Source organism: Pseudophryne corroboree, chromosome 2 (assembly GCF_028390025.1).
Source record: "Pseudophryne corroboree isolate aPseCor3 chromosome 2, aPseCor3.hap2, whole genome shotgun sequence".
NCBI classification, from domain to species: Eukaryota; Metazoa; Chordata; class Amphibia; order Anura; family Myobatrachidae; genus Pseudophryne; species Pseudophryne corroboree.
This window is the reverse complement of record NC_086445.1, coordinates 185064841-185136929: the sequence shown is the minus strand read 5'-3', so window position 1 is coordinate 185136929 and position 72089 is coordinate 185064841. Positions and strand designations below refer to the sequence as shown.

General features: G+C 45.1%; 1 protein-coding gene across 1 annotated transcript; it reads left to right on the top strand.

The window, feature by feature from the left end:
- The first annotated feature begins 42348 nt into the window (after nucleotides 1-42348).
- Nucleotides 42349-71493, top strand: SP7 (Sp7 transcription factor). Its single transcript, XM_063952116.1, has 2 exons — nucleotides 42349-42475; nucleotides 66319-71493. Exons 1-2 carry the CDS (start codon nucleotides 42455-42457, stop codon nucleotides 67579-67581), a joined length of 1284 nt encoding a protein of 427 aa, XP_063808186.1. The 5' UTR covers nucleotides 42349-42454; the 3' UTR covers nucleotides 67582-71493.
- The last annotated feature ends 596 nt before the right edge of the window (nucleotides 71494-72089 follow it).

Below are 72089 nucleotides of genomic sequence, written 5' to 3'. Positions count from 1 at the left end.
AGACACTGGATTAATGGTGAATGTAGCTCCAGTAGTAGTACAAGTAAAAGATGGTAGGATAGCTTCAAAAATCCCTCAGTATCCTCTGAAGCCAGAGGTAGAATTAGGAGTGTACCCCGTCATAGAGCGGTTACTACAACAGGGCATCCTAGTCAGGACGTCCAGCACTGCCAATAGTCCCATCTTCCCTGTGAAAAAAAGTGGGGGGAGGGGTTACAGGCTAGTGCAGGATCTAAGGGGGATAAACAAGATAGTCGAGAGCCAATTCCCCGTAGTGCCCAATCCAGCTGTCATCCTTATGCAAATTCCCTCTACTGCAACAGTTTTCCCTGTCATCGACCTCTGTTCTGCCTTCTTTTCTGTCCCTCTGCACCCTGACAGCCAATACCTCTTCGCTTTTACATACAGGGTAGTACAGTACACCTGGACTTTGCTTCCCCAAGGTTTCATTGACAGCCCGAGTATCCTCTCCCAGGCCTTGCATGACTGTTTACAATCCTTTCAACCTGAGAGTGGATCAGTGCTAATACAGTATGTCGATGACTTATTGTTGTGTTCAGACTCACTCGAATTGTCCTTGAAAGACACGAAACAGCTTCTGTTTCATCTTTCCCAAACGGGACACAAGGTTTCAAAGGATAAGTTGCAGTTGTGCCAGACCAGGGTAAAATATTTGGGACATTGCTTGACTCAAGAACTTAGACACCTCACCGCTGATAGAATACAGGCGATTCGCGACATGACTCTGCCACAAACTCAGCAACAGATCCGCACTTTCCTTGGAATGTGTGGGTACTGCCGAAACTGGATCCCAGGGTTCTCTATACTGGCTTTACCTTTGCAAGAAATGGTCTCTTCGAACAAACCAGAACGGATCTCGCACACAGATGAGTCTGAACTGGCATTTGAGAGACTCAAACAGTGCCTATCACAGGCACCTGCATTAGGCATGCCAGATTATGAGAAGCCCTTCGAATTGTACGGCACGGAAAGTGCTGGGTGTGCGACAGGTGTCTTTACACAGAGACATGGTGATGCCAGCAGGCCGGTAGCATACTACAGTGCACAGTTGGACACCGTAGCGCGGACTCTCCCCACATGCTTGCGAAGTGTTGCAGCGATAGCTTTGCTAGTAAGTAAAAGCGAGGACGTAGTGTTAGGACACAACCTGACCATCCATACACCTCATGCAGTATCAGCCTTACTGAACACCGCCCAAACCAGACATGTCTCATCCGCTCGGTTAACAAAGTGGGAATTATCACTGATGGCCCCTGTAAACATCACCATTAAGAGATGCAGCTCACTAAATCCTGCAACTTACTTGCCAAGTGTGCCTGGACAGGCACAAAGGGTGGAGGATGAGAATGATGGTGAAGGAGGATTTAGTGCAGACACTGATACACATGATTGTATGGAATACCTGAATCAGACTTTCACTGCGAGACCTGACATCAGTGACAACCCACTGAAAGGAGTAGACTTTACCTTCTACACTGACGGTAGTTGCCACAGACAGACAGAATCGGGAGACTTGTGTACTGGATATGCAGTTGTAGACGACAGAGGTATCATAGAAGCTGAACCCCTGGGCCCACCGCACTCAGCACAAATTGCTGAGTTGGTCGCCCTAACCAGAGCGTGTGAATTGGCCAAGGGTAAGTCAGCTAATATATACACAGATTCTAGGTATGCCTTTGGAGTGGTGCATGATTTCGGGGCCCTGTGGCGCCTCAGAAATTTCATGACGGCAGCTGGCACACCTGTAGCGCATGCGTCCCACATAAAAAGGCTTCTAACAGCGATACAGGAACCAGACAGAGTGGCTGTTATCAAGTGTAAAGCACATACTTACAACCAAGACCCAATTTCAATTGGTAACAGCCGGGCAGACGAAGCTGCTAAATCAGCAGCCAGCACCCTGATACAAACGAACATCACATCACTGATGACATTTAACACGATCAACACACAACAATTAATCGAAATGCAAAATTTGTGTTCCCTACAGGAAAAGGCGGTCTGGAGGTCAAAGGGGTATGGCCCGGAGTCCTCAGGACTTTGGACAGGTGGACACGGTAAGCCAGTGGCCCCCAGAGCATATCTTCCAAGTCTAGCTGAGGCAGCACACGGTCTGACTCATCTGGGCAAAGAGGGTATGTGTAAGCTGGTGAGAGCCTACTGGTGTGCGCCAGGATTCTCTTCGCATGCAGGTAAAAGAGCAATGACATGTTTTACTTGCTTGAGGAAGAATATTGGTAAGTCAATACCAACAGAGCCATCCCATATCCCCCCGACAGACGGACCTTTTCAGGTAATACAAATCGATTTCATGCAGTTACCACCCTGTAGAAATTTAAAATATGTGTTGGTTTGTATTGACGTATTTTCCAATTGGGTAGAAGCGTTCCCTGCTGCCACAAATACTGCTACGTTCACTGCAAAGAAAATTGTGCAGGAATTTGTGTATAGATATGGTATCCCTAGACTAATTGAAAGCGATAGGGGTACCCATTTTACAGGTGAAGTCTTTCAGGTCATGTGCAAACTGATGGGAATTAATAGCAAGCTGCATACTCCGTACCGACCACAGGCGAGTGCGAAGGTGGAGAGAGTAAACAGCACTATTAAGAACAAGCTGAGCAAAGTGATGGCTGAAACTGGATTGTTGTGGCCATAAGCTTTGCCACTAGTGTTGTACAGTATCAGAACCACCCCCAGGTCTCCCCTTAACCTATCACCTTTTGAAATTATTTTTGGTCGACAACCTCATGTAATGATAGACCCCAGGATGATTTGAAATGTAATAACGAAGTGACTGTGAGATATTTGGATGGGATGAGCCAGCAGCTGAGAAATCAACAAAGTAATTTAAAGCTGGTGATTCCTGACCTACCGAACAGTAATTGTCATGACATTGAACCTGGGGATTATGTAATGATTCGAAATTTCTTACGCTCAGGTTGCCTCATAGACAGGTGGGAAGGACCATACCAAGTCTTGCTAACCAGCACGACAGCATTGAAGGTCGCCGAGAGAGAGACTTGTGTCCACTCGTCCCACTGCAAGAAGATCGCTGACCCAGAGAGAACTCGTGACAAAGAGCAGAGTGTAGAGAACCTTGTATCACTTGAGTGTCTGTTCCGGGAAGGTTGAGAGCAGGACTGTTGAACATCCGAGCACAGATCTAGAACGCTTGTTGTATCATTTTCTTTTTTTTCACCTCCCCCTGCATTTTCCTTTCTTTTCTCCTTCTTATTTTCCTCCTTTCCCCTAACAAAATGGATCGATCACAAGAGACTGCGTTTCGGGTTCTGTTAGTAATTCTGGTTTTAATCAGGACAGTTTGTTTTGGTGAGGGCCCCAGAGAGGTCGAGCAGGGATCTGGAATGGTTTCTGATGACAAGTATGAATTTGTAGGATCTCAGGAGCGGCACATCGCTCAAGTAAAGGCTGGCATCAGTAAGCGCTCTGGTAGTCAGGGAGCTCGGAGGCACTGTGAGGGGTTATTGTCTGAGGAAAATTGTATCTGCAGGAATTGTGAAAATATAGTCGATATAGGTGCATCCAGAGATGTCAGTCCAACCTTAATATCGACATGGACCGTCATCCGTTGAGTGATTACCACTCACTTGTGGGTAAGGTCTTAAACCAGACAGAATGCTGGGTGTAAAAACTAGAACTACAACAAATCTGCTATAAGCGCCAAATGAAAGGTTATTTTTAAAACAACATCAAGAGCGCTGACAAAAAAAGCACTGTGTATGTGCTTTAAGGGTTAACAAGAAGAAAGAAGAAAGATTGGCTGCGCTTATAATGTTGTTAAAATACCATGTTAGTGGAGAGCTGACAAACACAATAATGTATGAAACAATATTTATTAAAATATTAATACACCAATAACAAATTTTTATACACAATGTATAGCAAAATTATACGTTTATATATACTCTGAAAGGACCATAGTTGTCAATAAACAAATAGCAGTATCCACAAAGTAAGTTTGTTATTGGTAATAATGTTAAAAAAAAAAAGTAACATCCATGTAACATTCATATGGCTGCTCACTAAAAATTTATCATTCACATAGACTGGGAAGCTGCAAGCTTTCTATACGTGCAGAAGCAACGTGCACTTAAGATTGATGGAAGTCCCGGCAACAGATGGCTTAATTCAAGAAAATTATATAGTTACCTCTCCTGGGCTATTAGCGTCGAGCGTCCTCGGTGCAGTCCACTATAGCCATCTATTTGGATTAATGAGAGATGGTAATTGAGCAAATTGCTCTGATGAAGGCTGTTCCCGTGTGGTGAAAGGTATCTTTATATCAAGAGGCTTTTCCTAAAATCTCCAGGGGGCTGGTAGAAATCCTTTGATATGCCCACTCACATGCGGAGAAGAGTATGCCGTCCGGTGCCGTCAATTATGCTGCTATCATTGGTAGCTAGAGGCGCCGTGCATCGGCGCTAACCAGGGCTGCCGTGTGTAACAGGACAAGTCCTCTGGCTGAGGCTGGAGTCTCCTTAGGCAGTAACGGCCGCTAGCAGCGGAGAGGAGGCGCTGAATGAAAGCGCTAGCTGGAGCAGTCTCTGGTAAATTGGAGCAGTGCCAATATGAACGAGTCGACGATCAGAGTATAATGGGAGGAGCCTAACACGTTTCGTCACGGAGCACGTGACTTTCTCAAAGAATGATGGGTGTGCTCACAAGTACCTCAAGGTCAGAGCAAGTCAGGATTGGTACCATACCCTTTAGCAATAGATGAGGTACTCGAATTACGGGGTGGGAGACCGGTGGACAAGAAATTCAATATTTCTAGGCCCCATAGTTTGAAGCTCCACCAGTATCATGTAGGCAGGTCCTTATTGTGCTTTAATATTTCCAATTACCTAAAACCAGGAAATTGGGAAGTGACGTGGAACAACCAGACAATGACCTTTTCTCACAGAGCTGATAGGATACCCATAGACTTTGAACTTGTACGCCAAATAGCCAAAAGTGGGAGGTATTATCGGTATAGGTATACTCGTGGAAGCAAGACCATGTGGGTTGGAAAAGTATCGCCAGGGTATTGTGCCAATATCATCCAGCCTGATACTTGTACTGAGCAGATGGGAGAACTAGGGATTGGTTTCTTTACTTGGAAAGTTTGTAATATGGTGATGTCATACTTTGTCCCCTATGTTCTCCCAGATGATGCCTATTTAATATGTGGGAGGAAGGCGTACAAGTGGCTTGCCCCGAGCTCAGAGGGATTGTGCTATATGGGAGAGTACTGCCAGAGGTCATGAGCATAACCCATGATAAGATGAAAGACGTTCACCGCAGTGCTCAGGCTCCTTATACTCATACTCACTATGAACACATCATCAAGAGACACCTCATAGATAGGACAGATCACGCAGCCTCTGATTTGATCCACGAATCCACCCGGATTCAGTTCCTTCTCGCATTAGACATCACCCGTACAGCCTGAGGAACTATAAATTATAGGTATATCCATGCGCTAGCAAACTTGATAGATAATATCACTGAGATGTATGACGACACCTTCAGGTATACGGGAAGGGAGTTACAAGCCTACAAGAAGGAACTGATCCAGCACAGGATGGTCCTTAATTATGTCACAGCCGTGACAGGTGGGTACTGTGCTACTCTGGCAACTCAATATGGTGTGAAGTGCTGTACATATATCACGAACAGCACTGATGACCCCATGGAGATCATCGATCAAAAGATGGACGATATCTTGCAGTTGAAGTGGGAGTTCAGGAGGAAGCACAACCTTACCTTGGTGACTGTGAGTAATGAACTGACCGGCTGGGTCTCATGGTTGAACCCACGCAATTGGTTCTCAGGTTTAGGAGAGTGGGCTCAAAATGTCATCATGAGTGTAGGGAAGTTTCTCCTTTGTATCCTGGGAGTCGTCATAATTATTGGTTTGATATTTAGGTGTGTTTGAATTCTGAAGCGGCGCAAGCACGGCACAAAATTGATGAGTCTAAGGAGCAAGGGTACTGTTACAGCAGCAGATTTAATTTACGACCCATCCATAGAGACAGTGATATGATAAGGATTGCAAACGAATTTCATGGCCTGTTTCGTTCCCCTGTTTTCCTTTTGTCTCCCCCTCTGCCCAGTTACATCCATCCGGAAAAAGACATCAGCATTATTCAAAATGTTTATGTAAATGTATTTTTATACATGTGTCTTATCTTCATCTCTGCAACCTTCAGTTAATGGTACACATAGTCGACAGGTGATATCCACATATACTAGCACTCACATATGTTTCCCCCTTCATGTATCATCAACTAAATGTGCACCCCATTTGTTGGAACAAGAAGCCGAAAAGAGCTCGGTAGTGTTTGTTGGCCCACTTACAGACCCTTAATACGGGATAAGAAGGATTTAATGTATACTTCGCAGTACCTCGAAGCTTATTTAGAACATATACGGCACGATGATACATGCCCCTCAGACATGGATTAATACATACATGCTTTTTACTATCCCACTAGGTCATACATTTCCCACCTACAACTCTCCACGATCATCAAAGCTTCTGTAGATATTGTATAGATATTTTTCTGTTTAGTGATTAGATAGTGGCAGTTATTGGTGACTGCCAAAGGGTGGACTGTCAAAGTCGAAAAATATTGCAGTACATACATTACGTACAAACTACACACAGATGGCCTCCGTGTGTGTACTTGCTCTGCCGTGCGTGCGCATATTCGCAATTTCGTATGGTCGCTCCCGCGGACCTGCGTATTAGCGCGTGGTATGAGTATTTACGGTAGAGTTTGTGAACGCATGGAAAAGCCATCAAAACACATTACATATTTAATCCAAATAGTGCACATTTTACACATAGCCTCCCTGCACCACAGCAGCAAGTTACAGCAGTTTAAATGGTTTCAGAACAAAGGGATTCACCTTTACAGGATAGGAGGGGACAGAACAAGGTTATAAGGTGGTGTTTGGTATCCAGGTGTAGGGTATTTTAATGGTAATATTCCGGTGTTGGTTTGAGGAAGATCGCATATTCCTGCGGATAGTTATGTGCAGGAGCAGAATATAGATATAAACTGTATTTACTGTACATTATGTATGTGGCGGGAATCCAGAGGAGACCACCCACAAGAGCAGTTGGAACAGACATCGTCCACCTATTCAAACCAACCTATGACCTCTCCTGTACTGTAAATGACCATCCCTGTGTCCAATGGACAAAGAGATTACAGTATCCATTGTGTTAAGTTTTGGAAGAATTGTATAAAGAGAGCCTGCTGCAGGCCTGGTCTGACACAAGACTCACAAAGTTATTTATCAGATGACCGAGGACCAGATCTGGGAAGTGCGGCAAATCCAATCACGTATGTACCATTGATTGTAGCCATTATTCTGTTGTATTGTATTGTTTGTATTGTAACCCCCTTTCAGCAATAATACGCTGTGGTGTCGGAACCCAGTGGTTTAACTACAGACTGGTGTCGTGTCTTCCTTTCCCTGCTAAGGTTTAAAGTGTATTAGTATCACATTGCATTGCTGTATAAGGTTTAAAGTGTATTCATTGGGTGTGTACGCGCTGTGTGTACTTTGTACCGTCAGTGCGGCGTTTGTACGCAAAGTCTGTACACGGTACGGTACTCTGTACGCTAACAGCGTAAAAGGTGCGTAGAATGTGTATTAAGTTTAGCGGCCGCAGCGGCTCCATGGTAAAGTGTATTTAAAGTGTGTATAAGGTATAGCTTTTCATTCCTGTTGATAAATCAGCATTATCACCCTCCCCTGGAATACTTCATTGCCAGTGCTTATGTCGTATGGCATTTGAAGGAAAGCGTAGCTGCGCACATTTGTTATAAACATCAGCATTTAAAATTATTAACCCCAGTTTTTTGCAGTCCGGCACATGTAGGAACAGTTTGACATTACCATCCACTGTATGAAACTGCAGCGGAAAATTTGTGGATTGCAGTGTGGCCACGCCCATGGTATTGATTATCTTCCCTCTGTAAGAAATTAGTAGATTCAGCGTGTGAGAGCAGTCAGTAGGTGTTTTGGAGTTTGTGCCCTGGAGGAGTTCACATGAAATGACATTACACTTGGTGCTAGTGCTGCAGTTCCCAAATTGTGTGCTGCAGCAACCTGGTATCTCACCACCAGCAAAATGTATTGAAAATATTTTTTTATTTTAATTTTATTCACTACTATAGTTTCTAGGCATACAGCTGCCTGGATGGTGGCTGCAGGAAAGGGTAATGATGCGGCTGATCAACCAAGAATTTGCATGCATCAACAGCTTGGAAATGGGTGCCTGCATATGGGGGCATGGTGTGGGTGGAGTGTGGGGAGAGTGTAGGGAGTTCTGGCAGTGATGGATTGCTCTGCCTTCCCCTCCCCCAATGAAACTGCCCCACTCTGGACACACAACTATGATGACCTGGCCCATAGGGGGCGCAGCTCCTCCTCTACATATGCTGCTCTCCCTGTCATGAGCTTCTTCTCCAGTGAGTCTCTGCAATGCTGTTCTTTGCCCCAGCTTTTTTTTTACTAAATCACTGTACAGCTGTGTCCCCCCGCCCCCCCCCCCCCTGCCAAAATGTTTATGCCACCATGTCCCCCACGGACCTTAGTGTGTGTCATGATGCCCCCCAGGTCACCCTAGGAACCAGTGTATGTCACTATTACCCCCCAATGCTCCAGTATGTGTATTACCATGTCCCCCTCCCCCAGACTTAGTGTGTGTTACCATGCCCCCCCAAGACCCAGTGTGTGTGTGTGTGTGTGTCATCATGTCCCCCCAGTCCCCTGTATATGTGTCAATTCCACCTCTAGCGTGTGTCACCATGTTCCTCCAAGACCCAGTGTGTGTGTGCCACCATGTACCCTCCATGCTTCTGTATGCGTGTCACTATGTGTCCCCGCAGTACCCACTGTGTTTATGTTATTATGTTACCAACCAGCCTCAGTATGTGTCACCATGCCTCCCTCCCCCAAGCCACAGTGTTTTTGTTTATATGCCCCCCTGCAGTATGTATATCACCATGCCCATCCAGTCCCCAGTATTTGTATCCTGGTTGACCCAGGCCCATATGTGTCTCTTATCATCCTTCTTTTTTCTTCTTTGCCCATTTCTCCTCCTTTTATATCTCTCCCTGCCACCTAATTCTACTATTACTCGCACCACCCACCTTTACCCAGTGCCCCACACAAACCACTTTTTTTTTTTTACTTGAAGCCCGAGGTGCATGGCTTCATAACCCAGTCTCTGTGCCAAACGTGCTGTGGGGCGTAGGCTCTTGGACCCTCTCCAAAAAGGAGAAGGGCCCCGTTACTCCCCTACCCCTCAGAGCCAAAAGGCCTACTGAGGGGAAAAGGGGACTGTGGGTCCCCCCTTGCCAAAGCGCAGAGGTACCCTCGTGTATCCCCAATGTTGGCCGAAGCTTCCCCCTGGGGATCGAAAACAGCCTCTAGCCCTCCCCAAAAGGAGAGGGCCTCGGCAACTAGGGGAGAGGGTGGCCCATAAGGGTCTCACCTAAACCCCGAACAAAAAAACGTGACGTGACAAACTAAAAAACATAAATGAGTGCTTGTGTAGTGCAAAAGTGCAAAACACGTGCGTGAATGAGTAAATAAATAAATAAGCCCTAGACACCCAGCCAGAAGGCCGGGGGGCCAGGAAAAAAGGAAAGTGGGTGCAGCAGGAAGGGTTGAAGTGTTAAGTGCTAAAATGCCTTCGTGCATTGGTGGTCCGTATCCCCAGTGCATTTCCGGCCCCCTTGTCCCTTCCAGTTCCAGGGGTACAAAACACCTCGAGCTTCGAGCTGCTCCCGACCTCTCAGCCAGACCAAGCTTCATACCCACTCTGTGCCAGGGTCAACCCCCCCAGTATGAGAGTAGATACTAGACCAGGCCGTTCCCGCTCCACGTAAGGGGCCCTATTTCAACCCCTAAGAAGGTAGTGGATACTAAGCCCAGTTTTTCTCCACTCTCGACCAGAGGCATTGCCACACCCCGGCATGGTACTCCACAAGGTGTTTCTCCATTCCACACTAGGAACCTCTCACGGTCCTAGTGTAAGAACAGGTACTCCACCAAGTATGTCCCTCGAGCAGGTACTACACTTGATCTTAGACACAAGCCACTATTTCTCTTGCTTTGCACTTTCTCCTTCCACCCTTTTCTTCCACTTCTGTCCTCTATACCAGTTACCTTCCTTCTCATCTTCTACTGAAAGTGATGGAGTGCTGTTGTCAAGTGGTGAAAAGTGACATGGAGAAACCTGAGGTTGGCAGGTAAGTATAATATGCTTGTGTGTTAACTTCCATACCAGAGTGACAGCTCTGAGGGTTTTGATTTAGATATAGGTGGCCTATGTAGCAGGTAGGTTTATTTTCCATAAAATGATGTAGAAACAGCAGTTTCTGCATAATTTTATGAATTGTTACTATATGCTAATAGCCTAATGGAGACATTTTCACAGAAATCTCCTGCAGAAGGCTAATTAGTGCTGCAGATCACAGTCTATTATTAATGGGGACTTTGGTCTTACCCCTATGTACCAGACTCTGTAAAGCATAGCTTTTCTTAGTTTGGTCCTGCTGGCACCTAGGGGTGCCACGAAAGACGTTTGAGGTACTAAGGGTGCCATGAACCAACAAAGTTTGGGAACCACTGTGCTAGTGTAAAGTTTTATTTTAATTTTCCCTTATGTATCTCTGAGGTCAATACCGATATCTGGGGTGTTTTCTGGTGGTACATCTACAGTGTGAAATTGATGCAGTGGGCTGCTGGAACGTGCAGTGTAAGGTTGTCTGAAAGCACCTTTAGGCTTGAACCAGCACCAAAATATTTTATTTCCCACGAGCATTGCAGCATTTATTGATAACAGGATATTTGTGGTGTTTATGGGAATGGCGCCACAATTCACATAGCATGTATGTTGCTGCACTTGTTGCCAGGGCTCACATACATAAAAATGTATTTTAAAGTCCACTGCACTTTTATTGGACTGCTCATACAGCATGCATATTTGTATAGCAGTGTCCAGTGTTAATTCATTCTCACATAACAACGGTACACAAGTTACATCATTATAAGTTCCACACACAATCCTGTCCTTGATGAGCTCACCTGCTAATGCATCATAATCACATTAATTTGCTTGTAGTTTCCATCTGACAGCGTACGACTGGATGCTCACAGAGATGCTCTGCACAGCAGTGTTAAAAGCATGTCTGTCCATAATAAAATTTTTCACTGTTAAGCATATCTCATCAAACTTTTTATTATTATTTCTGGATCCTCCTGACCTTCCCCCTCTGAATAGACAAATATGTCTGCCTTATCAACTACCTCAGCTCCATCTAGGTTACAAGTTGTCTATACCTTTTTTGACTTGTCTGAGAGTCCTGCACAGCAGCGATCAGGTCTGAATAGGGCCCTATATTGTGTACAATCTAGTAAATCTAGTCAAAATCTCACATAGTCAAAATCTCAAGTACAGATAGTCAATATGGGTGGGTCTGGGCTCCAGGGAGTTCAGGGGAAACGCAAAGTCAAAATCGAAGATAGTCAATATCTCACCGTGTGTATGCACATGTAGTTTCACATCTATCTAAGTGGTCAATGTACTAAGCCTTGCAGAGAGATAATGGGGAGAAAGATAAAGTACCAGATAATCAGCTTATAAAGGCCATGTTACAGGTGGTGTTTGAAAAATGACAGGAGCTGGTTGGTTGGTATTTGACCTCTCCCCACTTTATCTCTCTCCAAGGCTTAGTAAGTAGATCCCTAAATACCTTGAGCAATTACTGTAGATTCCACTGTTGTTATTCTGAGACTCACTGCAATTATTTCTGTTTAATTATGATTTTAGGCTAGCTAACACTTTCCTGTTCAATCAAAATACGAAGGGAAATTGTGGCCCACCGAGCTCCTCCAGCCGGCCCAGGTAAGTAGAACGGGTTCACTATGGTATGCCGGCGGTCGGGCTCCCGGCGACCAGCATACCGGCGCCGGGAGGCCGACCACCGGCTTACCGACCGCCGGCTTACCGACAGTGTGGCTAGCACAAATGAGCCCCTTGTTGGCTCGCTGCGCTCGCCACGCTACAGGCACGGTGGCGCGCTACGCGCGCCACGCTATTTTGTTCTTCCTCCAGGGGGGTCGTGGACCCCCACGAGGGAGAATAAGTGTCGGTATGCCGGCTGTCAGGATCCCGGCGCCGGTATACTGTGCGCCGGGATCCCGTCAGTCGGCATACTGAAGACCACCCAGTAGAACCCCCCCCTCTCACCACCCTTCACAGCACTCCCTTTGAGCACTTTATGTGCACAGGATGCGGTCATGTGACCGGCAACCGGGATCCTGAAGGTTACCATGCCGACGCCGGAATCCTGAGCGCCACCCACAGAGTAGGAATAGCACCTGTGGCAAGCCACTGAGCCCTCTGCGTGGTGAGCGCCACCCCCCTCCCCCCCGCAATTCTGCTGACGGGATCCCAGGGTCAGTATGTTGACTGCTGGGATCCCAACAGCTGGCAATGTGTTCCCAACCCGATGTGCACACCTGTACAACTGCATGATACGACGTACATTTTTCCTCCGTACAGCAGATAAAAAAATTCCAAAAAGCAGTTTTCTAGGATAAAAACGAACAAAATTATATTCTTCTGCAGTAAAAGGAGGTTTTACACTTCATGTGACAGTTATACTTTTCACTGTGCATGTTTATCACATACTGTATGTATGCCTCTCTGCACACCCTGGTCCACTTTAATTCTACTGCAGTGTAGAATGTACCTTTATACTAAAAGTAATAATCCAGGGATTCTTCTGAAACAAGATTATTAATTTTACTTATTAGACTTCCGGTGGGTGGCGCATCCAAGATGGCCACATCTTAACTGAGCTATGCTCACAATTGCCCCATCCATCACCATCTGCTGATTTCCCAGTCACTAACTCGGGCTATACCAACGGGATTGCCTTTCCCTAGCCTTGGGGTACCCGCTAGTGACTGTTCCGGAAAGATTCATTGGGTGGGAGCCCTGTTCCCCGGAGTCGGGCCCGTGCTTGGGCCGCCGCGTGGTGAGCGTCCTCGTTCCCCACCCTCCCGTCTGAGTTACCCTGTGATCGTTACCGGCTGGCTTGCCGCTCCCCTACTCGGACCTCAGTGGAGACTGCTGTTTCATCCCCTTGGACCACCATCTCCCCGCCGGCTGGCCGGGAGTCCTGCGCGGGTGCCCATGGAGCTGCTTCCGGGACGCCTGATCCGCTGACGAACCGGTGAGTGTGGAGGTGGGCGCCCTCACCTACTGCCTGGAACTGTGCTGGCGGCCTGCGGGCTGGGGTGATCGGGGCTCCATCACCCGGGCAGTCGCTTTGCTCCCATCCGCCCCTACTCACCTGCCGGGCTGATTGTCGTCTGTCTGGCCTCCCGCGGCGATCCGCTGGTCCCGCCGCTCGGTGTGTCTGACTCCCCGAGGATCCTCCTCACTGTGGACGCTGCCCTGATCTCCCTGGAGGACTGGTCGCTGGTCCCTGTTCGGCTGCCGTCGGGGGTGCGGGGCTCTGGACGCCCACGCTCCCCGCCCTCCCATCTGAGTTGCCTTATGGCTGTGGCCGGCTGGCTTGCTGTTCCCCTACTCGGGTCTCGGGTGAGGCCGCTGTTTCGTCCCCTCGGACCACCATCTCCCCGCCGGCTGACGGGGATCCTGCACGGGTGCTTGTGAAGCTGCCTCTGGGACGCCTGATCCGCTGATGGGCCGGTGAGTGTGGAAGTTGGCACCCATACCGATTGCTTGGAGCTGTGCTGACGGCCTACGGACTGGGGTGTTCGGGGCTCCGTCACCCTGATTGCCGCTTTGATCTCATCCGCCCCTACTCACCTACAGGACTGACTTCCGTTGGTCTGGCCACCTGCGGCACCCCGTTGGTCCCGCCGCTCGGTGTGCCGGGCTCCCCGGGGATTCTCCCTATCGCGAATGCTGCCCTGTTCTCTCTGGAGGACTGGTCGCTACTCCCCATCCGGATACCTTCGGAGGTGCGGGACTCCTGCTCTGGGCGACACCCGCTGCTGCGGCCGAAGGCTTTAGCTGGACCCTTCCTTTACTTTGCTCCGGGAGACGCCGACGTTCTACCCATGGAGTAGCGTTGTCATCCTGGACACTAACCGTCGAAGCTGTGCTGTTTCCTTGTTGCCCTGGGAGGCTATTGATTGTTGTAACTGTGTGTCCTGCTCCACGGAGATACTGGTGGAGCTTTCTCATTAACGCTGTCACTGGCCCTGTAATTCACTGAGACCCTATGGTGCTGACCCACTGCTCCTTATAGGGGCTCCATTCATAATCCATATCACCCTCCCTACTTTCTGCTCACTGAACATTCCCTCTACATTCTTCTGCTTTCTACTCTTTACTGCCTTTCCCCTGAGCTACCCCCCTCTCTGTTACAAAACTTGCTCTTTTATTGCTCCCTTTCCTACTTTTCTGCTATCACACCTTCTCTTCTTCCCCCCCACCCTGAACTTGCTCTGGCTGTGCCTGTTTTCTCATTACTGCAGTGCTACAGGTATTTCCATCCACGGCCTGGCACATGGCCTCATAGTTTGGTTTGGTGGACACTGATGCCTTGTGGCCATTTTGTATTATTATTATTATTTTATTTTTATTTTCTTAACAGCTTTTGCTAAACCTGTTCTGCTTTTACTTCAAATACGTCATAGATATTATTGCTCCTATCCAATATTTACAGTGTTTGTAGGTACAATATTTTACTATACGTTAGCACTGATATTGTATACCTCTATACACACTATAGACATAATTATTTGAATTCTTATTTACCGTTGCCCCAGTTACCCTATATACAACTGTTCCTCTGTATGTAATATTTAACACTTAGGTGTCAACACCTCCTCCACTAGAGTATTAGGGATTGCTGTTTGTTGATATGTAGTCATGCAACTAGGGGGTATGTGATTCATATTTTGTTATGTGACATTTTATATACCTCTTTGGGGCATTATACTTTACGATTTCAGATGTATCTCATATGATACCTCTATTTACTGGTGAACTTTGTCCGACCCTTTTGGGTCTCTTATGATAAGCATTTCATAATTGATGGAGAGGTTTTTGAATAGGACTGTTTCAGAAAACATGGTCAGAAGGAAGTCACATAAGTCAGGTGGTTCTTCCCCTTCTCAGTCGCAACCCGTGACGAACATGGCCGGGAACCCCGACCCTACACCCCAACTTGACACGACCTCCACAGTGTCCCAAACGGCTAGAGAGATCCTTTCGGTTCTCATGCCCCATATTGATAGGAAATTAGATGAGTTTAGAGACTCGTTTCAGTCCACCCTAAGTGAAGTGGCCTCAAACACTTCAATAATATCAGAGGTGGAGCAGAGAGTTAGTGACCTGGAAGACACGGTCCATACCGTGGAGTCCTCGGCTGACTCGTCCATTGGCATGATTCGGGAGCTCCAAGACAAACTAGATGACCTAGAGAATAGAAATCGGAGGAATAACCTTCGCTTTATTGGTATCCCGAAACATGTCAAACCCTCCCTACTGGGTGACTACCTAAAATCTCAATTGATCTCTGCTCTTTGTATTTCTGACAAGATGGAATTTCCTCAGGTCGAAAGGGTCCATAGGGTGGGAATTGAGAGGGATGGTCCTAATCCCCCTCCTAGACCGGTGGTGGCCCGCTACTTTGACTATAGGACGAAGGAACTAATATTACGATCATATAAGAAATTGGGCAAATTGGTCATTGATGGTACCCGCATTTTAATTTTTCAGGATTTCTCAATGGCGGTCACCCCAAAACGCAGGGCATTCTCGCCAGTTTGCAAATTCCTAGTAGAATCGCAAAAAACGTTTTGCCCTGCTCTACCCTGCCAAGTTGAGGGTCACTGATAATGGCCGTACTATATTTTTTGATGACCCAGACATGGCCCGTAGGCACTTTTTGTCCTCTCCCTCCTCACAAAGTTCACCAGCAACATTGTCCCTAAGATCCCCCAATCGCTGAATGTGTATGCCAAAATAAGTGATTTTAGTCCTATTTTCCATTTGGCAGCGGGGGGCAGGGCCCTACCTTTCATTCGCCCCTTCATGATTCACCGTTATTATGTTATTGTTTAGGAGACCGGTTCTCCTTATTTTATTTCCTGTTTGGTTTTTGTTGATTCTCATGGTCGGTTACAGTATCGTTACTGTGACCCTCCAAGTGAATTTCTGGTTTAAGAAAATTCAGAAAAGGTTATTGAGGCATGATTCTCTGTCTTTTGATACATGTGACATTTTTAATCTACAAAAATTTCAATTTTCTATGTTATATCTTGGTGCATTGGTGGTGGAGAGATGGGGACACTTAGCCATGTCTATATTTTGTGGGTTGCCCCCTGCTTGCTGGGACCGGGGGCCCCGACACATATTAATGGGATTGTATTGTGAACTTTGCGCTGCGAGAGTTGGGATTGGATGATGGCGAATAACACACACACTTTACCATACTCACCCCCCCACGATTCAATTAAATGTCTTTCATGGAATGTGGGCGGGCTCAATTCCCCCATTAAGCGTCAAAGGGTCTTATCCCACCTTAAGAAATTTAGCCCAGACATAATTTTTCTACAAGAGACCCACTGGAGGGAGGGTGATGGCTCTTCTCTTCGCGCTGGTTGGTTAGGAGATTGCTTTTCGGCCTCCTATGTCAATAAGACTAGAGGGGTGGCCATCCTTTTTGCACGTCATCTCCCGTACACCATTTTGAATACTGTCCCAGACCCTAATGGCCGTTACTTGTTGATTGATGTCAAGATCAGAGATGCCACATACACCCTTTTAAATATATATGCTCCCAACACTCAGGTGTCGGAATTCTTGACTGAAATGACCTTTTTGATACAACAGCGGGAGGTTTTCTCACTGGTGCTGGGGGGTGACTTCAATACGGTGCATGATCCGACCCTGGATAAGACCCCGATTCCGTCCAACCGACATTCTGCTATTTGGCCTACACTTGTGAAATTTATGTTAGAGCTCCAAGTGACTGATGTCTGGAGACTCTTTAACCCATCAGATAAATCCTTCACTTTCCATTCAGGGGTTCACCGCACAGTCTCCCGCATAGATTACTTTTTAGTAGTGGACTCTCTGATATCTGAGGTGACCTCCGCAAATATCGCTGAAATATTGGTTTCGGATCATGCACCGATTGAGTTTTCATTTAAATTACCACATATTGGCCCCACACACCGCACTTGGAAGTTTCCTGTATATCTATTCCAATAAGAAAAATTTAGAGAATACTTAAAGCGTAACTGGTTAGATTATATTGATAACAACATCGCCCACTGGGATGACCCGATCCTTTTCTGGGACGCATCGAAGTCGGTGATGCAAGGTAGTATCATCTCATATGTATCTGGTTGTAATAAAATCCAAAAAGACCAATATCATTTCCTCTCCCATACGCTACAAACTGCGTTTGCTGGATATGTGGCAGATCCTTCGGAGGAAAAATTCACTATATATAATCAAGCTAAATCTATACTGGAAAATGTCCTACTCTCCCAAGCTCAATCGCGTCTAGATTTCAGGAAAAATAAATACTACAGGTGGGGTGCCAGGACGGGACGTTTGTTGGCCTCATTAACTAAAGGCTACAAACGACGAAACCATATCGTTTCTATTAAAGGAACTGGGTCTTCCCCTTATCTGACACGAACATCTGATATATCAAAGGCCTTTCATGACTATTACTGCAATCTGTACCAGTGACGTGCGGTGAGGTCACTGGTTGGGGAGGCACTGGCAGCTAACAAGCCCCCCCCCCCGAAAAAAAAAAAGTGTGGTCCCCCAACACACCAGTAAAACCAGCACTAGGCAGAACCAGCCAGGGGGAGTAATGCCATAGCAGGGGAGACACTCAGTGCGGGGTCCCCCTGCCATAACATTAATCTGCCCCCCAGCCAGTCAGCCCAGGGTTGGAATTCCTCGGAAAGTGGGAACCCCAAAAAATAAAAATGGGGTCCCCCCTCCCGAGCAATAACCAGCACTGGGCTGATAGCCAAGTGCTATGCCCCGCACCCCTGGTGGTGGTGGGTGCGGGGTTCATTGTGTGTTAATATTGTTCTTTACAGGAGGCCTACAGGTCCCAGCAAGCCTGCCCCAGCATGCTGGCACTTGGAGAACCACAAGTGCCAGCATGCCCGGACACAAAGGCCCTGCTGGCACCTGTAGTCCACCTGCAAAGAATAGTAATATTGTTCTTTACAGGTAGCCTACAGGTCCCAGCAAGCCTGCCCCAGCATGCTGGCACTTGGAGAACCACAAGTGCCAGCATGCCTGGACATAAAGTGCCCGCTGGCACCTGTAGTCCACCTGTAAAGAAAATATTAAAATAAAAACACCACACAGTCTTGAAAATAAGCTTTATTAAACTGGGTCTTCACCTGGGGGCGGCGGCCTTTAAGCTCTTTTGCGTGGCCGCCGCCTTCCCAGGGCTTCCAGCGTCTTCACCTGGGGGGGCGCCACCTCCCCAGGGCTTCCAGCGTCTTCACCTGGTGGGCGGCGGCTGCTAAGCTCTTTTGCATAGCCGCCGCCCAGCCAGGACTTCCGGCGTCTTCATTCTTCAGGAGCTCTTCACAGCTCCTCCTCCGCCGTCGGACTGACTCTCCTCCGCCTCGCGCTGACTTATATAAGTCAGCCGGAGGGGGGCGGGGCGATGACGCGGCGAGCCGTGATTGGCTCGCGGCGGCCATCTTGAATTTCAAAAATTACGCTGAGGCGCCATTTTTGAAACTGGAACCGCTCCGCTGCCAAACTCTGCAGGATAAAGGTAATTTCCGCCGCCGCAACCCGCACCGCCGACGCCCGCTCCACCGCCGCATCCCGCCGCCCGCACCATCGCCGCATCCAGCCGCACGCACCTCCTCCGCCAGCGTCGCCCACACAGTGATTGACAGCGGATCCAGTGACGGATCCGCTGGCCAATCACTGTGGCCTCACTGACAGGGACGTGCTTTCATGGGTTGAAAGCACGTCCCTGTATGAAAGCGGCACCACTAATGGTGCCGCTTTCCCATATATTTTCAATGGGCTTTTACAGCCCATGGCTAGTCCCCGCCCGTGCCCGCCCCACGCTCCCCATACTTTCCCCAGTGACAACGGGAGGCACCACGATCGGTGCCTCCCAAACACATATACAAAACAGCAACGCTAAGAATAATATTAAGAAGATACATATGGCACAGAATATGTGTCATATGCATCTTCTTTGTATTATCTTAATCATTATGACAGGGGAGGCACTGCCTCCCCTGCCTCCCCTGACTGCACGTCCCTGATCTGTACTCCGCTAGACCATCGACCCCAGAGTCCTTAGACGATATCATCAGAGAAGCAAATCTGCCTAGTCTAGACCCAGATCAAATTGATCTTTTAGACTCGGAAATCACCGAGGAGGAAATAAGGTCGGCAATCTCTTCCCTACATACTGGTAAAGCCCCGGGACCAGATGGATTCGCGGGAGAATATTTTAAAATCCTGTCCACTGACATTATACCGACTCTACTTGAACTATATCGCACTATCGATAAAAAATGCCCATATTATCCCTCTTTAAATGCTGCCTTCACTACCCTTATTCCAAAGCCCGACCGCGACCCTACACTATTGGGTTCCTATCGCCCCATTACTCTACTAAATGTGGATTTTAAAATTCTATCCAAGATTATGTCCTCTCGATTACAATCGTTCTCCTCCTCCCTTTGCTCATCTCACCAACTAGGTTTCACCCGAGGCAGACAATTAGTTAAAGGTATACGCACAGCTATAGCCTCCATTATCGCTTCCAATAATAATCCTACCGCTCCCAACATGCTTCTGAGCCTTGATGCTCAGAAGGCTTTTGATACAGTGTCCTGGCCCTTTTTATTTAAAATCCTATCGATTAGAAACTTCGGCCCAAATTTTATTAATCTTATAAAGTTCTTTTATAGTTCCCCCACGACTTTCCTCTTAGTAAATGGCACGAGAAGCGACCCTATTGTTATGTCCAGAGGTACCCACCAGGGCTGTCCCCTATCCCCTCTACTTTTCAATTTGTCCCTTGTCCCCTTACTTCGTATAATTGATTCCTGGCCAACCTTGGAGGGTATATCGGTGGGTTCGATGGAAGTGAAACTCACTGCTTTTGCGGATGATGTTTTGATTCACATATCCAATCCTAAACATTCCTTCAAACCACTGCTCGAATTGCTTGATAGGGTGGGATCCCTTTCTGTCTTTTTTATTAATTTTGAAAAATCTAGTGCGCTTTATCTGAAACAAGGCTTTTATAGGCCCTCGTGGGCGGCACAACTACCTTTGAATTGGGCCAGAAGGAAACTCCCATATTTGGGTGTCCTCCTTCCCAAAAACGTTGCAGATCTTTATGACATTAATGTTGGGAAAACACTTTCCAAAATCACAAGGGATCTTGAGGCGATGGTCCATTTACAACTCTCCTTTTTAGGAAGGACGAATATAATTAAAATGATATATTTCCCAAAACTCCTATACCCACTACAAGTTCTCCCCCTTTTGTTGTCTAGACAAGACCTCTTACTGATAACATCCACCTTTAGAAAATTTATTTGGAACAATAAGCGCGCGAGAATTGATCTATTTAAATTAAGTCAGCCTAAAAACAATGGGGGGGTCAACTTTCCAGACATTCAGACGTATAGTTACGCTTCCCATGTTCGCTATATTAAGGACTGGTTGTCCAGTACCCAAACATACACTGATTCCCTTCTCGAACAAAATTTAATTCCTCACGTGTCTCTGATTGCTTTTCTTCACCTGACTGATGCCGAGATTTCCACTGACTTAACTAATAATCCCCTCCTAATGACTGCGAGGAAAGTTTGGCTATCCTTGAGGCACAAATATAAATTACACAAACACATATCTATCCATCTGCCTATTCTACATAACCCGAGTTTTCAAAATGGAGAGGCCACCTACCCTTTCCGTGATTGGAAAGCGTTAGGAATTTGTAATGTAGGACAGCTCATTAATCCCAGATCCCATAGACCATTCACATACGCAGAGGCCCTATCTAAATACCCATATATTGGCCCCCAAAACTTTGCTTTTTTTCAAGCCCAACATTATGCTAGAAAAGTTTCCAGACTACTGCCTGCGACTGACTGGGATAGCCAATTGGACCGCATACTATTGCGACCGGAACAATCCAAAGGTGCCATTTCATTTTACTATACGCAACTTCGTACTATATTAGACCATTCTGCATATAAAACTGGCATAGCCCAATGGTTAGAGCATTTTCCTAACTTAGATGTTGATAGATTATTGCATATGCTAAATTTTTCAATAGCTACGTTCCCTGCTGCAAAGTACACAGAAATGTATCTTAATATCTTTCACAGATCTTATATTTCTCCCCACAGAGGTTATTTGATAGGCATATTAAATGACCCTTCCTGTCCCAAATGTGGCCATCAATTGGCAGATCTCTACCATTGTTTTTGGGCCTGCCCACTCTTGAGACGGTTTTGGATAGCAGTATGGCGCTTTGCCTCCCAACATTTAGCGAACTACATCCCTTTTACACCGGAATGGGCCATATTTGGCATCATACCCCCTGGTATTAGAGCTCCCAAACCTGTGAAAAAGTTACTTTTAGCAATCTCATCGGCAGCCAGAAAGGCTGTTTTACACAGGGGGTTCAAAGTTCTGTCCCGACGCTAGAAATGTTCAGGGAAAAGTTATTTTATATTTGTCATATGGATTGGCTGGAGGCCTCACTTCAAAAAGAATCTCGCACCGAATCCTTCTTTGCAACATGGGAAAGTTTTATTGAAACCCTTCCTACTCACACCAAAGAGGCCATTAGCTCTTGTTTTCATAGCACGCTCTGGTATGAAACTAGGATTTTCCTTAATGACCCTCCCATCCAGTGCTTAAAGTGGTCCTAGAGAGGTGGTGGAACTCACCCCCCTCCCCACGGTGCCCATGTAATAAAGGTATTGCGCGCGCCTACGTCGCGCGCAGCAAAAAAGGGGTGTGGTCTCAAAAAGAAAGGGGCGTGGTCACACAATAGTAATAATGCCCACAGTAGTAGTACCCAAGTGGAAATTTTGAAGTGGGGGTATGGAAAAATGAAGGGTGCAATTATGTGCGCGCCGAAGGCGCGCGCACTCCTGACAAGGGTGCATGGCCACGCAAAAGGGGGCGTGCCCTTCAGTGTAGTTTACCACACCATATACCCCTTATACACATTATGCACCACAATAGTAGGACCCCTTTCACATTATACCTCACAGTATGAGCCGAAATTCACATTTATACCACACAGTATGAGCCACATTCATATTACACCACACAGTATGAGCCAAATTCACATTACACCACACGGTATGAGCTGAAATTCACATTACACCACACAGTATGAGCCGAAATTCACATTATAGCACACGGTATGAGCCGAAATTCACATTATAGCACACGGTATGAGCTGAAATTCACATTATAGCACACGGTATGAGCCGAAATTCACATTATAGCACACGGTATGAGCCGAAATTCACATTATAGAGTGACAGAGTGAGTGACAGCAGGGACATGGAAAGTGACAGCAGGGACATGGAAAGTGACAGCAAGGGAATACAGTAGGGACTAGGGAGAGAGAAAGGCAGCAGGTTAGATTACCTCTTTAGCAGCGGCGGTGGTCTGCGGTGCTGTGGATGAGTAGGCTGTGGTAGGCGTGACGTGGAGGAGGCTCTGGGCCTCGGAGATAGTGCGGAGGAGGAGGCTGAGGGTGCACAGAGGTCCGAGGGCGGGGCGGCAGAAGAGGCTGAGGGCGGCTGCAGTGGATCTGGAACTAGGCTGGCTTTATTATCCCTGCCGCTGCATCGAGCTCCTGTGACCACGGCGCTAATATTTCAAAACTGCTGCGGACCGGCAGCCAATCAGCGACAGATTTGAACTAGTAGCGCCGCGGTCACAGGAGCTCGATGCAGCGGCAGGGATAATAAAGCCGGCCTGGTCCCAGATCCGCTGCAGCTGGGAGTCTGGAACCTGGGCTTCCAGTGCGGCGGCGATGGTAGGGGCGGAGCGACGGAGGGCGGACCGGGAACGCAGCTTCTTTGTCGGCCCATACAGTAATGCCCCCAGCAGTAGCACCCCTTATACAATGCCCACAGTAGTAGTGCCCCTTATGCAATGCCCCCAACAGTAGTGCCCCTTATGAAGTGCCCCCTTTACAATGCCCTCATTAGCTGTGCACCCCATCAGTAATGCCCTTAATGGTAATGCCCCTGTGTAGTATTGCCCCTAGTCGTTTAGCCCCTGTTGTTTAGCCCCAGTAGTCATGCCCATACTGGTAATGCCCCTGCAGTTATGACCCCAGCAATTTACTCCCCCCCCCCCCCTTTAGTTTAGCCTCTGAGTGGTAATGCCCCCAGTAGTTTTGCCCTCATGTAGTTTGCCCCATGTAGTTTATCCCCCAGTGGTAATGCCCCCTGCAGTTGTGCCCCCAGTTGTTTAGCCCCTGTAGTTTAGCCCCCATGTAGTTTGCCAAAGTTAGTAATGTCCCCAGTAGTTTGCCCCCTTGTAGTTATACCCACAGTAGTTTAGCTCCTGTAATTATGCCCCCTTGTAGTTTAGCCCCCAGTAGTAATGCTGCCAGTAGTTTGCCCCTTTGTAGCTTGCCCCCTTGTAGTAATGCCCCCAGTAGTTTGCCCCTTGTAGTTTGCCCCAGCAGTAAAGCCCCCCAGTAGTTTTCCCCCAGTACTAAAGCCCCCCAGTAGTTTGCCCCAGTAGTAAAGCCCCCAGTAGTTTTCCCCTCTGTAGTTTGCCCCAGTAGTAAAGCCCCCCAGTAGTTTGCCCCTCTGTAGTTTGCCCCAGTAGTAAAGCCCCCCAGTAGTTTGCCGCTCTGTAGTTTGCCCCAGTAGTAAAGCCCCCCAGTAGTAAAAGCCCCCCAGTAACTAGCCCCCAGTAGAAACGCCGCTAGTGGTACACATATAGGAGGGAGGGGGGGGGGAGCACCATACTTACCAAGCCCCGCTCCCGCCGCAGTCCTCTCTCGCCGCCCGCTCCTCGGCACTATGGGAGAGACGTCATGACGTCTCTCCCATAGCGCGCACTGACAGAGCCGGAAGCCGGAGCTCAGTACTGAGCTCCTGCCTCCGGCTGCCGCTGCGGAGAGGGAGACGGGCGCCCGCTGGTAACGCGATCTCAGCGGGCGCCCGGCATCTCCCTGCAGCGCCGCCCGGGACATCGGGTTAGGTGAGCCGGGGGAGGCGGAACTGCGTTCCGTCTCCTGGTGGAACTGACGGAACGCAGTTCCGCCCCGTTCCGGCTCACTTTAACCCCTGCTCCCATCACTCTTGTTAACGATAGTCAGTAGTTGGGGAGTGTCCCCATCTCTCAGAAGATTCCTGGCGTATTTACAGATGCTATTTGCTATTGTATAATGTTGTACAGATTATTCATATTGGTGCTCTTCCTTATACCATGCACTATGGCCCTCATTCCGAGTTGATCGGTCGCAAGACGAATTTAGCAGAGTTACACACGCTAAGCCGCCGCCTACTGGGAGTGAATCTTAGCTTCTTAAAATTGCGACCGATGTATTCGCAATATTGCGATTACTAACTACTTAGCAGTTTCAGAGTAGCTCCAGACTTACTCTGCCTGTGCGATCAGTTCAGTGCTTGTCGTTCCTGGTTGACGTCACAAACACACCCAGCGTTCGCCCAGGCACTCCCACCGTTTCTCCGGCCACTCCTGCGTTTTTTCCGGAAACGGTAGCGTTTTCAGCCACACGCCCCTGAAACGCCGTGTTTCCGCCCAGTAACACCCATTTCCTGTCAATCACATTACGATCGCCGGAGCGAAGAAAAAGCCGTGAGTAAAAATACTTTCTTCATAGTAAAGTTACTTGGCGCAGTCGCAGTGCGAACTTTGCGCATGCGTACTAAGCGGATTTTCACTGCGATGCGATGAAAAAGAACGAGCGAACAACTCGGAATGAGGGCCTATGTTTTGTATCTATTACATTATTATTTTTTCTGTTATTATTCACAATGTTCCTATACTTATTGCTATTTTCTTTACGAAAATGCTTCAATAAAGAAAGAAATGTAAAAAAATTTTTTTTTACTTATTAGCAGTTAGTAATATAGCGAACACATATTCTGCAGCACTTTACAGAGAATATTTGACCATTTATATCAGTTCCTCCTGCAGAGGAGCTTACAATCCATGGGCCTGACGCAGAGCTGGACAGAAGTTCAATGCCGCATGCAAACAGCATTGAATTTCCGTCCAGTTAGAAGGAGGGACATGCAGGAGAAGTCTCAGTAGAAGCAGAGGCGTAGGGAGGGCGGTTTCGGTGAAGCGCAAGCTCCAGGCACCAAAAATATCATGGGGCACAGTACGGCCTCTGCCGGGACCCTTACCCACGGCACTACTTCCTTGCAACCTGGCCCAATAGAACTGGGCTCTTCCCAGACACAGTCGGGAATGGATGTGACTCTACAGTCAGTCAGATGTCATATTATTAACAACCATTATTTATATGGCACCACAAGGCATCTGATGGGGCTGAGGAAAGTACTTTGGGCTGAGACAGGTGATGGGGCTGAGGAAGGTGATGAGGCTGTGGCTGAGAAAGGTGATGGGGCTAAGGAAGGTGATGGGGGTTGTGGATGAGAAAGGTGATTGGGGCTGTGGCTGAGGATGGTGATGGGGCTGAGGAAGGTGATGTGGCTGAGATTGGTGATGGGGCTATGGAAGGCTATGGCGCTCAGGAAGGGTCTGTGGGTTGAGGAAGGTGATGGGACTGAGAAATGTAATTCGGGCTGTGGCTGAGGATTGTGATGGGGCTGTGGCTGAGAAAGGTGATGAGAGGCTGAGGGCTGAGGAAAGTGATGATGTACTGAGGAAGGTGATGAGGGACTGATGATGGTGCTGAGTGGCTGAGGACAGTGTTGAGGGGCTGAGGAAGGTGATGAGGGCTGAGGACAGTGAGGGAGGAAGGGAGTTGGACCAAGTTCCAATCCACTTGCCTGGTCTGGACTCTCTGGGAGAAGGCATTCACGGGTTTGGACTTTCTGGTGAGACTGGAGAGTGGTCTCCTGTGATTAGCTCTGCAGCTATCTGCAGCTATCTGTGATTAGCTCTGCAGCCCAGCACGTGAGGTCAGTCTTCTGTATGGGGCTGGGGGAATCAATGTTTGTTTCATTTTTTTGTGGCTGTGGTTGCAATAAATCAATGTGTTTTTTTGCAATTAATTATTTTTTTCCTCATTGTATCCATGTGTCTCATTTTTTTGTGTAGGCCAATGTGTGTTATTTTACCCCGTGGGGGCGAATGTGTGTGATTTTTTTTCTCTGATGGAGACAATGTGTGTGGTATTTTCCCTGTGGCGGATATTGTGTGTGTTTTGTGGGGATATTGTGGGGGTTACTGTGTGCTTTTCCCCCTTTGGGGACAAATGATCATATATGTGGAGAAGAGGGGGTGCATGACCATTGCTCCATGCTACGCCTCTGATTAGAATAGACGCCTCCAGCATGTAACTGTGATCCCAGCACTGCGACCAATGTCGCAAGCAGGGATCCAACATTGCGACCATCGGTGTTGTTCCACGCAGGTGGTCAGCTGAGTAAGGCTCAGCTTGCGCATCTGGCCAACGGATACGGGTGCTGCAAGGTCAGGAAGTCTGCGTGGTGATACACAGATCCTTCACTCTCCCCTCCCAAAAGAAGCGTTTTAAAAAATGCAGCCCTTTTTCCGCCCCCTCCCCACTCCCTCTGCCAAAAGGACACATATAAACTAGGGTTAATTTTTTTGTCAGAACAAAATTTACCTGCTAGAATGTTTTTGGATTGTGGAAGGAAATCAGAGGAAGTACACTCAAACACAGGGAGGACATACAAACTTCACACATAACAGGCCCTTGGTGGGAACCAAATCCAAGACCTCAGCACTGTTGCCTCTGAGGCTACCGGAAGAAATTAGTTATACTTATGTTATTCTTTGTGTTTCCTCCTGTTATATATTCTTCTTTCCCATATAAAATAATATTTCAATTTGCGGATGGGTCTTGCTTATTACTGCAGAGCATCTATTTGTATTTATCGTTTAGAACATCACCCAGTTATTTTTATGTTGCATATTATGGGATTTCTTTCTTCCACCAAAATGTATGTATGTAAAAATGTAACATTTATGTTATCCTTACATTATTTCTCGCTGTCATATCAGCATATTGAACAGCCCAGCACCTAAGCAGTTAAAAAATAAACCTTACTCCCTATGCAGATCCTGAAGGAGACCAAATGCCCTTCTAGTCCTTGAACTTTCTGCCCCCGCACCTCCCTGTCTCTAGTGCCAACCACATCAAACATTGCCACGCAGATACCCAACTTCTATTGCAGCTAAACTCCCTGCCTGATCCCACATGGGACCCTCCCAGTCCCTATATAAAGCTCTTCTAAAAATAAGAGACCCCCTCCCCATCACCACACTGAAACCCACACACCTCTCTTCCTCCACCCCCAAACCCTCAGAGGCTGGGGTGGTCCCCACAGCTCCAGATATTTGGGGAATGTAATATTTGGCGTTTCCGTGGCTTTGCTTTGTATGAAAAAGGGAGGAGGTGGCAGGGGAACCTGTGGCTTATCATTTTATTATGTTAGACTAGAAGATGGAATATGAAGAAGTTTTAATGCGTCACTTAAGCAGATCATTACTAACGACTGCAAACTGGATTTCTGATGTTTATAAGAACAATGCTGTTTTTCCATGTTGCAATACAACATATTGTGCAGACAGTTTAGATGCATGCATAATGCTAATGAATCAAACACGTGTTCAGAATGTGTCTGAAATAATTATACTCTAGCCGTGCACCCAGGGCCGGTTCCGGGGCTTCTGGCGCCCCGGGCGGCATTAGGGGGCGTGGTCATTTACGCCCCCTGTACAGACTGAAATGCTGTGCGGTGCGCGATGACGTCATCGCGCACCGCACAGTAAAGGACCTCTCCACGAAGGGAAACTAGACGCGTACGCGTCTAGTTTCCCTTCCCAGCGGCCAGCGGCAGCAGGGGGGCAGCGGGGGGCACACAGCAGCAGCGGATCTTGCCCTGGTGCGGCGCCCTCCGGATGGCGCCCTGCGCCCTCCAGAAGGCGGCGCCCTGGGCAAAAGTCCTGCTTGCCCGTGGCAAGATCTGCTACTGCGTGCACCATAAGTATTTTATGTGTCCGGTTTTGTATGTATTCTGAGTTGGGAGTAAGCAAAAAAGATCAAGTAACTGAACACCTGGAAAAACCATGCTACACTGCAAAGGGTGCAGACACAAAGAAACATAGTATTTGACGGCAGATAAGAACTACTTGGCCCATATGGTCTGGCCATATACATGTACACACTTACATACTGGGGTTATTTTTTTTTTTCAGGAACCAATTAACCTCCCAGTGTATTTTTGGATTGAAAGGGTCAGGTAGGCAAGTAGTCACTACAGTAAGAGCTGAGCATTTGGGCTGCATTTAGTTTTCTTGTACAAACTAAAGGGACATTAATGAAATGTTTGAGTAAACAAGTCTTGAGTTTGTTTTTGCATTCTGTGATTTGCAAAAGTATTCAACCCCCTAAAAAGTCTATAGGTTTGCCTGCATTACAAATGACACTTACACAGATTATTTTATTCAAACTGTATTTTTACTGTGAACCAGTAAGCTCTTAATACAGAATTGTCAAGCTCATAATTAATTATTTGTCTTTAGATTTAAAAAGAAATTGGAAAAATGTCGCCTCTAAGTCTTGTTAGTAGCTTCAAATTTAGCTTCAGAGCTTATGCACCCTTCTGCGTGTACGGTACATGATTGTTTAATACCATGTTTGAGAAGCATAGTTGACTACAAAGCTAATCGTCTCTCCTCTTTCCCATTGCCTAATCTTTTGTGTGTCCTTTTCCTTTCTGCCCTTCCCCTGGGGACAGTATTGCCTCTTTGTGTCTCCCTCCCCCTGTGTAATTTGGGGCAGTGCAGGGACACACCTCACAGATAAATAAATGATAAGCTGTGTGACCAATTAGACATTGTCTATATAGGCATGAAATGAGGTTTGTGAATCATGCACTAAATTAGAATTTGTTTTTTTTATAAGTTTTGTTTGGTATAAGGAAATAAGCCATACACAAAATGATAGCAAGTGAGCAGGCCCAAATCACCACCAAGCACAAAACCAATGTGCTCAAATTATTTACATTGACTTATACAACACATATAAATTAAATCATGGAGGAATTGATTTATATATGAATCCACTTCCCTGAGTAATGCGGGCCATACATCTATGGGCCGTCGATTCCCTTTTGACCTGATCTCATCCCTCAGTCGGCAAATATCGATCAGCCATATATCAGGGAACTTCAACATTTAAAAAAATTCACATTTTCTGGTCAGAATTGGCGAATTGGGAAATCCAACATTTTGGTTTTCTCCAATCCCCCGGCGTCGGCAGAATGGGAAATTGAACTGATTTCTGCATGATGTATGGGTTTTATAATATCATGGTAGCTATCCCACTATTTTGCGTGTGGGCATACAAGCCATATCCAGTCGTTGGACACATAAGTGACCAGATCATAAGAAAACCTTTTGGTGAGGTTGTGAGATGACTGCATACACAAGTTTAGTGGTTAATTGGCATCTGGATTTACAAGCATTTCCAAAAATGAACAAATTTATTTAATTTGCATTATTCTTGAGTGTCATGCGCATGTTGTGCTGACATTTTGTGGCACTTATGTATATCAATGTATGTGTGGCCAACATTAACCCCATCCAACAGCATATTGGATGTCATATGTCTTTACAGGAATATGGAAGGAAGTCAGGTGTTATGTAGAACTGGCTGTAAAACACTAAAGAGCTCTACATGCTTTATAGATGAGATTCTAGATAGGGGATCATGAATACTGCTTTGGATACTGTAACATGGTCAGGGGAACAGGCATCATCTCCTGGGGTAGATGGCAGGATGCAGCAGCTGAGAGATCACACAAATCTGTTGATTTGGTGCAACTGGCCTCAACCAGTTAGAAATAAAAATCAAAATAAATACATTGCCATCCGGCGCTAACTATAAACAGGATAATCCTAACTCACTAAAGAAAAAAAAATACAAAAAAAAAAATTGTATCAGGCACAGCTCACTGGATTTCAAGAGCAGGTTTCTCTCACAGAGACTCAATTTTCTTTTCCCCAAGCAGTGTAAGAGAGCAAAGATTAGGCTGACAGCCTTTTTAACACTCCCATACAGCTGAAAGCTCTACTCAGCCTTCTGTGAGGCTAAAAGTCCAAAGACCCTGATCTAAATGAATGGAGAACCCACCCTCTCTTCTCACATCCAACCCCAGGACCCTAATCCGGTTCTTACCAAAAGCCAAATGATCTCAGCAGAACCAACACAGTATTCCTGGGGTCTTAAAACACATAGGTAAGCAAATATACCTGCCTTCCACCACTATTCTAGTGAGCTTGTCACAATACTTAAAATGTCCAAAGCTGAAAAATAGGGATGTTTTCATTCTTTAACTATTATTATAATTTTTTAGTAAAGTAACACAAATTTTGTAGTAATTTACAATTGAGGAGATTAACGGGCATATTTATCAAAATATTTTTTACTTAAATAATGTGCAAAAGTGTGTTTTCACACCCTTTTGACATTATTTTAGTATCACTTGATTGTGCTAAAAAGCAATTGGAGGAGAATTTGCATGTATGTTGGATGGACACACAGGTTGATCAATGTGTGGAAGAAAATAAAAAGTATTTAAAAAAAGGAATTTTTACCTGCACTCAGGAACCAGTGATCTGTGATCCGGTGAGGGGCAGCCGATCATCTGACCAGCCGACCAGTCTTTGGGCTGCTGGAAGGTTGTAGTACGAAATGTTATGTCGACATATTGATATGCACATGGTCTTAAAGTATAGTGTCACCTTTGTGCATGTAGACAGTCGGCATGTCAACATTTTTCTATTGTTAGAGCCCTAACCATACCCTAACCCTAACCACAGTTTAACTACACTAACCCAACTGCAGCCTAAACCTAGCCCTAACCCTAAAACTGTGATGTCGACAATGTGTCAAAGTCGACATCATGCCCATGTCAACATTATAAATGCAGACATTTTCACTCTCAACATAAAGTCCATTTCAACATTCTGAATGTTGACACATTAGGGGAAATTCAAATGTTCGAAAAGTCGGTTGAGTGTCTGTTTTTTCCTGTCTATTAGATAGGGGGGAAAAAGACACCCAACTGACTTTTCAAACAATTGAATATCCCCCACTGACTCCAATGTGCTGCAGAACATTTCCACCATAGGCTACACCAGTGGTAGCCAACCCTGGTCCTCAAGAGCTACCAACAGTTCTCGTTTTCCAGCTCACCTGGCAGGTGCACCTATGCAGTTATTACTAACAGTCACATTTTAAAAGATCCACAGCTGAGGAGACCTGGAAAACGTGCACTGTTGGCAGCTCTCGAGGACCAGGGTTGGCTACCCCTGGGCTACACCATATAAAGAGCATCAGAGCAATGGAGGGATATGCAAGTAAGGGATGGGAAAGGAATACATTAGAATCCGGAGGGTATACAGACCTTGTGCAGGAACTAGAACCCTAATTGAATCCTGACATCAGCTGGTGTAAATTCCATAGTAACAAACTGTTTTGCACAATCTGGAAATAAATATTGTTGCCATTCACAGAGGATGTGGAATTTGGAGCAGGGATTATATGTACACCTGCATATTATGCACATCAGTTCAAAAGAGAAGGCTATCATTTTCTTTCACAGATTCATATACTGTTAGATACACGCTACCAAAAGCATATCTAACCAATAAATTAAGATAGGTACTGTGATCTGTAGAGGTTTCCACAGAGTTTGACATTTCTATTAAATGCAATTAATCCTAACCTAATATAAACACACTCAGGTTATGGCTGAGTTGGGCTTATGACAGCTTGCATAGGTACCTACAGAATATGGGTCTGCGCTTGGTCAGAAAAGATGCCGCATGTATATGTGCGTACACAGATTTCTGTTAAGTAACAGTGTATTTGTATTGGTAACCGGACTCTGGGTCGACACCCATTAGTCGACAGTGGCTAGGTCAACACTATAAATAGGTCAACACTGCCATTAGGTCGACGGGAACAAGGTCAACATGAGTTTTCACATTTAGTTTTTTACTTTTTCATACTTTACGATCCACGTGGACTACGATTGGGAGCGGTAACCGGTGCTGAGCGCAGCAAGGCACCTTGCCCGCAGCTCGCTCGCCATGCAAGGGGGCGCGGTGCACTAATTGGTCACTTGATGGAGCAAACAACCTTTTTTCATGTTGACCTAATGGCCATGTCGACCTAATTCTAGTTTCGACCTAACCACTGTCAACCAATGGGTGTCATCTTAATGGGTGTCGACCTAATTGGTGCCGACCCTGTGTCCCACACCCGTTCGTATCAATTACGGGTGTCTGTGGGCTGGTGCAAAATATGCTAAAGATAATGACGTTCACCAGCGCTAGCTAGTTGTTTCTTATTGGCTGTGGGCAGAGTCACAGCTGAAGCTGATAGGTGCTCACAGAATATTAAATGATTTTATTAATGTTCTTTAGCAAACTTACTGTTTTTTTCTTATACGGGAAGGCGAGTTATACCTACTGTATATGACAGGTTCTTTTCATTTCATTCGAACTTAATAGTGAAAGCATATTTCGTTATTAAAACAAATGATTACAAAATTGGATGTAAATGTATGTGATGCATAAATCTGTCACATCTGCTACTTATGCAGACCTTGCACAATGGGGGTAATTCTGAGTTGATCGCAGCAGGAACTTTGTTAGCAATTGGGCAAAACCATGTGCACTGCAGGGGAGGCAGATATAACATGTGCAGAGAGAGATAGATTTGGGTGTGGTGTGTTCAATCTGCAATCTAAATTGCAGTGTAAAAATAAAGCAGCCAGTATTTACCCTGCACAGAAACAAAATAACCCACCCAAATCTAACTCTCTCTACAAATGTTATATCTGCCCCCCCTGCAGTGCACATGGTTTTGCCCAACTGCTAAAAAAAAATCCTGTTGCGATCAACTTGGAATTACCCCCAATGTGCGATTTCCACAACTTTGCACATGCACATATTTAATAAATTTAAAAAAATGGCATCTTTTATTTTAGACACAAATGAGTTCAAACTCATCATCAGCCAAATTGAATTTAGTTACACACTCTATTCAAAACAGTATTAAGTCTCTGTAAACACGTAAATGCATTATATCTGTTTATACTTGCATTGATAACATGCAGTAAAATGCATTTTAATCCCTTGTGTGTACATACATTGTGCAGAAGTCTGCATTGCAATCTCTAGGTCCAAATAAACAATATACAGTAAATGTGATTTCATAGAGATGTCCTAATCATCAGTACAACAATGAAGAATAATTTCTTGATAGTTCACCAGGGTTTAACCTGCAAGACCCCAGGCTGTTCCTCACACCTGTGAAAATCTGTTTTGCTGCAGGGCTGAATTGCAGGAAGAAGCCAGAACAATGCATAGAAGACCCCAGCATGACAACAGGAGCACACACCTTGTACTTGTGTCCACTACCTGTCACGCTGCCTCATTAATCACCGTCCTCAGAACTGCTGCTACGTAACCAAAGCTACGAGCTTGATGCAGGGCAACTGAAAAACAAACATGGTACTAGGGCAAAGCACATCCCATCTTTATTTACTGTATATGTCATGCAAGAATGCCAAATATGTACTATAGATGTTCTGTTATCCTCACTTTTAAATTATTGGGCTTCATTTACAAAGTGTAAAAACAGTAAGGTGCAACACATATTCCTCTCTGTTGGTTGCACACGCCATGCTTTGTGTTGGTGCACCTAGATTTCTCTCAGAGTGCACTGTTCTGAGCACCAAAATGGCAGCATTTATGGAAGTTGATAGGGTGGGTGCCCAGAGTGAGGGCACTCATGGCTAAGTAGAGTTTTGGGGTAAAAGTAGTACGCCTGGTTTTTCCAGATTTAATTTTGATGGGGGAGAATACTAAAATGAGATCGAGGATGGGGAAGATACATTTTTGCGGATGTTCCTTGCCTTGCAGAAGGGTGTACAGCCGTTTCATTCCACATAAACACCTGTTACAACAGGTCTGTGCTGGTGGATATTGAGTTTCCAATACTTTTCATGGGACACATATTGGGCCTAATTCAGAGGTGGGTACTAATCAGAAGCCACTGTAACATGAATGTGAAATTATGCTAATGCTGAAGCTGATTGCTGTCTACTGAGACACCCACCGGCTGCAGTTCTAGGGCCAAATTCAGACCTGATCACTCCTCTGCAAATTTGCAGCAGTCTGCGATCAGATAGTCACTGCCCATAGAGAGTGAGAAGCCGCCCCGTGAAAGTACGTGAATGCATGCCTACGCCGTGTGAAAACTTTGCCAGGCAGCGGACATCTGCATATCCGTTCGCAACTCACTCACCATCGAATGATTTTTCCAGTCTGTGCAGTGTGCGCGTAGCCCAGAACTTACTACATAGAATCAGGCTGTTCGGGGCCAGAGCTGACGTCATACACCCACCCTGAAAACGCTTGGGAAAGCCTGCGTTTTTCCTGACACTTCCAGAAAACGGCCAGTTACCACCCACAAACATCCGCTTTCTGGCAATCACCTTGCGAACATCTAGAGTTCTAAATTTTCGCACCATTCTGTCGCTATTTGGGCTCACGCCTGTGCATTGTGGTACATACGCATATGCAGTCATATGATAATCGCTCGCCGTGTGATTTCACACAACAGCGATCAGGTCTGAATTAGGCCCTTAATCCACGGCGCTGCGCACACAGGTGCCCCATCGAGCGGACATCATCTACACCATAGAATTTCTGAGAAACCATGGGGTCAGAGGAACTGCGTCTTCTGATGCAATCCCTGATACAGCACACCCCTGACATGTCTAGAGCCGGCGTTAGCATTGTACGGGGCCGTGCATCACTGTCGCCGGCACCCTACACACGGAGCGAAGTGTGCTTAATTTCTAAGCAATCTAGTCCGATTGCTTGCTTAGAAATTAAGTAAAAATCGCTACGTGTGTACACCTCTTTAGACAAATATAAAAGTGATAGATGTAATAAGTGCAATCCTGATGTCTTCTAACGGTTTAGAAATATGATGCCAAACTGAACAGTATTATAGGTGAAAGAGAAAATAAAAGTTTAGTTTAATAAAAGGAGTTGTTCTAAATTAGATTGTATTTGATGCAATGTTTACATACTTCCACAGTTTCCGTGTTGGATTCTCCCACCTCCCGCTACACCTGGTATCTCCAGTGACTAGAAGCTGAAGTTGACCATAAGTGACTTATGTGGCACATGCAGCGAGCATCTCAAATGAAGATCACTGTCTCCAATTGTTGTCAGTCTGTGGGACTAATGCAGAGCTGGACGTACACATATTATTTTGTGGAAAATCTGCATTTCTGTACTGGGCATGCCCACATAATAGATTTAGTCACATCTTACACTTACAGTTCCTTACAGAGACACGGAACAGAGGAGAGGAAGTCTGGACAAGTATAGACTACAGAGAGAGTACACTAAGGGCACGCTGGCTGGCATAAATGTGACCAAATAAGACCTGGGCACAGATGTATATTCACCTGTCAGGAGACATTTCTCTTGCGGATGCTTATCCCCTGGTGTAAAATATACACTGATGATGATGACTATTGGTAACCTATTCTCTGATTGGCTAATTGTGCCTGGATTCCTCCCACTGACAGACTTTGATAGACATCATTGGTATAGCACTTTTTACATGAAGAAGTTGCAATTAATTGATATTTGCATTTTGACTGCACCAGGAATAAAGACTGCTATATGCGTTTTAACGAGAGAGACAACATTTTTTATTCATTTAAATGAAATTAGTACAGTATTTATATTTTGTATTTTGTCAGCACTTCATTGTACTTCACATGGTGAATGCCACGTTAGCATTGATATGAAACGCTGTCCAGACACCATCCTATTTTATGTATATGGCACTTTATCAGTTTTATTTTGTGTAACAATTGAGTGTTATAGTGTGTACAAATGTAACTTTAGCATTATCCGGTTGATAGATAGACAGTGTCTTGTTAGACAGTCAATAGATAGACACCATATGTTAGACAGACCTTAGGTCGACAGGGTCAAAAGGTCGACATGAAAAAGGTAGACAGTACAAAAGGTCGACAGGGTCAAAAGGTCGACATGAAAATGGTCAACATAAAAAAGATAAGACACATGGTTTTTATTAAATTTAACATGTTTTGGACTATTTCATACCTTCTCTATCCATGTCGGCATAGAGTTGGTTATAAACCTTGTGGCGAGCGCAGTAAGCCACCGAGCCCGAAGCATGGCGAGCCCCGCGAGAGTATGCCTTTCTACAATCGGGTGTCCCAGATGACAAAACTATCCACACAAACAACAAAAATGCAAAAAACATGGTGTCTACCTTTGTGTCGACCTTTTGATCCTGTCGACCTTTTGTACTATCTACCGTCTTCATGTCGACCTTTTGACCCTGTCGACCCTTTGACTCTGTCGACCTAATGTCTGTCTAACATATGGTGCCTATTGACTTTCCAACTAGAAACTGTCTATCTATCAACCCACACCCAACTCTAGCATAATGTGTACTGGCAGCTCTGAAATCTGACATTGGGTGAATATAAGCACTACCGCGATTCATAAAAGAAACTAGGGCACTACTATGGGGCATAACATTAAATAAGGCTCTACTGTAGTTCAGAAAATTAACTAGGCCACTATTATAGGGCATAAAATTAACAACTGCTGCAGAGAAGTGTCTCTCTAGAAGCATTGGGATGGGGACCCCTTCAAAATGTTGCTATGGGGCCCACAAAGTTCTGGCTACGCCCCTGTCTCTGTGCATGCACATTCTTACAAATATATATTGTTGCTCATTACAACTACAGTAGACCTTAAATTCACATTATATTGTCCAGAATGCCATGGGGCAGATTCTCACCTGGAAATCTGCTGCTGAGTTCAATTATCCTCTCTTGTTCTCTGCTTTATTAGTTTTTTTTCAGACATCAAAGAGCCTTTCCAACCTATTTAGTCTCCTGCTGTTTTTTGGGGATGACTCCCATGCTTGACAAACAAGCTAAGTGGGGGTCCACAGGACGACCCCGTCACAATTATTACCTTTGCTGGTGATATCTGCAAAATATATAAGTGCAAGTCGCCATGCAGAACTGAACATAGCTGGGAATTCATATTCCCACAGGTTGATGTTTATTGAAATAAACGTCCGATAATCTTCTTGCTATAGAAATCAACCGTTTTTACTCTAATCAAATTTGATGGTAGATCCCGAGCACCAAATAACTGCACTGTCTGCCCAGAGTATCATCATGAAACCACTGTGTGTTATATGAGATTAGAATAATAAAATAACTTTCATTTTAATTTCCTGAACTGTGTGTTATGGGAGCAGAAGTCTCAGTACGTTCATTGCACAGTCTCTTCATATAAAGCTAGATACAGAACATTCAACATAGATTTTATATTGAGAATGTCAAACAAAGCCAGTCCTGTTGGAGAAAGAGCGCTATATAAATAAAATTATTATTATTATTATTATTATTAACACTAGCTGCAATAGAATCTAATAATCCACACACTGTTTAGGAAACAGCATGGCCGGGGGCGTTTCTACAGGGGAGGGGGCCCGTGTGTACCTCCGGGTGGGCCCCCTCCTCTGCACGGCGCTGTAGACTCCAGCATTGTGCCGAAGTCTACTGCACATGCGTAGGTCTCTGGAAACATGGCACCCGCCATGATCCGGAGACCAATTTGGCTACCGCGCATGCGCGGCGACCATTTTGGCTGCGATTTCCGGCGCGATCACAGCCGCTGGCGCTGGACTCCGGAAAGGTAAGTATTAAAATGGGTGCAATGGGTGCGGTGTGGGCCCCCCCCCATGTGCACCGCACCCATTGCACCCATTATAGAAACGCCAATGCGCATGGCTAATATACAGAGCCAGCCCCAGGCATAGGCAAACTATGCGCATTTGCCTATGCCTAGGGGCATAAGCAGCTTCTGCTGATTAAAATGATATGTGGCATGCCTATATTCTGTGTGTGACTCCGGGTATATTCCTGGAAATCACTGTAACGTAGCATGTTGTATGCAGACACACACACAAAATATAGCAATGCCGCATATCTTTTTAATCAGCAGAAGCTGCTTGTGCATCCTAGCCATGCAGTAATGCAAATAAGATGCATTTTCATAAAAAAACAATAGGCTCCCAACGTTAGCAGAGCTGCCAGCTGACTCACGCCAGGCATCTCTTGCTGCATGGCGTATTGAGGCAGGATGTATGAGGCCACATCTGTATCCAAGCAGAGGCAGAGGTCACAGTATTAGCGGCCATGTGAGTGCTGTGTGTGGGTGGGTTGGTTGTGCAGTAGTGTTCGGCAAATGTGTACGGGGCACTATGTGTATAAGGGCATTAATAAGGTTGACATGATGTGTAAGGCGCATTATGTTTATAAGGACATTAATAATGTGTGTCATGTGTAAGGGGCATTACTGTGTGGTATTATGTGTATAAATACATTACTAATGGATGGCATTATGTGTATAAGGTGCTCTACTGTGTGGTGAAACATATAGAAAGGGCACTACTGTGTAGTCTAATGTGAATAAAGAGCAATATGGTGTGGTATAATGTGAATAAGGATCAATTCAATATGATGTAATGTGAATAAGGAGCACTACTGTGAAGAGTAACGTTTACAAGGTAAAGTCAGCATAGCGGGTCGGTCCTGGGGGCATGGTCAGGCACATCTGCCATGTGCGTCCAACCCTGGTACAGATGTGTGCTTGTATGAAGCAAAGTGAACATTATAAATCTGGGTGTACACTAGACAATGTTTACACAGGCCAACGTCGTTGCCTGGCATGCGGGAAGTGCATACACACTTGCCAATGCTGGGTCTGACAGGGGAAGATATGTGATATTCTGGATTCTACAGCATGTAATCGCTAATGACATCCCCTGTCTGCCCAGCTCTCAGGGCAGACAGGGGATGTCGCTAGCGACCAGCAGGAGCGCGCGTATCATAGGTACACACTAGAAGATGTACCCCATATATTGTTCCGATCTGCACTGGAACAATATATTGGATATGTCGTCTAGTGTGTACCGGCTTAAGGAATACACGGGCCTGACTGTATTAGCGTACAAGTCCGATGGTGGGGACACTACGCGTTTGCAGAGTGGGTCCGGCGTCCTCACACACTGTGTCCCCTAAGCCCCAGCCTGATTGACAGGCTGACGGTGTTTGGGGGCAGGGAAGGGGCGGCGACTGGTTCGCCTCCATTTTGTGGGCATACCAATGTCAGAGTCTGCGCCTGGCGACACAGATTTACTGACCACGGCTGCGGGTCAGAGACGGGTCTCGAGAAGCAACAGCGTATCACAAAAGCAGTCAGGAGGCATCTATTTACACCAGATGCCTCCTGCTGGATTAGCATATTAGCTGTACGGTATTGCACAGCTGCTTCCTTGCAGCTGTGCAATATTGTACAACTCTGAATCAGGCCCACTATCTCCAGGTCCGAAATGGGAAATAATGACTATAGTGTGCATCTATCCCAACAAGTTTGCTATATATACACAAAGGGCCTAATTCAGACTGGATCGCTGCAGCGGCAGTGATCACAGTCTGAATCCCTATGTGGAGTGCGCGGACGCACCCCGGGAGCCCAGTGAGATGCTAAAAGATGATTGACAGGCAGAGGCGGTCACGGACCAGGAGGGGCGGGCGTGGTCTGGACAACGGAGGCGTGTCCGGACCATTGCCGGGGGCGTGCCGCTGTGACCCGGGACGCGGTGGGCAGCGGCCTGCCAGTGCGCAGGATCTGCGCTGACAGGGAACTACTCAGCGGGAGCAAAAGCATCACCGCTGTGCGATGCTTTTGCACCCTTGCAGGGGGGTAGGGGCCGTAGGGCCATACATGCGGGGCGGATTAGCCCTGTGCTGGGCGTCCCCCCACATATCTGAGAAACTGATCTACGATGAGATCTGAATTACCTCCAATGTATTCCGCGTGTTTGAAGGGTAAAAACTCCTATTAAAGTGCTTACACATTTAGATCTTTCTTTAACTAAAACTTATGGGGATATTTCTAAACGCACTCCATCGAGTATATTCAATTATTCATGGGGTTAATTGCCATGGCGAGACTAATTGAATTAGCGGGGAGTACCCCACATGTGAATCCCTGATGGTGGACTGAACTTCGTAGCTTCATGAGCTGCAAGGAAAAGTCTGTGTGTAAATGGCATAATCGAGGGTTCATGTGTGGGGAAATCCCATTGATTCCACACTACGTGGTTTCCAGCGGTAATCAACGATTTTAGGCACAGGAAATACGCTATTAAATTGAATAGCCTTTCCCTGCAATGCAGGGATTTTAGCTGACAGCCTCGGGGTTGAATACGCCAGCGTGTTTCCGTCTCAGTAAGGTATTTGGGGGTTGATGAGGACCAGTGGAGAAGTTGCCTATGGCATCCAATCAGCTTTGAGTTAATATCAAGTAATTCTATAAAATGATAGGTAGCAGCTTATTGGTTGCTATGGGCAACTTCACTCTTTTCACTGCTTGATACATCAACCTTGATTAGGTAAACCATTTGGAGGGGCTGTTTTTACTGCAAGTGTCATATGTTGGGATAAATGTACTAAAGCTTCTAAAATAGAGAATTGATGATGTTGCCAATAGCAACCAATCAGATGCTGTCTATCGTTTTCTAAAAGACAATTAAGAAATTATAGACATCCTCTGATTGGTTGCTTTGGGCAACATCACCAATTCTCTGTTTTAGACGCTTTGGTAAATTTACCCTGTTGTGTCTCATAAACATTGGGGTCGGGCACATAATGGCATCTAGCTTCATTGTACACTCCTTGAATGAGCAAATTGTGTCAGATTAAAAGTATTAAATACAACTATCTCCAATACTTGCAGGAAAATCATGTTCTTTTGCAAACCAAAAATCCTGTGAATATATTCGCAAACCAGGAGACACCTTTCAGTTTGGCCCTTGTCTAACTAAATGACAATACTGTAAATAGTAAAAGAAAAAAAAAATCCCCAATATTTTTTGTTTGCATCTTTCATGAAAGACGGTGCTCCTGAGCATCCAAACTCACGTGGTCTTAAAACGTGTTTTGTTTTTTTAAATAATTTTGTTGTGAAAATAAAAATCATTAATTATGATGATGATGATGATGATGATTATTATTAGTATTTCATCATATAATGATATATCAGCCCATCAAATGATGGAACAACAAAACAATAATGCCAGCGCTAGCAGCTGTGTGCGCCCATACGGAGAAACACTTGAATTGCTCCATCAGGTAATTCATGTTACTTTCTACTACAGATGTGCGGGTCCGGATTTACTCGGTTCTTAACGCCAGAACTAATGCGAGTTCGGATTTATCCAGATTTTTCTTATTGGCTAACCAAAACACGTGACATCGTGACACGTGAGAGCCAATAAAATGCAGTTTTGAGATCCAGGTAAATCTGAGTAAATCCAGGTAAATCCGAACCCGCACATCTCACACATCATATGTCTATCTATCTATCTATCTATCTATCTATCTATCTATCTATCTAGTATCTATCTATCTATCTATCTATCTATCTAGATATATCTATCTAGATAGATAGATCTAGATAGATAGATAGATAGATAGATAGATAGATAGATAGATAGATAGATAGATACAGAGAGAGAGAGAGAGAGAGAGAGAGAGAGAGAGTGAGAGATCTATATACATATAGATAGATAGACAGATTAAAAAAAATAACGTACATGTGTATTATTTTACACCTATTTAACACATTGCTTATTGCTCTTACAACCTGTGAAATACTAGAAGTACACGTATTGCATTATTTCAGCACTTGTGTTTGGCCACCTCACATTCCTGCAGGGTCTCCGTGTTGGATGCACATAAATACTGTATATCTCCTGGATCCAAATAGGATAATAACGTTATACTAACTAGACACACACCCTACCCCCTTTACTGGTTTCATGGGGGAGGGGCATTTAATAAACACAAGTGCATAGGAGAGGTGCAGCCGAATGAGCCTTGGGGCAGTGGGTGGATCAGTAGCTCTCTCAGGACCACAAGGGCTGCTCAGTCCCTGCGCTCAGAGCCTCGGGAGCGGCGACACTTCCAGTGCGGCGAGAAGGGGATGGCATCACCCATGCTAGAGGTAAGTGGCAGCAGACACGGGGCGGGTGTCATAGGGCACAAGTGTGACAATAATGTACTGGCTAATAGGGAATAAGCAGCACGGCTGAAAGCGACAAGTATGTGTGCAGACTAATGGCAGGAGATTGGGATGTACAGTGTGAGTTCGTGCGTTTGTCTGATGGAGGAAACGCTACATGACAGGTGTAGGTTGTGCCAAACGCATGTAACGTTACATTTATATAAAGTAATAAGCGTTCTATCTGGTTCCACATTCTAACGGTGCACCTGGGAATACTGTGTATGGGACATTTATCACACAGCTGGAGTGATATTATTTAAGCTGTTATATCATACAGCAATAAGAAAAACACGTGTGTGTGTGTGTGTGTGTGTGTGTGTGTGTGTGTGTGTGTGTGTTATTTTGTATACTACACTAGTGTTGTAATGCTTTAGAAGAGTAGTATGAATAGGTATTGCCATCCTGTTAAATACAAACCCCTCTTTCCATGCACAGTGTTTATGCTGGAGCACTAGTATTCTTATTTTCTCCTTGCTGTACTTTCCCCAATGTAGGCTCTATAGCATTGGCACAGGTATCAGGGGGCTAGGAGTTTGCATTGATGCTGTTGATGGGATTTCAGCTTCAGTAGGGTTAAAGTATCAAAGTAATCACTCTCTGAGAATCCTGTCTCTCCTCTCAACCAGAAATGAGGACTCAGTTTGCGGATTTAACCAAAATGGGAGTTTCGGTCCGGAAACAACAAAGTTTATTTTTTTTTTTTCCCCAAATCCTCCAAGGGGAATATATATTCCTAACTGTGGTTAGGAGCATTTTCAAAGGGAAGCACAAGTAAGAATCCAGTTTAACCCAAATGTTCCCAGAGATGAGCAGTGCTGAATTAACCACTTTCATTTCTAATTTCAGACTGCCACAGTAAGTGTGATGTTGCCAGAATTTCTTCTGTGAAGATCTGGCCACATTACTAAGACATTTATCTACTTTGTAACACTTTATTTTATTTTTTTCTTTGTTAGGTCTATTGGTCTTGGATATGTGGGTGTCTCCTATAAATCAACATGCCTTTTACGGGACATGTGGTGTTATAAATGCATTGTGTAATACAGTGGTTTCCAAACTTTTTTGAATCACGGCGCCCTAGAATATCAGAATTTTTTTCACGTCACACCTAGGCCAAAAATTTCTTATTGAGAAATTTAGAAAGAAATATTACATTAAGTAGGTTGCGTTTATATGTCATCCTTAGAATCAGTTGTGTGGTGAGGGACAAGATTTGCTTCTGTTTGGCCACATATTTTATGACTGGCAGCCACCAGCACTGGTTTTGCCTATTATATTGACTATGAATTATTTGAATTGGTCCTGAACCACCAACCCAGGGCACCCCTGCAAGTGTCCCGAGGCACCCCAGGGAGCCACGGCACACAGTTTGGGAACCTCTGGTGTAATACACTTCATTGCAGTAGAAGCAATAGTCTGAAGTGACATTATCTGCGGTTCCTCCCAATGTTAAATTAAAGAAATATTATAGACTGTAAAAGTAGGATCAATGGCCGATACTCCCATCATTTTAAGTATCTTTTGCTGTAGTCGGAGGAGATCTGAGTCTCTGGCAAACCATGGTCAGCAACCTCCCATTGCAAGCCCAGAGTTGTTGGCTGCAAATATCTGTCATGCTCCAAAGCCTCCATACAGTCCCACCACATCTCCCTTTGATGACCAAGCAAGATTCAAGATCAACTTAACAATAAAAAAAAACCCGTAAGGTTTTACACATCCTAATATTTTGCTAAAACAGCTTCTAAAATTAAGTTGACCGAAGCTACAAATTGCTTGCTTGCTGCAGTTTGACCTAGCTAATCCATCTCAAGTAGTTCTAGAAATAAGGCTTACAGATTAAAACAGGGACAATATGGTTTACAAGGAAATTCTGTTATAGTCTTCCTCCAATCTAGCAAAATAGCCATCATCTCGTATCCTGAACTTATCTTTTATGGATAAAAGTAAAACTATAAATGGAGATAAATATATGGTCTTGGTATTTCTGAGACGTAAATTGTTGTTGTTTTTTTAAAGATTTCTTTGTTTGTTTTGATATATATTTTAAACATTATAGACCTGCAGATTTTTCTGTAACTCAGGGCAGATTTAATAATACCCCTTTCACATCGCACAAATAACCCGGTACCGACACGGCATATTGCCGTGTCGAACCGGGTCAGTGTGCGATGTGAAAGCACACTGGCCGATTTAGCGGGTCGCCTGACCCGGTAAATCAACCCGGTAAAAAAGAAGGGTTTTACCCGGGTTGATTACCGGGTCAGGTGCGGTGTGAATGGGAGCCGTGTCGATGCGACACGGTTCCCATTCACAAGATAGGGAGAGGCGGCGCTGGAGATGAGCTCATCTTCCGACGCCGCCTCCACCCCCGCCCCTGCTGCTGCTGCGCGCTCCGTTGTTATGGCAACCGACCCGGTATATTGCAAGTTGATCGCAGCAGGACATTTTTTAGCAGTTGGGCAAAACCATGTGCAGTGCAGGGGGGGCAGAAGTAAAATGTGCAGAGAGAGATAGATTTGGGTGTGGTGAGTTCAATCTGCAATCTAAATTGCAGTGTAAAGATTAAGCAGCCAGTACTTACCCTGCACAAAAACAAAATAACACACCCAAATCTTACTCTCTCTGCAAATGTTATATCTGCCCCCCCCCCCCCCTCCCCCCTGCAGTGCACATGGTTTTGGCCAACTGCTAAAAAATTTCCTGCTGCGATCAACTTGGAAGTACCCCCAATGTTCATTTGCTGCAAGATTTGGCATCTCCCATTTTAAGATCATATATTTCAGACTGTAGTGGTAATTTATTTTATCTACCCATGGAGACACTTATTCAGTGACGTGCGGTGAGGTGAGGCAGATCCCTTCCTGTCATACTATTGTTTGTGCCAGAGTTTGACTGTATAAAGTATACGAAAAATACAAGGAATATGTTTGAAATATCTTCTTTGCATTATTCTAATACTTTTTATAGCCAAAACTCTGGAGTAAAAAGTCTATGGCAGGTGAGGCAGTGGCTCACATGCCTATCTTTTCCGCACATCTCTGATCAAATCTCACCAAATTTCAAGGAGTTTATACTGCTGTACCTGTGTATAATGGCCAGATGTATGCTTTGGCTCAAAAATTGTATGTAAATCTGGCTCTGGTTCTAGTCAGTGCCTCCTGAGCTATTTAGCTCACCGCACGTCCCTGACTTATATAGGTCATTTGCGCAGTTGTCATGATAATATGTAATCATCTGTAATGTTCTGAAATATTTTTACTTTAGAACATGATGGGTGAAATTTAATAGCCTGCAGGTATAGGCTGTGTGGGACTTTGTGAAAGTCTGCCCATATTATTAAAGTGGCGATCATTTACACAGCAAAACCTGATTGTCGCTTTAAAAATAAGGGCAGACTCACACAAAGTTCCGTACAGCCTGCAACTCGCAGGCTACTAACTTCACCCCATATATGTATGATCCATGTGTGTAAGAGATGGGGAAAATTTGACCCACCTCAAACAGGATTTAATAAAATGTAGCCAAACTTATGATCTGCAATGTTACTAGCCTGAACATGCCCTCTTTAATTAATGATGTCAATCCAATTAGGTGCAAATCTGCTAATGCGATTTTGTTTCATGAAACTCGCAAACTTTACATGGATGCACACACCTGAGAATTCGCTAGTCCAATTAGAAATGCCAATTTGCAGTACTTGCGGGGAGGGTGTGCAAATTCTCTACTGAATTTGATACCAAGCATAAGGATAGTACTGGACACTGTTAAAGGGTGTCAAATGGCTGATTTTTGCTTCTTCTTTTTTTTAATGTAAAATAATTTAAAAAAGCTTACGAGTTAATTTAATTAAAAAGGAATAAAATGAAAAGTGCAAAAAAAAAAAAGTAGAAAAATATATGCTTTTGGGGTAATTTGAGGTGACTAAATAAAAAAAGATAGAAAATTCTAAAAAGCAATTATTGTTTAAATGAATACTGTAAATAAATTTGGGATGCATAATCTAATGGAAGAGTTGATTTTGTTGTAATTTGAGGCCATTTTTTTTTTAACCCCAAAAATGACATGTACTTATTGGCCTACTTAAGCTAATTGAATACTTCAAAGTGGCTAAGTAGTAATTAGGGGGATGTCCAAGTGGTTCTGAAGCAAATCCTGATATTTACCTTAAAATAATGATTTTCCTACCGTTTCACACCCTCAGGGGGATGCGCACAAAAAAAACCGTGCAATACGAGTTTAGAATTGGATGCAATTCGCAGGGTGAATTTGCAGAGACAATGGCAAGTCGCTGCTCGCACAAAGCAACTCGCACCTAATTGGATTGACCCTTATGAATTAATTGCATTTGTCCAAAGTTTTCTGAATCATTTTGCCACTGTGCAGTTTCTTCATGACTTGGGCAAGGCTTCATGGGATGGCCCTCTACTTTGCATGTACGTTTCAAAAGAATCAACTCTAGTGACGGATTTTACCTATGGTCTGCAGGACTGCAGTCCCCTCCCAGTATAATCCGCTACTGCTGTGAGCCAGTTGCAGTCCATGACAGCGCTGGCTACACTCTGACTGCCAGTCACCCGCAGGACATACAGTCCCATTGGGAGGTGTTGCCTCCCTCTGGGACTGATAGAACTGGGCTGCAATTAGCAGACATCTGACTTCCTGTAGGAAGTCACTCCCTGCCTGATCGTCAGCCCTAGCTGGCTTCTATGGGCTGCAGCCTATGCAGTCCTTAGAAGAAGGGGTATTGCGCATGCGCAGACAAGCTGCCGCTTGTGCGCATGCGCCGGTCCCGGCACCTGGCAGCTACATTTGTGCAGGTGCCAGGACCCGGCCGGCGGCAGGGCCCCCCCTACCTCTGGACCAGGCATCATGACCAGCAGCAGCCCACCTCCTCCCTAAAGGTAGGAGCTGCCACTAATCAACTCCATGATGGCACTAGTGCCTCCACTAGAAAATTAATTGGTTCATCAGAAAATGTGAGCTTTCTAATAGAATTATGACTGTGACAGCTCTTTCTGTGTTTAGAGTACCTCATTCATGTTGATATATATTCTCCATGGATGTTGTCAACGGTATCTGGATGACAGGTCGTCCTTAATTAGGTCGACAGTCAATAGGTCGACATGATCATTAGGTCAACAGGTACAAAAGCTCGACAGGTGCAAATGGTTGACACGTGGTCAATAAAGTTTTTTTCCTCACTTTTTTCAACTTTATCATACTTTACCATCCTCGTGGACTACGATTGGAAACAATAACCTTGCCCGAAGCATGGCGAGGAGACGCGGTACACTTATTGGAGTTCAATGTGCTGTAACGATGAAAACAACACCAAAAACAGGAACAAAATGGTGTTGAACTTTTTTTGTCGGCCGTTAGTCATGTCGACATTTTTCAGTGTCGACCTCACATGTCAACCTTTTCATCATGTCAACATTTGCTGTGTTGACTAACAGTGGTTGACCTAATGACTGTCGATTAGGGTCGACCCTGTGATCCATACCCGTTGGCAACGTGCCTAGATTTCTGCATTGGTGCTTTGGTTTATATCCCTTGCAAAGTTTACAGGGCAGCAAAAGAATTACACATAAACAGTACATATATATTCTAATATATAAATATATATTTTTTTTAAGTTTCTAACAGTAGTGTTAGACTTTTGTGCCACCTCATAGTCACCTCTATGTACTTATAATGGAACGTACTTTGCATTCTACGAAGAAGTGCTTTTTAGGGTGCAGAAGTAACATAGGATAGTCTGTCCCGATGTCCCATCAGTCAAGATTTATTAAAGCCATATATGAACTAAACTGTGCAGTATTTTAGGAAGGCTTGTTATAATGAAAACAGCGGCTAAAGAGCTAGGTGTTTGGACAGTTATCTGCCTCCTTGGAAATGCAGTTGGATTTCTGGTCCGTAGAGGGATCTCCCAAGAGCCGGTTTGAAACAAATATGCATTTGGTCAACCATATACAGTATGTGCACCAATCCAGGTGCTGTCTGCATGCAGTATGTGTTGCAAATTACGAGCAGAGAATGAAATATGTTAGAATGAGTTCACTAATTTATATGGCACGCTAAGGCACCACAAGGCATTCCAGCATTGGAGAACATATGAGTTCCAGTAAGCAGAATGACAGGCATGCTGGGACTTGTAGTTCATCCCAAGTCGTAGCATTACAGTTTGACTGCCTCCTTATGTATAGTATAATAAACTTGCAGAGTGACTTAAGGAATGAATAAATACATAAAAAATCTGCAGAAATTGACCATAGATGGTTAAACAGCGCCTCTGCTCCGTTTATTTGTAGGGGATATTTTAAAGTTCACACTTTGAGACTAAGGTGGAGATCCATTTGGGTGGGATCGTAAAATATTAAAAATAAATTGTATAAACCCAGCAGGGACATGCTTCAAATTCTGTGGATAATAAGCAACCTCAGACGCTGGCTTAGCAAATATTAGTCAGCACTTTGAGGTCAATAAACCCCAGAATTTTCTTTGCAAATGTTATTTGTGGAAAACCTATATATAGGTTGGTATTCTTCTACTTGTAAACACCTTGTAATGCATGCAACCTAACAGGACAGATGGATGTTCTTACAGGATTGCCTACTGAAGGGAATCTCACACCTCTGTACAATAAGTGATTATATTAAAGCTTGCTGTGTGGTTATGGGGCATACTGTTTTATTTAGACATTTAAACCAAATTTATTGCTTTTGCAGAATGTCCAGTTTACTGTAGTTGTTGAGTGCATGCCATTAGACCCTACAGCTTTTACCTTATATCATATAGTATACAACCAACCACTGCCTGCAGATATCCTAAAATTTCGTTTGGAAACAGACCATAAATTAATAAACTATTTAGAAGTTGACACACCACGATTCATATAATCTATTTACTCTGTCCTTTCTGTCCATATAATCTGTTTACTCTGTTCTTTTAATATTCGTCTCCCAAAACTAATGAAGAACACTGCACATTGATACAAAGTTATAACCCCCTTCCTCAAACAATTAGCACCAAATTATTTAAAAGCACTTAATGTATATGAAACAGTGACAATTGTTCCAATTTGCTAAGCTCAAAAAATATCATAACATAACCCCCAAATTATTCAAATATACTTAAATGAATGTAAAATACTCAATGCTAACATGAAGTAAATAATATAATGTTAAATAAAATAAAACATCAGTCTCTGTGATAGTGTCCTCTTGTTGGCATTTTTAATTATTATTTTTTCTTTATTTTTTGACCGCACTGCTGCGGAGAGGAACTCTAATGGTTTTCAGTGCTTTATATTTTATTCGCCAATCAGTGATGGACAAAAACCCGTAATTTGCTAGCAATATTTTGATTTAAAATGAAATATACAGCCCACATTCTCTCTCAAAATAAATAGGTCAGTGTACACATCTAAGGCATGGTGGAGCCGTTACAGGGAATAGTTCCACCACAGAAATCCTATCTGCTCATGAAGAGGCTATTCCTTTTGTACCCCTCATGATATACATTCATTTTACATATAGTTAGTAAATACAAATTTGTGATAACCATTAAGAGCTCTCTGGAAACCTACCTCTTTATTACAGCTTACCCTACTCCCACCTACTGTGTAATACTCACATTTGTATACCCAGACTCCTCTTTGAGTCGCATTGGATCTCTCTCAGGGAAGATTGCAAAGAGAAGCCCATAGGCTTCTATTAGGCACTGCCATCTATAGATGGCATTGCCTATTGGGTCAAAGCTTTGTAAAGTTCCGCTTTCCGTAGCTTGGTTCATATTGGAAATGTGTCAAACCTTTGATAATGGCATTTTTAGGGGTTTGACCACATTATTGCCTGACACCAGGGCCGGACTGGCCATCTGGCACGATGGCCACGTGGGCTATTCCAGCGCTCACTGATACACGCTGCCGCTCAGTCCGGCGGCAGCGTGTCTCAGCTGTCAGGAGAGGAGAGCGCCCGCCAGCACGACTGTGTCTAGCGCTGCGGCGTATAACGGACTTCAAACCAGCCGCCGGTTTGTGAGCCAATCAGAGCTCGAGGACCTGCAGCCAATCAGAAGGCGCCGGTCCGCGAGCTCTGATTGGCTCACGAACCGGCGGCTGGTTTGAACGAAGTCCGCTATATGCCGCCGCTCCAGACACAGCAGCGCTGGCGGGCGCTCTCCTCTCCTGACTCACACGACCCTCACAGCCGGAGCCCGGAGGAGAAGCAGCAGCAGCAGTCGATCGCGATCACGATCCGCCGCCCAGCCACCCGAAGCCGCGCCTCTCCTGCCTGCCGCTCTGCCTCCTCAGTCTGGTCTGCGGCAGTGACGGCCGAGTGTATAGCTCAAATCAGGTGCCGGTTCGTTAGCCAATGAGAGCTCGCGGACCGGCACCTGATTTGAGCCATACACGCTGCCGTCGCCGCCGGAGACCGGAGATCAGACTGAGGAGGCAGAGCGGCAGACAGGAGAAGCGCGCGCTGCGCTCTCCACACACAGCACGGTGAGCTCTTCTATGGGGGCATATCTGGCACTGTGGGGGCACATAGCTCAGTGGGGGCATATCTGGCACTGTGGGGTCATATGTGGCACTGGGGGCATATCTGGCTCTGCGGGCACATGGCACTGTGGGGGCATATCTGGCACTGTGGGGGCATATCTGGCACTGTGAGGGCATATCTGGCACTGGGCACATGGCACTGTGGGGGTATATCTGGCACTGTGGGGGCATATCTGGCACTGTGGGGTCATATGTGGCACTGGGGGCATATCTGGCTCTGCGGGCACATGGCATTGTGGGGCATATCTGGCACTGTGGGGGCATATCTGGCACTGTGGGCACATGGCACTGAGGGCATATCTGGCACTGGGCACATGGCACTGTGGGGGCATATCTGGCACTGTGGGGGCATATCTGGCACTGTGGGGTCATATGTGGCACTGGGGGCATATCTGGCTCTGCGGGCACATGGCACTGTGGGGGCATATCTGTAATCTGGCGCTGTGGGGGCATATCTGTAATCTGGCACTGTGGGGGCATATCTGGCACTGTGGGGTCATATGTGGCACTGTGGGGGCATATCTGGCTCTGCGGGCACATGGCACTGTGGGGGCATATATGGCGCTGTGGGGGCATATCTGGCACTGTGGGGGCATATCTGGCACTGTGGGGGCATATCTGGCACTGTGGGGTCATATGTGGCACTGCGGGCACATGGCACTGTGGGGGCATATCTGTAATCTTGCGCTGTGGGGGCATATCTGTAATCTGGCACTGTGGGGGCATATCTGGCACTGTGGGGTCATATGTGGCACTGGGGGCATATCTGGCTCTGCGGGCACATGGCACTGTGGGGGCATATCTGGCACTGTGGGGGCATATCTGTAATCTGGCACTGTGGGGGCATATCTGGCACTGTGGGCACATGGCACTGTGGGGGCATATCTGTATCTGGCACTGTGGGGGCATATCTGGCACTGTGGGCACATGGCACTGTGGGGGCATGTGTATCTGGCACTGTGGGGGCATATCTGGCACTGTGGGCACATGGCACTGTGGGGGCATATCTGTATCTGGCACTGTGGGGGCATATCTGGCACTGTGGGCACATGGCACTGTGGGGGCATGTGTATCTGGCACTGTGGGGGCATGTGTTTGAGGTTTTTACCTGTGGGGGCCAATGTGTTATTTCGTGTGAGGCAGTCATTACACTCTGCGCAGCAAGGCTACGTCCCTTTTTTAAGTTATACCACGCCCACTTTTTGTTATACCACGCCCACTTTTTGTTATGCCACGCCCCTATTCCTCCTAGGTAGATCACAAAAGCTTTTTAGCTTTCAGAGTAGATCACCGACTCCAAAAGTCTGGCCGCCCCTGGTATAAGGGGTCCTACTATTGTGGTGCTGTGCATAATGCGTATAAGGGGTGTATGGTGTGGTAAACTACACTGAAGGTCACGCCCCTTTTGAGTGGCAACACCCGCCTTTTTGAGTGGCCACCCCCTTCCCTTTTCTTAATTACAAACTTCACATTTCCATACCCCCACTTAAAAATTTCCACTTCAACCACTGGTTGTGTGTATTTTAATAGAGAATGATGTACACTTGTATGTTGTTAGAATATTAATTATATTTGTAAGAGCATAGACTAATAAGTGGGGGGAGTCAGGAATAGTAAGGGGAGGAGTCACAGAGGTGGGCCTGTGTGCTTCAAAAATGCCAGGGCCTATTTTTAGTCACAGTCCGGCCCTGCCTGACACTGTGCCGAGCTACACCGGACCAGGCTGCAGAAGGAGGACAGAAACTGCTGCAGATCCAGCCAGCCAGATGGTATGTTAAAGGAGAGTGAGTGAGAAAGTGTACGTGTACTGCATGTGTGTGTTTGTTGGTCTATCTATGTGTGTGTCTACAGTGTGTGTGTGTGTGTGTGTGTGTGTTTGTGTGCATCTACAGTATGTGTGTGTGTCTATACGTGTGTGTGTGTGTGTGTGTGTGTGTGTGTGTGTATCTATGTTTGTATGTGTGGGCGGGGGGGCATAATTTGTAAAGAACAATGGCACTTCTGAGGGCATTATACACTGCTCAAAAAATAAAGGGAACACTAAAATGACACATCCTAGATCTGAATGAATGAAATATTCTTATTAAATACTTTGTTCTTTACATAGTTGAATGTACTGACAACAAAATCACACAAAAATTATCAATGGAAATCAAATTTATTAACCCATGGAGGTCTGGATTTGGAGTCACACTCAAAATTAAAGTGGAAAAACACACTACAGGCTGATCCAACTTTGATGTAATGTCCTTAAAACAAGTCAAAATGAGGCTCAGTAGTGTGTGTGGCCTCCACGTGCCTGTATGACCTTCCTACAACGCCTGGGCATGCTCCTGATGAAGTGGCGGATGGTCTCCTGAGGGATCTCCTCCCAGACCTGGACTAAAGCATCCGCCAACTCCTGGACAGTCTGTGGTGCAACGTGGCGTTGGTGGATGGAGCGAGATATGATGTCCCAGATGTGCTCAATTGGATTCAGGTCTGGGGAAGGGTCGGGCCAGTCCATAGCATCAATGCCTTCGTCTTGCAGGAACTGCTGACACACTCCAGCCACATGAGGTCTAGCATTGTCTTGCATTAGGAGGAACCCAGGGCCAACCGCACCAGCATATGGTCTCACAAGGGGTCTGAGGATCTCCTCTCGGTATCTAATGGCAGTCAGGCTACCTCTGACGAGCACATGGAGGGCTGTGCGGCCCCCCTAAGAAATGCCACCCCACACCATTACTGACCCACTGCCAAACCGGTCATGCTAGAGGATGTTGCAGGCAGCAGAACGTTCTCCTTGGCGTCTCCAGACTCTGTCACGTCTGTCACATGTGCTCAGTGAGAACCTGCTTTCATCTGTGAAGAGCACAGGGCGCCAGTGGCGAATTTGCCAATCTTGGTGTTCTCTGGCAAATGCCAAACGTCCTGCACAGTGTTGGGCTGTAAGTACAACCCCCACCTGTGGACATCGGGCCCTCATACCACCATCATGGAGTCTGTTTCTGATCGTTTGAGTAGACACATGCACATTTGTGGCTTGCTGGAGGTCATTTTGCAGGGCTCTGGCAGTGCTCCTCCTGTTCCTCCTTGCACAAAGGCGGAGGTAGCGGTCCTGCTGCTGGGTTGTTGCCCTCCTACGGCCTCCTCCACTTCTCCTGATGTACTGGCCTGTCTCCTGGTAGCGCCTCCATGCTCTGGACACTACGCTGACAGACACAGCAAACCTTCTTGCCACAGCTCACATTGATGTGCCATCCTGGATGAGCTGCACTACCTGAGCCACTTGTATGGGTTGTAGACTCCGTCTCATGCTACCACTAGAGTGAAATCACTGCCAGCTTTCAAAAGTGACCAAAACATCAGCCAGAAAGCATAGGAGCTGAGAAGTGGTCTGTGGTACAACCTGCAGAACAACTCCTTTATTGGGGGTGTCTTGCTAATTGCCTATAATTTCCACCTGTTGTCTATTCCATGTGCACAACAGCATGTGAAATTGATTGTCAATCAGTGTTGCTTCCTAAGTGTGCCACGCGTAAATTTAGGCATGTTTTTTTTGTTGTTTTTTTGTTGTTTTTTGTGAATTCTGGTATTTATGTGTACATGTTCATGTCCTAGTCTTGGTTTGTGGCAAATTTTTTTTAATGATAATCAATAAAAGTTATATTTTATGTAATATCTTTCAATGAGTGCCCCCCAAAAAACGAGAGTCTCTTTTTCTTCTTTTTTGGTACACTATTGCTTACTCTCAGGGGTGCACCTCCACATGAGTTATTGTTATAGTACCCTTCAGTGAAGGACGTAATTTCAAACTATTGTGGTTTTTCCAATTCATTCAGCGGTATATTATATCTCACCACCTGTGCTCAAGTTTCCCCCATCCCTTTCCCCCCCCCATATTATTGCTTCCTAAGTGGACAGTTTGATTTCACAGAAGTGTGATTGACTTGGAGTTACATTGTGTTGTTTAAGTGTTCCCTTTATTTTTTTGAGCAGTGTGTGTGTGTATATATATATATATATATATATATATATATAAAAACCGGCGCTACTACAGGGGATATTATGTGTATAACCGGCGCTACTACAGGAGCTATTATGCGTATAACTGGCGCTACTACAGGGGCTATTATACGTATAACCAGCTACAGGGACTATTATGTGTATAACCGGCGCTACTGCAGGGACTATTATGTGTATAACCAGCGCCACTATTGGGGACATTATGTGTATAAACAGTAGAGATGAGCGGGTTCGGTTTCTCTGAATCCGAACCCGCCCGAACTTCATGTTTTTTTTCACGGGTCCGAGCGACTCGGATCTTCCCGCCTTGCTCGGTTAACCCGAGCGCGCCCGAACGTCATCATGACGCTGTCGGATTCTCGCGAGGCTCGGATTCTATCGCGAGACTCGGATTCTATATAAGGAGCCGCGCGTCGCCGCCATTTTCACACGTGCATTGAGATTGATAGGGAGAGGACGTGGCTGGCGTCCTCTCCATTTAGATTAGGGTTGAGAGAGAGAGAGAGAGATTGACCTGAGGCTGTGATACTGTAGAAGAGAGTGCAGAGTTTAGTGACTGACGACCACAGTGACCACCAGACAGTGCAGTTGTTTGTTTTATTTAATATATCCGTTCTCTGCCTGAAAAAAACGATACACACAGTGACTCAGTCACATACCATATCTGTGTGCACTGCTCAGCCCAGTGTGCTGCATCAATGTATATATATATCTGACTGTGCTCAGCTCACACAGCTTATAATTGTGGGGGAGACTGGGGAGCACTGCAGTGCCAGTTATAGGTTATAGCAGGAGCCAGGAGTACATAATATTATATTAAAATTAAACAGTGCACACTTTTGCTGCAGGAGTGCCACTGCCAGTGTGACTAGTGACCAGTGACCTGACCACCAGTATATATAATATTAGTAGTATACTATCTCTTTATCAACCAGTCTATATTAGCAGCAGACACAGTACAGTGCGGTAGTTCACGGCTGTGGCTACCTCTGTGTCGGCACTCGGCAGCCCGTCCATAATTGTATATACCACCTAACCGTGGTTTTTTTTTCTTTCTTTATAGTCATACTAGTTACGAGTATACTATCTCTTTATCAACCAGTCTATATTAGCAGCAGACACAGTACAGTGCGGTAGTTCACGGCTGTGGCTACCTCTGTGTCGGCACTCGGCAGCCCGTCCATAATTGTATATACCACCTAACCGTGGTTTTTTTTTCTTTCTTTATACATACATACTAGTTACGAGTATACTATCTCTTTATCAACCAGTCTATATTAGCAGCAGACACAGTACAGTGCGGTAGTTCACGGCTGTGGCTACCTCTGTGTCAGCACTCGGCAGCCCGTCCATAATTGTATATACCACCTAACCGTGGTTTTTTTTTCTTCTTTATACATACATACTAGTTACGAGTATACTATCTCTTTATCAACCAGTCTATATATTAGCAGCAGACACAGTACAGTGCGGTAGTTCACGGCTGTGGCTACCTCTGTGTCGGCACTCGGCAGCCCGTCCATAATTGTGTATACTACCTAACCGTGGTTTTTTTTTCTTTCTTTATACATACATACTAGTTACGAGTATACTATCTCTTTATCAACCAGTCTATATATTAGCAGCAGACACAGTACAGTGCGGTAGTTCACGGCTGTGGCTACCTCTGTGTCGGCACTCGGCAGCCTGTCCATAATTGTATATACCACCTAACCGTGGTTTTTTTTTCTTTCTTTATACATACATACTAGTTACGAGTATACTATCTCTTTATCAACCAGTCTATATTAGCAGCAGACACAGTACAGTGCGGTAGTTCACGGCTGTGGCTACCTCTGTGTCGGCACTCGGCAGCCCGTCCATAATTGTATATACCACCTAACCGTGGTTTTTTTTTCTTTCTTTATACATACATACTAGTTACGAGTATACTATCTCTTTATCAACCAGTCTATATATTAGCAGCAGACACAGTACAGTGCGGTAGTTCACGGCTGTGGCTACCTCTGTGTCGGCACTCGGCAGCCCGTCCATAATTGTATATACCACCTAACCGTGGTTTTTTTTTTTCTTTCTTTATAGTCATACTAGTTACGAGTATACTATCTCTTTATCAACCAGTCTATATTAGCAGCAGACACAGTACAGTGCGGTAGTTCACGGCTGTGGCTACCTCTGTGTCGGCACTCGGCAGCCCGTCCATAATTGTATATACCACCTAACCATGGTTTTTTTTTCTTTCTTTATACATACATACTAGTTACGAGTATACTATCTCTTTATCAACCAGTCTATATATTAGCAGCAGACACAGTACAGTGCGGTAGTTCACGGCTGTGGCTACCTCTGTGTCGGCACTCGGCAGCCCGTCCATAATTGTATATACCACCTAACCGTGGTTTTTTTTTCTTTCTTTATACATACATACTAGTTACGAGTATACTATCTCTTTATCAACCAGTCTATATATTAGCAGCAGACACAGTACAGTGCGGTAGTTCACGGCTGTGGCTACCTCTGTGTCGGCACTCGGCAGCCCGTCCATAATTGTATATACCACCTAACCGTGGTTTTTTTTTTCTTTCTTTATACATACATACTAGTTACGAGTATACTATCTCTTTATCAACCAGTCTATATATTAGCAGCAGACACAGTACAGTGCGGTAGTTCACGGCTGTGGCTACCTCTGTGTCGGCACTCGGCAGCCCGTCCATAATTGTATATACCACCTAACCGTGGTTTTTTTTTCTTTCTTTATACATACATACTAGTTACGAGTATACTATCTCTTTATCAACCAGTCTATATATTAGCAGCAGACACAGTACAGTGCGGTAGTTCACGGCTGTGGCTACCTCTGTGTCGGCACTCGGCAGCCCGTCCATAATTGTATATACCACCTAACCGTGGTTTTTTTTTCTTTCTTTATAGTCATACTAGTTACGAGTATACTATCTCTTTATCAACCAGTCTATATTAGCAGCAGACACAGTACAGTGCGGTAGTTCACGGCTGTGGCTACCTCTGTGTCGGCACTCGGCAGCCCGTCCATAATTGTATATACCACCTAACCGTGGTTTTTTTTTCTTTCTTTATACATACATACTAGTTACGAGTATACTATCTCTTTATCAACCAGTCTATATTAGCAGCAGACACAGTACAGTGCGGTAGTTCACGGCTGTGGCTACCTCTGTGTCGGCACTCGGCAGCCCGTCCATAATTGTATATACCACCTAACCGTGGTTTTTTTTTCTTTCTTTATACATACATACTAGTTACGAGTATACTATCTCTTTATCAACCAGTCTATATATTAGCAGCAGACACAGTACAGTGCGGTAGTTCACGGCTGTGGCTACCTCTGTGTCGGCACTCGGCAGCCCGTCCATAATTGTATATACCACCTAACCGTGGTTTTTTTTTCTTTCTTTATACATACATACTAGTTACGAGTATACTATCTCTTTATCAACCAGTCTATATATTAGCAGCAGACACAGTACAGTGCGGTAGTTCACGGCTGTGGCTACCTCTGTGTCGGCACTCGGCAGCCCGTCCATAATTGTATATACCACCTAACCGTGGTTTTTTTTTCTTTCTTTATACATACATACTAGTTACGAGTATACTATCTCTTTATCAACCAGTCTATATATTAGCAGCAGACACAGTACAGTGCGGTAGTTCACGGCTGTGGCTACCTCTGTGTCGGCACTCGGCAGCCCGTCCATAATTGTATATACCACCTAACCGTGGTTTTTTTTTCTTTCTTTATACATACATACTAGTTACGAGTATACTATCTCTTTATCAACCAGTCTATATATTAGCAGCAGACACAGTACAGTGCGGTAGTTCACGGCTGTGGCTACCTCTGTGTCGGCACTCGGCAGCCCGTCCATAATTGTATATACCACCTAACCGTGGTTTTTTTTTCTTTCTTTATAGTCATACTAGTTACGAGTATACTATCTCTTTATCAACCAGTCTATATTAGCAGCAGACACAGTACAGTGCGGTAGTTCACGGCTGTGGCTACCTCTGTGTCGGCACTCGGCAGCCCGTCCATAATTGTATATACCACCTAACCGTGGTTTTTTTTTCTTTCTTTATACATACATACTAGTTACGAGTATACTATCTCTTTATCAACCAGTCTATATTAGCAGCAGACACAGTACAGTGCGGTAGTTCACGGCTGTGGCTACCTCTGTGTCGGCACTCGGCAGCCCGTCCATAATTGTATATACCACCTAACCGTGGTTTTTTTTTCTTTCTTTATACATACATACTAGTTACGAGTATACTATCTCTTTATCAACCAGTCTATATATTAGCAGCAGACACAGTACAGTGCGGTAGTTCACGGCTGTGGCTACCTCTGTGTCGGCACTCGGCAGCCCGTCCATAATTGTATATACCACCTAACCGTGGTTTTTTTTTCTTTCTTTATACATACATACTAGTTACGAGTATACTATCTCTTTATCAACCAGTCTATATATTAGCAGCAGACACAGTACAGTGCGGTAGTTCACGGCTGTGGCTACCTCTGTGTCGGCACTCGGCAGCCCGTCCATAATTGTATATACCACCTAACCGTGGTTTTTTTTTCTTCTTTATACATACATACTACTACGACATCTCTTTATCAACCAGTCTATATTAGCAGCAGACACAGTACAGTACGGTAGTTCACGGCTGTGGCTACCTCTGTGTCTGCACTCGGCAGGCAGTCCATAATTGTATACTAGTATCCATCTCCATTGTTTACCTGAGGTGCCTTTTAGTTGTGCCTATTAAAATATGGAGAACAAAAATGTTGAGGTTCCAAAATTAGGGAAAGATCAAGATCCACTTCCACCTCGTGCTGAAGCTGCTGCCACTAGTCATGGCCGAGACGATGAAATGCCAGCAACGTCGTCTGCCAAGGCCGATGCCCAATGTCATAGTACAGAGCATGTCAAATCCAAAACACCAAATATCAGAAAAAAAAGGACTCAAAAACCTAAAATAAAATTGTCGGAGGAGAAGCGTAAACTTGCCAATATGCCATTTACGACACGGAGTGGCAAGGAACGGCTGAGGCCCTGGCCTATGTTCATGGCTAGTGGTTCAGCTTCACATGAGGATGGAAGCACTCAGCCTCTCGCTAGAAAAATGAAAAGACTCAAGCTGGCAAAAGCAGCACAGCAAAGAACTGTGCATTCTTCGAAATCCCAAATCCACAAGGAGAGTCCAATTGTGTCGGTTGCGATGCCTGACCTTCCCAACACTGGACGTGAAGAGCATGCGCCTTCCACCATTTGCACGCCCCCTGCAAGTGCTGGAAGGAGCACCCGCAGTCCAGTTCCTGATAGTCAGATTGAAGATGTCAGTGTTGAAGTACACCAGGATGAGGAGGATATGGGTGTTGCTGGCGCTGGGGAGGAAATTGACCAGGAGGATTCTGATGGTGAGGTGGTTTGTTTAAGTCAGGCACCCGGGGAGACACCTGTTGTCCGTGGGAGGAATATGGCCGTTGACATGCCAGGTGAAAATACCAAAAAAATCAGCTCTTCGGTGTGGAGGTATTTCACCAGAAATGCGGACAACAGGTGTCAAGCCGTGTGTTCCCTTTGTCAAGCTGTAATAAGTAGGGGTAAGGACGTTAACCACCTCGGAACATCCTCCATTATACGTCACCTGCAGCGCATTCATAATAAGTCAGTGACAAGTTCAAAAACTTTGGGTGACAGCGGAAGCAGTCCACTGACCAGTAAATCCCTTCCTCTTGTAACCAAGCTCACGCAAACCACCCCACCAACTCCCTCAGTGTCAATTTCCTCCTTCCCCAGGAATGCCAATAGTCCTGCAGGCCATGTCACTGGCAATTCTGACGATTCCTCTCCTGCCTGGGATTCCTCCGATGCATCCTTGCGTGTAACGCCTACTGCTGCTGGCGCTGCTGTTGTTGCTGCTGGGAGTCGATGGTCATCCCAGAGGGGAAGTCGTAAGCCCACTTGTACTACTTCCAGTAAGCAATTGACTGTTCAACAGTCCTTTGCGAGGAAGATGAAATATCACAGCAGTCATCCTGCTGCAAAGCGGATAACTGAGGCCTTGACAACTATGTTGGTGTTAGACGTGCGTCCGGTATCCGCCGTTAGTTCACAGGGAACTAGACAATTTATTGAGGCAGTGTGCCCCCGTTACCAAATACCATCTAGGTTCCACTTCTCTAGGCAGGCGATACCGAGAATGTACACGGACGTCAGAAAAAGACTCACCAGTGTCCTAAAAAATGCAGTTGTACCCAATGTCCACTTAACCACGGACATGTGGACAAGTGGAGCAGGGCAGGGTCAGGACTATATGACTGTGACAGCCCACTGGGTAGATGTATGGACTCCCGCCGCAAGAACAGCAGCGGCGGCACCAGTAGCAGCATCTCGCAAACGCCAACTCTTTCCTAGGCAGGCTACGCTTTGTATCACCGCTTTCCAGAATACGCACACAGCTGAAAACCTCTTACGGCAACTGAGGAAGATCATCGCGGAATGGCTTACCCCAATTGGACTCTCCTGTGGATTTGTGGCATCGGACAACGCCAGTAATATTGTGTGTGCATTAAATATGGGCAAATTCCAGCACGTCCCATGTTTTGCACATACCTTGAATTTGGTGGTGCAGAATTTTTTTAAAAACGACAGGGGCGTGCAAGAGATGCTGTCGGTGGCCAGAAGAATTGCGGGACACTTTCGGCGTACAGGCACCACGTACAGAAGACTGGAGCACCACCAAAAACTACTGAACCTGCCCTGCCATCATCTGAAGCAAGAAGTGGTAACGAGGTGGAATTCAACCCTCTATATGCTTCAGAGGTTGGAGGAGCAGCAAAAGGCCATTCAAGCCTATACAATTGAGCACGATATAGTAGGTGGAATGCACCTGTCTCAGGCGCAGTGGAGAATGATTTCAACGTTGTGCAAGGTTCTGATGCCCTTTGAACTTGCCACACGTGAAGTCAGTTCAGACACTGCCAGCCTGAGTCAGGTCATTCCCCTCATCAGGCTTTTGCAGAAGAAGCTGGAGACATTGAAGGAGGAGCTAACACGGAGCGATTCCGCTAGGCATGTGGGACTTGTGGATGGAGCCCTTAATTCGCTTAACAAGGATTCACGGGTGGTCAATCTGTTGAAATCAGAGCACTACATTTTGGCCACCGTGCTCGATCCTAGATTTAAAGCCTACCTTGGATCTCTCTTTCCGGCAGACACAAGTCTGCTGGGGTTGAAAGACCTGCTGGTGACAAAATTGTCAAGTCAAGCGGAACGCGACCTGTCAACATCTCCTCCTTCACATTCTCCCGCAACTGGGGGTGCGAGGAAAAGGCTCAGAATTCCGAGCCCACCCGCTGGTGGTGATGCAGGGCAGTCTGGAGCGACTGCTGATGCTGACATCTGGTCCGGACTGAAGGACCTGACAACGATTACGGACATGTCGTCTACTGTCACTGCATATGATTCTCTCAACATTGATAGAATGGTGGAGGATTATATGAGTGACCGCATCCAAGTAGGCACGTCACACAGTCCGTACTTATACTGGCAGGAAAAAGAGGCAATTTGGAGGCCCTTGCACAAACTGGCTTTATTCTACCTAAGTTGCCCTCCCACAAGTGTGTACTCCGAAAGAGTGTTTAGTGCCGCCGCTCACCTTGTCAGCAATCGGCGTACGAGGTTACATCCAGAAAATGTGGAGAAGATGATGTTCATTAAAATGAATTATAATCAATTCCTCCGCGGAGACATTGACCAGCAGCAATTGCCTCCACAAAGTACACAGGGAGCTGAGATGGTGGATTCCAGTGGGGACGAATTGATAATCTGTGAGGAGGGGGATGTACACGGTGATATATCGGAGGGTGATGATGAGGTGGACATCTTGCCTCTGTAGAGCCAGTTTGTGCAAGGAGAGATTAATTGCTTCTTTTTTGGGGGGGGTCCAAACCAACCCGTCATATCAGTCACAGTCGTGTGGCAGACCCTGTCACTGAAATGATGGGTTGGTTAAAGTGTGCATGTCCTGTTTTGTTTATACAACATAAGGGTGGGTGGGAGGGCCCAAGGACAATTCCATCTTGCACCTCTTTTTTCTTTTCTTTTTCTTTGCATCATGTGCTGATTGGGGAGGGTTTTTTGGAAGGGACATCCTGCGTGACACTGCAGTGCCACTCCTAAATGGGCCCGGTGTTTGTGTCGGCCACTAGGGTCGCTAATCTTACTCACACAGTCAGCTACCTCATTGCGCCTCTTTTTTTCTTTGCGTCATGTGCTGTTTGGGGAGGGTTTTTTGGAAGGGACATCCTGCGTGACACTGCAGTGCCACTCCTAGATGGGCCCGGTGTTTGTGTCGGCCACTAGGGTCGCTAATCTTACTCACACAGCTACCTCATTGCGCCTCTTTTTTTCTTTGCGTCATGTGCTGTTTGGGGAGGGTTTTTTGGAAGGGCCATCCTGCGTGACACTGCAGTGCCACTCCTAGATGGGCCCGGTGTTTGTGTCGGCCACTAGGGTCGCTAATCTTACTCACACAGCTACCTCATTGCGCCTCTTTTTTTCTTTGCGTCATGTGCTGTTTGGGGAGGGTTTTTTGGAAGGGCCATCCTGCGTGACACTGCAGTGCCACTCCTAGATGGGCCCGGTGTTTGTGTCGGCCACTAGGGTCGCTAATCTTACTCACACAGCTACCTCATTGCGCCTCTTTTTTTCTTTGCGTCATGTGCTGTTTGGGGAGGGTTTTTTGGAAGGGACATCCTGCGTGACACTGCAGTGCCACTCCTAGATGGGCCTGGTGTTTGTGTCGGCCACTAGGGTCGCTTATCTTACTCACACAGCGACCTCGGTGCAAATTTTAGGACTAAAAATAATATTGTGAGGTGTGAGGTATTCAGAATAGACTGAAAATGAGTGTAAATTATGGTTTTTGAGGTTAATAATACTTTGGGATCAAAATGACCCCCAAATTCTATGATTTAAGCTGTTTTTTAGTGTTTTTTGAAAAAAACACCCGAATCCAAAACACACCCGAATCCGACAAAAAAAATTCGGTGAGGTTTTGCCAAAACGCGTTCGAACCCAAAACACGGCCGCGGAACCGAACCCAAAACCAAAACACAAAACCCGAAAAATTTCAGGCGCTCATCTCTAATAAACAGCAGTACTAGGTGCAGGGTAATGTGAATAAAATTGTGCTGCTGTGTGGCGTAATTTGAAATGGGGGTACTATTGTGTGGTTACGCCCTTTCCTTGTGAGACCACACCCCTTGTTTGCAGCACGCTGTTCCTCTGTAAAATATGAAAGGGCGCAAATTTATAGTTTTGGAGGGGGGCGCCGAACACCCTACCACCGGCCCTGCATATACACTCCTAAAGCTGGGTACACACTTGTCTAATCCTTCGGGGAGCCAACTCCAGACCAGACTGTTGACACAATCCTACTGTAGACTTAAGCTGGATACACACTAATATTATCTGTCCAATATTTCTGGTTGGAGCAAAAATCTGGTAATGTATGGGAGCAAATAACAATCAACCATTTGCTCCCAAAAGCCGGAAAATTTGTTTAATCAAATGGATTTAACCAATATGAGTGAATGTCAATTTTGTCTGTTTTCCAGTGTTTGGGAACAAATGGTCAATTATCATTTGCTCCCATACATTACCAGATTTGTGTTCTAACCAGAAAGATTGGACAGATAATCTTATAGTGTGTATCCAGTTTAGAGCAGGATACACACTATAAGATGTGTCCAGATTGTCTGGTTATAACAAAAATCTGGTAATTCCTGGGAGCAGATGACAACTGACCATTTGCTCCCAAACACTGGAAAACAGACAGAAATGGTTATTCAGACAAATTGGTTGAATCTGTTTTGATTTAACCAATTTATCTGAACAACCATCTTTGTCTGTTTTCTGGATTCTGGGAGCAAATGGATGACTGTCATTTGCTTCCAGACATTTGCAGATTTTTTTTCCAACCAGTCAGATTGGACAGATAATCTTATAATGTGTATCCAGATACAGTGGCCATATAGTTGACAGACACACCTAACAACCTATACATTGCAACCATTCAGGAAATTGCTTTAGTTTTAGGAACTGTGCACAGTGACAACATTGCTGGTTGCCATGGTGCAGTTTTTGTTGTACAGTTACTTGTATATCTGTTGACTCTGCCATCCCTACCCCCATTGTAGTCTATGCTATGTCACAGAATTAAGATGCAATAATTTTGTATAAAACATAAATAAAACATTGTAAAATAAGGAAACGTAACCATGTTAAGGAAACTGTAAAACAAACTGTATGGTTATTTTATTTTTCTGTTCAGCAGTGAGTTCAGCCAAGCAAAATAACTTTCATAGCGTCCGTGTTTTTTTTTTGTTTGTTTCTCTGTGCAGTAGACAAGAGAATGGGTAACTGTCAGCCTGCTGTGCAAGGTTAATGTTTTTTAATACAAACTGCAATTCTGAAATCCATACGTTGGATTTTTGAAGGCAAAATTAAAAAATTTTTTTTAAAGGACTCTACAAAATAGGGGATGATGCAGAGTTAAATGCATATCCGTTTTGCAGGCAGCCCTTGTATGTTTTCGCACTGCGCTTACTTCGTATACATGTTCATACTTACAGGTGATTCAGAGTCGTACTTAGCTTACGTCTCACTTGCAACTGAAGGGGCATAACTGTGCGTGCATGCAAGCTAGGTTTAGTACGGTCATGCCGACGGACTTGACAACTGCGTTGATTTGGGCATAAGGATAATGATGCCTGTTTTCAGATGGGTCTCTTGCAGAAAGGATAGGGATAAGTGCGCACATATAATGATGGCTATTTAACCTAGCATATGGAGAGGCACAGCCTGGTCACATAGATGCAGACAACACAACGTGCAGGCAAATATCATCTACATTTTTCCATTTGACTGTAATGCTATTGTAATTGTGGCTGGCTTGCGTTCAGCTATGCATTAGTTCCTTTGTGTGATCATTTACTGAAGTTCATTTACCAAGTTACTGTTTGCTACAGACCAGACTGGTGCACTTTATTCTGATAATTTATGGATATAGCCTAGCATTATTTAGGCTTTGCATTTGTGTACTTGTTACTTTCTCATAGTATGACTAGAGTAATATTAATTAATGTCGTCTTCTATTTTAGGAAGAAGCCCGGTATGTTTCCAGTCCTTTAGCAATGCTAACTGCTGCCTGCAACAAGTTTGGGGGGTCAAGTCCTATTAGGGATTCTCCATCGTCCTTAAAATCAGGAGTAAAAAAGACCTACAACCTAAATAATGATTTCAGTGCCACTAAATTGATGGGGGATGGATACTCCTCTACATATTTGGGAGGAAATTTATTGACACCATGTGGGACACCACCTGCTCCTTCAACTTATGGGAGTGAATATGGTTCCTTCACTCATTCTTTCCCCACTTCCTCAGGATGTCAAGAACCTAAGAGTCTCTCGTCAGCCGATTGTGTTCCAGGAGTCTATACTTCTTTAGATGTAGGACATCCTTATAGTTCATGGTACAAAACTGGAATCCACCACCCATCAATATCTGGTTCACCCCCTGGCACAGGAGGATCATGGTGGGACATGCATCCAAATAGTAACTGGCTTGGCAACCAATCGCAACCAGAAGGCCTGACTGCATCTATGCCACCTGTATCAAGTCCAGGAGGTATGAGTAACCAGTATAGCACTGAATACACCACTCTGACATCAGCAAACTACCCCTCTGTGGGTTTTCCATCCATATCGCCCTCCTCAAGCCCCTCTCCGACTGCCCATTTGCTGTCACCCTCTCAGCACTCCTTGGGTCCTGACATGTACAAGCCAAAGCTTCTGACTGCTAACCCCTTGCTTGAGGCACCAGGGCCACTAAAGCCCCAAAGAGCATCATCTTATGGAAATAATGGACGTCCTTCATGCGACTGCCCAAACTGTCAGGAGCTGGAGAGATTAGGTGCATCTGCAGCAAGCCTGAAGAGGAAGCCGGTGCACAGCTGCCACATTCCAGGCTGTGGTAAGGTGTATGGTAAAGCATCGCACCTCAAAGCTCATCTTCGATGGCACACAGGAGAAAGGCCGTTCGTCTGCAACTGGCTCTTTTGTGGCAAACGTTTCACACGTAGTGATGAGCTTGAACGCCATGTACGTACCCACACACGTGAGAAGAAATTCACATGCCCCCTCTGTGCTAAAAGATTCACGCGTAGCGATCACCTGAGCAAGCACCAGCGCAGTCATGTCGAACAAAATGTAGCAAAGGAAGGTGGCGTTCAAGGAGATGGTGAAGGAGTAGTTGTAGAGGGCCCTGAAGAAGAAGGACCAGGGGCAACAGAGGGATCTCCTGTTGGTGCTAGCCAAGATAGAGCCTCAAGTAGTCCAGGGCAGGGTGGGTTACTAGAGATATGAAAAGGACAACTAAAACAACTCCTAATTAGTTGCCTGGTGCTGAAGAATCCCAAGAACTGCTGTAGCAGTGTAGTGCAATCTGTCCCATCTATGTAAATGAAGATCCATTCCAAAACTGCTGTGGCTCCCAGAAACTTTTTGCTGAGTCTATTCTATGGCAAACATCTTATTTTAATTTGATCTCATCAGTTGAAACATGAAGTTTAACGACAGTGAGTTCCTTTCCCTATTTTTAAAGCATTCTGAACAGCAGGTATAACAAAGACATCAGATCACTGACTTAAAACCCTGGGAAATTATTATTTTAAAAGTGCTAAGTAACCCATTAACTTTTCCTTCTCTTACCACGGTGACTGTTTTTGTTGTACTTTTTCTTTTTCGTTTGGATCATCCCCTGTCTGCTCTGCAAAGATTTGACTTGGAACTTATGCATGCAGTTCATGTCTACCGCTCGGTGATCATGAAGAGATCTGTGATATGACATTGGTCATACAAATGAGCAAACACCTTTGAAAGAGTAGTCCAGGCTACTGTAGCTATTCTCTGGCAGTATTGCGCCATTTTATGTTGAAGCCAGTAGGTTTCCTGGTGCCATTTTATCTCCTTTGCACTTTTGCAGATTGCACTGAGAACTCACAGACTTACTGTAGATGGACAAAAGACCGGTCACATGACTGAGCTGAGCTAATTATTTCTATTGGAATTTTATAAAGAGTTTAGTTTTGATAATTTTATTAAGAAAATCAACAAACACTTCCACACAAAGTGATCATCTTAAAGTATCGGTAGCTCGAATGTCATTCATTTTCATGGTGTTTGTTTAGTTCTGCAAGGGAAGGAGATTGGCTGGCATACCCTTAAACCTTTATTTTTTATTTATGTGTTTAACATTTTTGTGGACTCTACAGGTTTTCATGAAGCAATGACATCAATGAGGTATGGCTAGGGCCTCTTGTATCAGTGACTGGATTCTAGTGAAGTGATAGGCCGAAAGTATGTTTAATCTGCAAATGACTAACCATTATGCTATAAGCAAACATTTACACATTATTCTTCTGAAACTATTTAACGAGATCTTTAAAGCCTGTGTAAGTCCTATTAAAACCTCCCAATTTGTCCTGCAGATCAGGACTTTGGTTTAGAATCAGGAGAATTATGAGACACATAGAATGAGATGTGTAGCTGATGGTTACCCACTCAATGTCGCAGGTATAAGTGTCAATTGCAAGTGGAATTGAAGGAGTGTCTATAAGAAAGAAGTTAGAGGCATGGCATGTTGTGATAATGACCACACCTCTTCCTGCGTGCATGTCCAATTAGGAGTAATGAAAAGCTGGGAGGTATACAAATAATAATAATAATAATAAAAAAAATAAACCTTAAAGTGGAACAAAATTAAAACCTAATTTTAAATGTATTAATACATTTTGTGAATTTAGAAAGAAGTATTTTTAGACTTATTTTCTAGCAACTGGGTTGCTGTATCAATTCCTCACAAAAAAGGGGGAGATTTATCAAACCTTCTAAAGACAGATGTAGAAGTTGCCCACACTGATTCTACCTACCATTTTATAGAATGTACTAGATAAATTATAGCTAAAATCTGACTGGTTGCTATGGGCAACTACTACACCTGTCCTCTTTAGAAGATTTGATACATCTCCCCCCAAAAAGAGCAGGAAACACAAGTCTCTAAGTCAGAGGTTCTCAAACTCGGTCCTCGGGGGCACACACAGTGTATGTTTTGCAGGTAACCCAGCAGGTGCACAGGTGTATTAATTACTCACTGACACATTTTAAAAGGTCCACATGTGGAGCTAATTATTTCACTTGCGATTCTGTGAGGAAACCTGCAAAACATGCACTGTGTGTGCCCCCGAGGACCGAGTTTGAGAACCTCTGCTCTAAGTAAAGGAAATGCTCTATTTTGAAAGCATATTCAAGAAAATCCCTGTAATCCTAATTAGTAGATAAAAGGACAGTTTCTTTATTGATCCAAGTCAGTGACCACGTTTAATAAATTATTTGCTGAATAAACAGAACTAGGTGCAGTTATGGGAAAGTAATAGTTCTATTCTTTCATATATGACATATGCAAATAGTTCTAGTTACACTTCATCAGTACTATCACACAGACACGTTTCACTCCAGCTCTGAGCACTACCATTCTAAAGCACACATGTGACACCACCCTAATAGTTGAAGCATTCAGGGGAGATGTATCAACATTTCAAGAGAGAAAGTGGGGAAGTTGCCCATAGCAACCAGTTTCTAGCGATCATTCATCTAGCACAGTTTATAAAATGACAGCAGCTGATTGGTTGTCATGGGCAACTTCTTCTTTTTCTCTCTCTGTTTGATACATCTTACCTTTTGTGTTGGTGATAAGGTTGCTGTTCCCATGTATATGAGGATTCATCTGCATGATCATTTGTTGCCTTACTCATCCCTACAAAGATAAGAATAATGGCTGTAGTGGCACCTGGAAAATACACGAGTCCAATTTCTATTTGGTGGTCAGTTCCCCTTCATTAGTGTAACTACAGCTACATTACATATCCCATGCATGCTTGTATGTATGACACAAGCCCACAGGAGTCATGTAACAAAGTTAATAGCCAAGATAATTGTATAAATGTTGGCTACTTCTACATAAGCCTAAATAAACTTGTAGGGAACTGGGCTATTTCTCAGTATAATGAGAACAGCAAATAGTGATGGTCTCTAAACCCAATAATCACTAGGATATACGAGCTGAGCAAGAGCCCTTCCACTCACAGAGGATGGAATTAATGACAGTCAGTAAAAGGAAATGTGTCTACAATGCATTATCTTGTCCTTCCAGTGGTGTGGTCACAGCATTCGCTCTCAGCATAGCTAAGCCACATCTCAGTGCTAAAGAGCTTGTCATGCATTGATAGCACAAATAGATCATTTATGTCAACACATGGTGGATAGATGGGCCATATTCAATAAAGAAAAAGGCTTTTTCTAGAGGATGCAATACTATTATAATGCAGTTCTAAAGTACCATTTGATGGCAAATAGTGCAACAGATCATACTCCATTTCCCATATTTTTCCTTAAAATTAACATATAATAATCACACTTTCATTTTTTTTTACAAGTGGTGGTTATTTTATGATATATTTATGCCCTTAGAATAATACATTATTGGTTATACCTATTGGTTGGATCACTGTAAAAGGCCACTAATAATATATTTATTATGCATTGTTTTAAAATGTGGGTTCTTAGCTTGCAGGTTGTGACCCAAAATGTGACTCCGTGCCTCTTATAGCTGAATTGCCACCTGCATAAAATTAGAATAACACCCCCGTCCTCTTGCAGCAGCCATTTACCACAAGGCCCCTCCATTACAGCCACAGACGAGGACTACAGTCTCTTAATAAATCTTGTTCGCGTGTCTCCGGCTTACACATCCCATTTACATTTGGTGACTGAGCTACACTGATTTGCTATTTTTGTAAAATGGTGGCTGGAAAAAATGGCTGCATGTAGCAGGCTTCTAGGTTCCACTTAATGGGAGAAGAACATTGCTAAACTCTTGTGTACGTGGTAGTGCAGCAGTAAGTGTCAGCAAAATGAATATACTGTACTTAATGTGTAGCATATAATAAATTAATAGTCCTAACCTGAACCTGGGATACTGAAGCCTAGGGGAAAATCCTTGAGGTCGTGAAAGTCGTGAGGTTCTGGTGCCAACTCTCAATGGTAATACAGTGTGTGTTATCACAGCAGGGTCTTCTTTCCTACCATGATTTCTAGTGTAAACTTTATTTGTCTTTGAGTAACCAATCACTACAAGCAAGGAGGATGCCAGCAATGATTTGGTCCAGTTCTGTTACCAGCTCGTTGCTATGAGAGTCACCAGCTCTTTAAGAACTGCTGCATGGCACGTTAAGCTATAGGTGTCTATTTACTAAGCCTTGAATGGAGATAAAGAGGACGGAGATAAAGTACCAGCCAATCAGCTCCTTACTGCCATGTCACAGGCTGGGTTTGAAAAATAACAGTTAGGAGCTGATTGGCTGGTACCTTATCCTCTGTCCTCTTTATCGCCATTCAAGGCTTAGTAAATAGACACCTATAGCTTAACGTGCCATGCAGCAGTTCTTAAAGAACTGGTGACTCTATCCCAACAGTTGACGTGCCGACCAACAGGGACTATCCCCACTCGTGGGTCTCCATGACGGTCTCCATGACACCCATAGAGTGGGAATAAAACCTGTGGTGAGCACAGCCCGCCATTGAGTCTGCAAGGTTCTTTGTTGCGCTCGCCCCCTCCCCCTACCTGCTGGGCATCTAAATGTTGGGATCCTGCCAGCAGTCACGCATACCCACCTGGTCATAGCAACCAATGAGCTTCTAGCTAGCATCAAGTACTTTCAATAACAACAAATCAGCATCTGCTTATTTTATTGACAACTTCTGCTCTTATCCACTATTTAGAAGGTTCCCCCACACTCTTTGGAGCAGAACCAATC

Excerpts from the sequence above, each read along its gene's own strand:
- SP7 (XM_063952116.1), top strand. The coding sequence starts at position 42,455 with ATGGCATCACCCATGCTAGAG. Across the intron at positions 42,476-66,318 it reads TGGCATCACCCATGCTAGAG|GAAGAAGCCCGGTATGTTTC; the intron begins GTAAGTGGCAGC and ends CTTCTATTTTAG.